We start from the raw sequence: 72,089 nt of genomic DNA, 5'->3' as shown, positions 1-72,089 counted from the left end.
CTCAGGGGTCAAAAGCCAAAAGCAGCTAAACAGTCAAGGCAGGGACATGAGTAGTTTCCTCTACCCTGGCTGAAGCCACATGAGACGTATCACATAGAGGCAGTAGGAAGATTAAGAGCAGGGTACGCACATGAGTGATAGACAAGCTATTAAGTTGGGAAATTTATTTTTCTTATATGGACCCATAGCATTTATTCCTGAGGAGTTTTGTCCTCCTTCTCTCCAATGTTTTTCCCATCTGAAGATGAGTGATGAGCATCTTCATCGTCCTCGACCTGTAATCCTCTCTGCCAGACAATGTTGTGTAGTCTGAAGCGGTTCACAGTTATTCTGGACACCCTTGTTGGTGAATACCGAGGGACACCTCCAGACCTATCAAGGCACCGAAATACAGCTTCAACATTTTGATAGCTTGTTCTGTGGTGGTCGTGTGGCTCTTGCTGCAGGGTTCCTACCCCTCATTGGTGGATTCCTCACAAGGTGTCACAAGCCAAGTTTGAAGTGTGGTATCCCTTACCCCCGAGAGCTAGTCTGCTTCCTGCAACAAGGAGGTCTGGAATGTTGGACTAGTGTGGTCTGAGAGTAGTTCCCTGAGCCCTGGAAAACCCATGTTGGAAATGTTAAATTTAGTCAAGTAAAAGTCAATGTGCAAAGATGTCTTTAATGTCACATATGGATGTTAATTGCTGAAATAAATATTAGCTTTCCTGCATTAATTAATGTTCTGACTTTGTGAATAGGTTTTACATGGAGATCCAAATGTAGCTTCTATAGAGACGAGTGTGGATGCTGTGGGGACAGATTGCAATCATGATATAAATATATTTCTACCTACCTATTGATTGAATATTTTGAGGAGGTGACCAGGTGTGTAGGTGAGGGTAGTGCAGTTGATGTAGTTTATATGGATTTCAGCAAAGCCTTTGACAAGGTCGCACATGGGAGACTTATAAAGAAGGCAAATGCACATGGGATACAGGATAATTTGAAAAGGTAGATTCAAAATTAGATGTAGTACGAATAAACAAGTGTTAAACAATTACCAGAGAATGACTACAGTCTGCCCAGCAGACAAGTACCACACTTAGTGTCCACAGATAAGATGGACCATCTCAGGACAGGAAGGAGAATGATCAAGGTGCATCAGTAACTTAGCCAGGTACTGAAGCTGTGCCAAGAGAGGGTTAATGGGTAAAAAGAAGACAATGAGAACTGCATTCAAAATGCTTCCATTTCTCACCTGTAGCCCCCTCCTCACTCCACCCCAAGTCAGTACCCAACATGTTGTCTTGGCTCCTGACGGTTGAGTCTGCCCCTGCACAGGTACAGGTGGATCTGTCTTTGGCAGGGCCCTCAGGGCGCTAAAGCTCAGGGGTCAAAAGCCAAAAGCATCTAAACAGTCAAGGCAGGGACATTAGTAGTTTCCTCTACCTTGGCTGAAGCCACATGAGACGTATCACATAGAGGCAGAGGGTGATGACAGAAGGATGCTTTCGTGACTGGAAGCCAGTGTCCAGTGGCGTACCGCAGGGATCTGTGCTCAGTCCCCTATTATTTGTCATTTATATAAATGACATAGATGACTATGTGGGGGGTTGGATTAGTAAGTTTGCGGATGACACAAAGATTGGCCGGGTGGTTAACAGTGAGGTTGTGTGTCTTGCGCTACAGCAAGATATAGAGGGGATGGTCAAATGGGCAGATAAGTTGCAGATGAAATTTAACCCTGAAAAGTGTGAGTTGATACACTTTGGAAGGAGTAATTTGACAAGGAAGTATTCAATGAATGGCATGGCACTAGGATGTTCTGAGGAACAAAGGGACCTTGGCATCTGTGTCCATAGATCTCTGGAGGCTGAGGGGCATGTTAGTGGGGTGATGAAAAGGCATATGGGACACTTGCCTTTATCAATCGAGGCATTGATTACAAAAGTAGGGAGGTCATGTTGGAGTTGTTTAGAACCTTGGTGAGAGCACAGCTGGAGTACTGTGTGCAGTTCTGGTTGCCACATTATAGGAAGGATGAGATTGCACTGGAGGGGGTGCAGAGGAGATTCACCAAGATGTTGCCTGGGATGAAACATTTAAGTTATGAAGAGAGGTTGGATAGACTTGGGTTGTTTTCGTTGGAGCAGAGAAGACTAAAGGGTGACCTGATCGAGGTGTACAAGATTATGAGGGGCATGGACAGAGTGGATAGGGAGAAGCTGTTCTCCTTATTTGAAGGGTCAGTCACAAGGGGGCATAAGTTCAAGGTGAGGGGCAGGAGGTTTAGGAGAGATTTAAGAAAAAACTTTTTTACCTTGAGGGTGGTGACGGTCTGGAATGCACTGCCTGGGAGGCTGGTAGAGGCGGGTTGCCTCACATCCTTTAAAAAGTACCTGGAAGAGCACTTGGCACATCATAACATTCAAGGCCATGGGCCAAGTGCTGGTAAATGGGATTAGGTAGGTAGGTCAGGTGTTTCTCACGTGTCAGTGCAGACTTGATGGGCCAAAGGGCCTCTTCTGCACTGTGATTCTGTGATTCTGATACGAACCCCTGAACACTAAGAGTTAAAATTCCCCTGAAGTGTGTATAGTGTTTTCAGTTCTTCATACTGACAGGTGGGTGTTCATGACTGTTTTTCATCAGAAAATCATAAGAGAAGTCAACGCAATAACTGAAGTTGAGTTGTGGTAGCTCTCTTGTCTCAGAAGCTGAAGGTTGTGGTTTCATGTCCCACTCAAGACTTGCATACAAAATCAAAACTGACACTTTACTGTAACATAGAGTGCTGCACTGTCGGAGGGGCCATCTTATGGACAAGATGTAAAACTGAGGACCCACTTGTCCTTTCAGGTGGGAATCACAAAGATTCCATGGTACTATGCTAAAGGAGAACAAGAGAGTGGTCCCCAGTATCCTGACCAATATTATCCTTCAACCAAGAACCACTAAAACAGATTACCCATTCATTTTCCACTGCTCTGTGGGATCTTGCTCTGGGAAAATTGGCAAATGTGGTCTTTCCTAAATTATATCAATGACTACCTTACAAAAGTACTTAATTGGCTGCAAGTCTCTTTGGGATGCCTTGAGATGATAAAACGTGCTGTGTAGGGCTTTCTTTATTTCCCTTAGACCTAAAAGGCAAGACTGGTCTAAATCTTGGATTGTGTCCTTTTGGGAGGGGAATGGCTTGGGTTCAATGAGGTTTAAAGATAGGAACATAAATTTAATTATGTTACAGCAGGATGATAAGATAATTTTAATCCATCCCTACATGTGAGCAATTAAAACTGCTCTAGTATGTTTATAGTTCTGTTCTTCCCATTCACCAGCTGCCATTTCACCTGCTCAGTGTTTTTTATTTAATAGACGTGCCCATCAATTGGAATGCCATAAAGTCATGAGGGCCTCAAAACTCCTTTAACTCCAAACAATGCAGGCCCCACCTTGTGAAGCCTGGCAAGATTGGTCTCTGATAGCTCCTGGAAGCACAAATTTATAGGACATTCACCTGAAGGGCATTGGGGAGATGTAAAAAAGAAATAAGGAGGGAGAAGATTAAATATGAGGGTAAACTAGCCAGTAATATAAAAAAAGATTGCAAGAGATTTTTTTGATATATAAAGGGTAAGAGAGAGGCAAAAGGGGACATTGGGCCCCTGGAAAATGACGCTAGAGAAGTAGTAGTGGGGAACAAAGAAATGGCGGAGGAACTGAATAGGTACTTTGTGTCCATCTTCATGGTGGAAGACACGAGTAACATCCCCAAAGTTCAAGAGAGTCGGGGGCAGAGGTGAGTATGGTGGCCATTACCAAGGAGAAGGTGCTAGGAAAACTGAAAGGTCTGAAGGTGGATAAATCACCTGGACCAGATGGATTACACCCCAGAGTTCTGAAGGAGATAGCTGAAGAGATAGTGGACGTGTTAGTGGTGATCTTTCAGGAATCACTTGAGTCAGGGAGGGTCCCTGGGGACTGGAAAATTGCTAATATATCCTCCCTGTTTAAGAAAGGAGTGAGGCAAAAGACAGGAAATTACAGGCCGATTAGCCTGACCTCGGTCGTTGGTAAGATTTTAGAGTCCATTATTAAGGATGAGATTTCAGAATACTTGGAAATGCATTGTAAAATAGGGCAAAGTCAGCATAGTTTCATGAAGGGGATGTCATGCCTGACAAATCTGTTAGAATTCTTTGAGGAGGTAACAAGTAGGTTAGACAAAGCAGAGCCAATGGATGTTATCTACTTGGAATTCCAGAAGGTCTTTGACAAGGTGCCGCACAGGAGGCTGCTCAGTAAGATAAGAGCCCATGTTGTTAGAGGCAAGGTATTAGCATGGATAGAAGCATGGCTGTCTGGCAGGAGGCAGAGAGTGAGGATAAGTGGGTCCTTCTCAGGATGGGAGCCAGTGACTAGTGGAGTTCCGCAGGGGTCAGTGTTGGGACCACAACTTTTCACTTTATACATTAATGATCTAAATGAAGGAACTGAGGCCATCCTGGCTAAGTTTGCAGATGATACAAAGATAGGTGGAGGGACAGGTAGTATTGAGGAGGCGGGGAGTCTGCAGAAAGATTTGGACCAGTTAGGAGAATGGGCAAAGAAGTGGCAGTTGGAATACAACGTGGGGAAGTGTGAGGTCATGCACTTTGGTAGGAAGAATAGAAGCATAGACTATTTTCTAAATGGGGAGAGAATTCAGAAATCTGGAGTGCAAATGGAATTGGGAGTCCTAGTCCAGGATTCTCTTAAGGTTAACTTGCAGGTTGAGTCGGTAGTTAGGAAGGCAAATGCAATGTTGGCATTTATTTTGAGAGGACTAGAATATAAAAGCAGGGATGTGCTGCTGAGGTTTTATAAGGCTCTGGTCAGACCACATTTAGAATATTGTGAGCAATTTTGGGCCCCGTATCTCAGGAAGGATGTGCTGGCCCTGAAGAGGGTCCAGAGGAGGTTCATGAGAACGATCCCAGGAATGAAAGGCTTAACATATGAGGAATGCTTGAGAACTCTGGGTCTATACTCAATGGAGTTTAGAAAGATAATGGGGGATCTGATTGAAACTTACAGAATACTGAAAGGCCTGGATAGAGTGGACGTGGGGAAGATGTTTCCATTAGTAGGAGAGACTAGGACCCGAGGGCACTGCCTCAGAGTAAAGGGAAGATCTTTTAGAACAGAGATGAGGAGAAACTTCTTTAGCCAGAGGGTGGTGAATCTGTGGAATTCATTGCCACAGGAGACTATGGAGGCCAGGTCATTGAGTGTATTTAAGACTGAGATAGATAGGTTCTTGATTGGTAAGGGGATCAAAGATTATGGGGAGAAGGCGGGAGAATGCGGTTGAGAAACTTATCAGCCATGATTGAATAGCGGAGCAGACTCGATGGGCCAAATGGCCTAATTTCTGCTCCTATGTCTTATGGTCTTATGGTACAGGTATTCCAGGGAGCTTTTTGGAATAGCAGGACAATTTCTGACTACCAGCTCCTATCTTATATTAAACACCTTATTTATCCTCAGTAAACACTATCTGCTTATTAGAGATGCATCATTGCCAGTTTCATTTGAATGGATGAAGAAATGGTATAAGAGGAGCTGCAGTATGTGCAGCAGCTGGGTCTATTAAAAAGTATATAGGCCTCATTGGAAGGCCAAAATTCATTATCCATCCCTAATTGCCCTTGAGATTTTGCTGATATGGCCGCCTTCTTGAACCGCTGCAATCCATGTGGTGTAGATACAGCCACGGCTGTTATGAAGGGAATTCCAGGATTTTGATCCCGCAACAGTGAAGGAACTGCGATATAGTTCCGGGTCATGATGCTGCGTGACTTGGTTTTCCCAAGAGTCTGCTGCCCTTCTCCTTCTAGATTATGGGTTTGGAAGATGTTGTTGAAGGCACCTTGCTGAGTTGCCACAATGTATCTTGTAGATGGTACATACTGTCGCCTCTGTGTGCCAGTGGTGGAAGGAACGAATGTTTGGCTAACATTTTTCATGACCTTAGGACTTCCCGAAGCACCTTCCAGCCAATGAAGGGCCTTTTGTAATGTACGAAAAATGGCAGCCAAGTTACGCACAGCAAGCTCCTAAAAACAGCAACATGACAATAACCAGTGACTTTGTTTGTGTGATGTTAGTTAATGGATAAATATTATCTAAAACATGGGGGACAACTCCCCTCTCTTTGAAATAGGACTATGGGATATCTTTCACATCCAACTGAGAGGGAAGATGGGGCTTCAGCTTAACATCTCATCCAAAAAAGCACAACCCATGATGAACAGCATTCCCAGAGTACAGTTCCAGAGTATTAAACAAGATCTTGTGCTCAGGTTTCTAAAGTGGGACTCGAACCCTCAACTTTAAAGGTGAGAGTGCTACTAACTAAGCCACAGTTTATGCCCAAGAGAGAGTGAGGGTGACAGAGATTGGGATTTTTGGCAACAGGCAGCAAAAGACACATTGAGGATTTGTATATTTCTATTAATTATTTTATAATCTATTAATGACTTGGATGATGGGATTGAATGGGAGGTGGTATCCTAGTGGTATTGTCACTGACTAGTATTCCAGCAGACCCAAGGTAATGCTCCAGGAACCTGGGTTCAAACCCCACCATGGCAGATGGTGAAATTTGCCTGATGGTGACCATGAAACCATTGCTGATTGATGTAGAAACCCATCTGGTTCACTAATCCCCTTTAGGGAAGGAAATCTGCTGTTCTTACCTGGCCTACATGTGACTCCAGACCCACAGCAATGTAGTTAACTCTCGGAACAAGGGCAATTAGGCCTAGTCAGTAATGCCCACATCCCACAAATGAATCATTAAAAAAAATTTGGCAGGTGGAGTTTAATCCAGGAAAATGCAAAATTGTCCACTTTAGCAGGAAGAATAAAAAGCTGCATGTTATTTAAATGGTTGGAGATTGCAGAAGTCTGCTGTACAGAGGAACCTGGGTGTCCTGGTACGTGAATCACAAAAAGTTAGTATGCAGGTACAGCAAGTGATCAGGAAGGCAAATGGATGTTATCATTTATTGTAAGTGGAGTGGAATATGAAAGTAGGGATATTTTGCTCCAGTTGTAAGCAATATTGACGAGACCACACCTGGAGTAGTGTGTGCAGTTTTGGTTTCCTTATTTTAGGAAGAATAAATTGCATTAGCAGTAGTTCGTTCAGAGAAGGTTCACTCAACTGATTCCTGAGATGAGGGGGTTATCCTATGAGGAAAGGTTGGACAGGTTGGGCCTGTATCCATTGGAGTTTAGGAGAATGAGAGGTGATCTTATTAAAATATATAAGGTCCTGAGGGGCCTTGACAGGGTGGACACTGAGAGGATGTTTCCCCCATGGGACATACTAGAATTAGGGAACACAGTTTAAAAATAAGGGGCCTCCCATTTAACACAGAGATGAGGCAAAACATTTTTTTCCGAGGGTCATGAATATTTGGAACCCCAGAGAATGATGGAGGCAGAGTCATTGAATATTTTTAAGGCTGAGTTAGATAGATTCTTGATTGTCAAAAAGTATGGGGGTAAGGAGAAAAGTGGAGTTGAGTTCACAATCAAATTAGCCATTATATTACTGAATGGCAGAGCAAGCTTGAGGGACTGAATGGCCTACTCCTTTTTATTATTCATTCATGGGGTTTGGGCGCCGCTGGCTAGGCCAGTATTTATTGCCCACCCCTAATTGCCCTTGAGAGCAATTGGTTGGTGAGCTGCCTTCTTGACCTGCTGCAGTCCATGTGTTGTAGGCAAACCCATGGTGCTGATATGGAGGCAGTTCCATGATTTTGACCCAGCGACAGGGAAGGAATCACAATATATTTCCAGGTCAGAATGTTGAGTGACTTGGAGGGGAACTTCCAGGTGGTCATGTTCCCATGTGTCTGCTGCCTTTGTTCCTCTAGATGGAAGTGGTTGCGGGTTTGGAAGGTGCTATCTAAGGTGCCTTGGTGAGTTCCTACAGTGCACCTTGTAGGTGGTACACACTGCGGCCAGCGTGTATCGGTGGTGGAGGGAGTGAATATTTGTATGTTTGTATGTATTTTTTTCAACCTTGGTGGTGTCCTTGCCCTTCACCTGTCTGCTGATGCCCTGAAGCTTAATTTAAAAAATTTTATGCCTTGGTTTCAAAAACATCGAATGTAAGTATTTATTCAAAAGATGTGACAACTCAGTAACAAAAATTGTTAAGGCAGCACTGAAAAGAACCAATAGTGAAGAACTTAGGAATCAGTTCCCAGCTTTATCAGTGCACCCTGTTGTCACCAAGCCAGTGTTTATTATGGAAAGGGGTGGAATGATATGTTTATTGTAATGAAGAAATTCCAGTCCACACAAATTCACCTAAAATACAGCTCTGTTCAAGCACACATTGTTACACACTTAAAAAAAAATACAGTATTATTCAACAGGACTGTTCAACAGCCAATTATGTAAAAAGCATTTTTCTGAAAGTGCAGGATAAATACTGCAGAGTTGCCAAAGTGCCTCTTTCAAAATAGCACCATTGTGTACTCTGGGTGCATACATTTTTACAATCGGTTATCCCAACGTTATTCATTGTTAAAAAGTAATTCCCAAAATTTAAAAACACATATTTCAATACTAATGCTTTGGTGAAAACAAACAAGCAAATTATGGATAAGTGCATGAGAATATAAGAGAATAGAGGAGAATATAATACATTCAGCACATACTGTTCAAACTATCATTAGCCTCTCTCTCAATTAATATGGATTCATAAATATATATATATGTATAATATATATAATATATATATAGTAACGTAGCAGATGTGGTCATTCATTATTTTTGCCTTCCTTTTGAAAGAAGGGTGAATTGAAAGGACAACAGCATGCCAATGAGGTTTGTATCAATTTGATTGCTTCAAGGAAAAAAATCACCTCAAACAATATTGCGGGCTTTTGGCAGGGGACCATGGGATCAAACAAAAGAAAGCTGAATTCAGGTGAGTGATATATCAGGCGCTTTCTTGTGCACACAATGATCAGCACTGGATCCCCACATAGGTTAGTGGAGTGAACTCCATTGAAAACTGGCTGCTGCACTGGGGGAAGTTTAAGGTTGCCCCGATTTGGACAAAGATTGTCAAAATGGCCTTCCTCATCTGTAACCATTATGGAAGCATATCAGGCACATTTAGAAATTGTGAATCCCAATAATGCAAGACAATTGCCTGGAATTTTTTTTTCTCTCTCACTTTTCCTTCTAAAAGAAACTAAAGAGATATCCCAAAACAAAGCTAAGCAATATCTCAAGACTCTCTCACCTGGCTCTGGTCCCACTATTGTTAACTTCCTGCCCCTGAAAACGACGATTTTAGTCACCGACTCACTTTGATTCCATCTTATCTCACTGCATCATTCTGCAACAGACTGGCAGCAGTGACATCCTCCATTTGCACCCTATGCTGATGGAATTCGCCCCCCCACCCCCCCCTCCGTGGAACATGCAACTCAGAAAACTGAGATTAGTAACACATTTGGAGGATGTATTTTTATTTACGTTACACTTCAGGAAATGTTAGCATGATTGAGAAAGCTTTTTCTCTGCAGGTTAAATGTGAGAATAATTTTGGAGTCTGGGTTTCGAACACGCGATCCTTTGTGGGTTGTAGTGTTCTTAGCACTTCTTTCAGTTTTATTATTTTAAGTGAGAAGTTTTTTTTTCTCTTTTAGTCTCCACTTTCTCAGTGTTGACAAGAGAAAAGGAGCAGCATAAAGTGGATAACACAAGGGTGGTGTGTGGATATACTGCACCACACACAGGCCATATTGTGCTATGAATTGGATAGATTAGGATGTTTTTATATTTGACAACACATAAGGTAGTGTGCATACACACAAGATAATACATAGGTCAGCATGTGCTACATGACAAGAAGAGGTGGTGAGAATGCTTTTTCTTCCGATGGTTGTTGGGGCACAGGAGCTATGGTGGAAATTGCATTCCATTACACAGAGCCAATTAACACACTAAGTTTCGACTATTTTTTAAATCAAGCTTGATCGCTGCTGACCACTTTGTTGGTGAAACTGCAGCCAATACCTGGGAAAAATGTTTTTAAACCTCCTGTCATACCAAACAATGATCACAGTTTACCTCATGCATTCAAATTAGCCAAAACAACTTTACCACTGCAACTAAAAACAGTCAGGAATATGGAAAATACTGACTGAAAAATAAAGAAATATACAAACACAAAAACACAGATGCAAGAAGGTAGCAATGCAATCTTGGAAATCAGATTCAGTAACCACAAATCTGATCTCATGATCTATGATGTCAATTGACCTTTTAATATGTTGTAGTCTTGTATGCTCCCACGCTGTATCAAGTTTTAGGTACCTTTACTGTTCTAGCAGCTTTGTTGCTGATATATAACTAAGGTAAAAGACTGGGGCCTTTTAAAATCCTCAATTCACATTACACTCAATTATCCCTCCTGATGGTCTGTTGAGTCTTTATCGACCAGCTGTTGACTATTTCCATCATTGCTTCACTCACTAGAGGGTCCCTCGTCATTCAGATGGCTGCCTCTGAATAGAGGTGGAATCCTACTTTTTAACACCTTTAGTACTTTTATAATTCATTCTGTCATTGAATGGGGTGGTGAAAGTTCTGGCGTGCACATTAGGCTGGCAAACTATTTACGATATCATTCATTAATGAAAATTGGTTGTGACTTTGCAAGGTTCCCAACGTCAAATACGTGGGCATTACTGGCAAGGCCAGCATTTATTGTCCATTCATAATGATCCTTGAGAAGATGGTGGCTCATCATTTTCTTGAACTGCTGCAGCCTGTATGGTTTTCGTGCACCCACTGTGCTGTTAGGGAGGGAGTTCCAAGATTTTGACCCAGTGACAATGTGTGATGTGTGTGACTTGGAGGGGAACCTTGAGGTTGTGGTGCTTTCTTTTGGGTGGTAGAGGCCACAGGTTTGGAAAGTGCTGCTGAAGAAGCCTTGATGTGGTGATGCTGTGCGCACTACTGCCACTGTAGGCTGGGGCTGGAGGGAGTCAATGTTGAAGGTGATGTATGGATTGCCAATCAAGTGGTCTGCAGTCTGTGTCCTGGATAGTGCTGAGCTTCTTGAGTGTTATTGAAGCCGCACTCATCCAGGCAAATGGAGAATATTCCATCACACTCCTGACTTGTGCTTTGTAGATTGTGGACACACTAAGGGGAGTCAGGAGTACAAACAGCGATGTGAACACATTCTCAAGTTCCTTAGATGATGAAATGAAATATAGTTTTCAAAGCCTGGACAGCAATCTGGAATTAAAATTGGACGAGTTTTATAATGGATGGATTAGCACCAGATTACTACCCAGGTAGTGGTGACAGAATTTTACTCTAAGTGCTTTGTAAAGAAAAATGTTAACAGATATAAATTGTAAGTTGAACATATGCTATGAAAAATAGTTCTCCACAGGGTGATACCAACTTAACAGAATTTTAAATTGCTGTGCTTTTTCCAACTACCAGCAGCGTAAAAGGGCCTATGTATACCCTCAGTGACGGTAATGTGTTGCTCAGAGGGAGGCAAACACCTTGTTTTATGTTGAGGTTCAAATTGACCCCAATGCTTTAAAATCTATCCTGACCAAATGATTGAACACTTGCATGATTCAACAAAGATGAGAACAAAGAAAGAAAGCATAGTTGGTGATGAGATAAGCTGGTTCTCTCATTAAGTTTTTTATTGATATTTATTACAGGATTTTTTTCCACTCCTACCCTGAGCCCACTGATGTTCACTGTGATCTGACTTTGCAGGCATCAGCTGCTTTCCTGTATATTATCCTTGGTAATCATCCTCTACGCAGGAGTCTGCATGATGAGTGTTTGCAGACAACACAACATCGGATCTCAACCTGCACCATCCTTACTTGTACGGAATCCCATTCATCCATCACTACTGTGCCCGCTGACCTACACTGGCTCCCAGTCCGACAACACCTCAAATTAAAAATTTGCATCCTTGTGTTCAAATCCCTCAATGGCCTTACAATCTTTCGGCCCTACAATCCACCAAGTTCTTTGTTCTCCTCCAATTCTGGCCTCTTGTTCATCCCCAATTTCAATTGTTCCACCACTGGTGGCTGTGCCTCAAGCTGCATATGGGCTCTAAACTCTGGAATTCCCTCCCTAAACCTCTCTGCTTCTCTACCTGTCTCTGCTGCTTTAAGACGCACCTTAATATGTATCTCTTTGACTTAGGTTTTGATCAGCTGCCCTAATATTTCCCTGGAGTCAAATTTTGCCTGATTACATCCTGTGAAGCACTTTGCAACATTTTTTAAAGGAGCTATATGAAATGAAGTGAGGGTTGCGTGCAGTTGCATGCTACAACTGGGCAGCTGAGTTTCCCATCCCTATAATGCCGGAATGCAACACCTTTTAGGACTTAACAGGGGGATACATGGAGCAGAATTTTCTGCCTGTCAGGTGGGAGGATCTGCACCTAGGCGCAGTGCTGGAACTGCAAAACGTCAAATTCAGGGTGCTGTCACGCTGGGAGGGGAGTTTCCAGGTGGCGGGGCACCGATCCATCTGCTGCCCTTTGCATTCCACATGTTTGCGCCTCCTTGCTTTTCAAGGTTAGATCGTGTGGTGCCAAATGTGATGTAGGCAGCATTTGGCCAAGGGGTGGAGCAGGACAAGTCTGACAACCTTGTGTGAGCGTTCAGCAGCTGTGGGGCGAGGAGGCACTGGAGCCCTCCAATGTCCCACTTTGGTTGGGGTGGGAGAGCAGCGAAGAGATTCCAGGTACAAGTTGCACTTATCAATGGTCTTCTCTCTTTTTCAGGAGAAGAATGCTCATAATGCTGCCAAGCGGTTAGGGACTGGTGGAGGGCTGGCCCAGCTGACCATTATTACTAGGTTTGAGCAGGAGGCCCTCGATCTGGAGAGGCGTCATGTGCCCAGGTCCACCAGTGTCAGTAAGGCTAGGGTGCTATGGGCAGGCATGTTCGCCCAGCACTGAGGTCACCATTAGTGTCCCAGCAGCCATGGCACTGCTGAATGTTCAGTGATTGAAGTTTGCAACATGGCTTGACCATTGCTTATGGAAGGATGAGCGCATAATGATCCAGGGGACAGGGATGCACATTGACACTGTCTCCACGTTAACTAATCAAATGTCCTTGTTCTTCCTTTCAGCATCAGTGGATCAGGGCTGGAAGGAGGAGGCACAGGGGCCCCTTCTCACACCTGAGGGCCCTGAAGTCTCTGACCCACCAGCATCGCACCATCTCTGCCAGGCAGGCACCAGCGCAGATACTAGAAATAGAACATCTGCTAGTGTCCCGGAGCACAGCGGTGAGGGCACTTCACAGTTGCTGGAGGAGCTGGTGGAGATGGAGAGTGCTCATGGTGCCGGCAGTAGGAGGACTGCAGGGGACCAGGCATATGCTCAGTCAATGGCTGATGATGTGCCTCTGGAGTCGTCCGTGAGGCAGCAAACATGGGAAATGCAGCTGGGTGTGCGGGAGCATCTGGTGGGGATACACAAGGCTATGCTTGGCTTGGTGTCCGTGGTGGGTGCGTCCATGCGGACCTTCGCCGATGCAATGAGCCTCATGGCCAAGCACCATGTGCCTTCCATGGAGAGAGTGGCAACTCTCATGGAGAGGCTCCTCCAGGGGAATAATCAGGGATTCCTGGGGATGCGCTCTGACCAGCAAGCCCTCACATCGGCGTTGACCTCAGCTGGTTAATGCCAGTGTGGGAGATGGTCTGGGCACCAAGTTTCCCAGCTCGGTGCCCATCCATCTATGGTGAGCAGGGAGGTCCGAAGCGATCTCACGTCGGTGCAGCAGTTGCCTGTTGTCTCTGTGAGCTCCTTTCAGGGCACTCCGGATTGGGACAGCAGCTCCTCCGCCCCTCTGCCAATGACTGTTGCATCCGATGCGGCTGCAATGACTGGAGAGATGCCAGCTGTGGAACTGGCCACTCTCTCCCAGGCGGGGCCAGCACAGGCTCCACGGGCCAGAGGACGGCCACCAAGGCCATCAAGGCCATCAGGACAGCACAGTGAGCAGGCTGTCTCAGATGCCAGGGCCAGCGAGGGGACAGCACCTAGATGTAGCACCCGAAAGCGTAAAATTAAGGCACCTTAGGCCACCCACGGGTTTCTCACTGGTGCTTTTGTGTTGCCCACAATGAGGTCATGATTAGTTGGTGTGGTGTTTAACACCTTTGGCATTTTGTTTTCTTAAGTTCATTTTGTTATATCATTAAATTTAGACACGTGACCATGGCTGAGGGTGACTCTTTTCTTCTGCAGATGGATGGTTACCCATGATGTTATGAGTGGGTTGTGTCACATTGAGCTTTATTGACAAGGCCCTTAGTTAATGTTCTTATCCAAGCAGATTTAGCACCAGGTATCGAGTAAGGAGCCTGCAGCACAGGCTTTTGTTGGAGGTCGGTCTTTGGTGTTCTAGCTGAAGGGTCTTTGCATTAAAGCCTCCCGGGTGTCCCTGCCTCCCTAAAGTATGCCCGGTTCAGTGCTACCCCCTCAGCATTTCCATGTGTGTGCTCATCCTTGGATTCACTGCTGGACTCATTGTGTGCAGCCACAGCAACTGCATCTACATCTTCTTTGTCCACTATGTCCCCCCTTTCCAGCACCAGATTGTGGAGAGCACAGAATGCAACCATTATCAGTGACACACGATCTGGGGGGTGCTGGAGTGCGCCCCCTGAGCGGTCCAGGCATCGGAAGCGCATCTTGAGAAGACCGATGGCTCTCTCCACCACAGCCCTAGTGGAGACGTGTCTCCTATTGTACCGCTGCTCTGCTTCTGTTCTTGGATGGCGGAGAGGGATCATGTGCCACCTTCTGAGGTGATAGCCCTTGTCACCCAGCAGCCAGCCATCCAGCCGGGCTGGAGCACTGAAGAGACCAGCACCTGGGACTGTCTGAAGATGTAGGCGCCGTGGGAGCTGCCTGGGTACCTTGCACAGACTTGCAGAGTCTGCATCCTGTGATCACACACTATCTGCATGCTCATGGAGTGGAAACCCTTCCTGTTGACGAAGGCACCGGCCTCACCTGCTGGCGCCTTGATGGCCACATGTGTGCAGTCTATAGCACCCTGGACATGGGGGAAGCCAGCAATGGCCATGAAGCCTCTGGCTCGCTATGTCTAGCTGGCCTGGTCCCAGTAGTGGATGAAGGCCAATGCACGCCTGAACAGAGCGTCTGTCATTTGCTTGACACAAGTGTGCTCAGCTGCTTGGGAGACTCCGCAAAGATCACTCACCAAGCCCTGGAAAGAGCCAGAGGCATAAAAGTTGAGGGCAGCTGTAACCTTCAGAGCCACTGGTATGGGGTGTCCACCCATACAGTTAGGGGAGATCTCAGAGCCAATCATCTGACAGATAGCGGTGACTGTTTCCTTTGACAGATGGAGCCTCCTTCAGCACTGCGCCTCTGACATATTAAGGTAACTGCTTCACCGCCTGTAAACCCTGGCAGCAGGACAGTGGCTCCTTCTGCGGCCCCTTCCGGCTTGGACTTCCTGTTGGCCCTGCACCCCTTGTGCCTGTGCCTCTCCTCTCAAAGGTGGCTCCCCTGCAGCTGAATGTGCACTCCTGGCCTCGTCCCCCTTCTGGCCCTCCCTTCCTCCTCAGAGAAGTTGCCTCCAGTGGAGAGCACAACTCCCATTCCCAGGCTAAGGGAAGGCTTCCTGAAACCTGCAGGCCCCAAAAAGGATCTTCACTGTACAGTGCTGACCTGAAGGTTGTGAGTCCTGTCCAAGCAGCTGGTCTGAGTTTTGAAGTATTTCTGCTCCCACAGGCAACTATCAGTAACTTTCCAAATTAAATATCTGACTGAGCACATTCGTGACCCCACTGACCCCTCTTATCCCGCCCGGGGATGAGGTTTATACAAATATGTCCTACCCGCCTGACTGTTGCGCCCGTGCGACGACCTGAAGATCGCACAGGCCCCGAAAAATTCCCATCAGTTGGTGCCTCGAGGGTCTTAAGTGACCCGATAATTAATGGCGGGCGCGCATCGGGACACTCGCCCAATGTCACCGTGGGTCATTTTACGCCTCGGCGGGAAAAATCTGCCCAGGAACTCAGAATCAACGGGCTTGTTTATTTTCATGTCATGAAAAGGGCAAAAATAATTTCTGTTGACGCTTTAATTTGTGCCAAGTCTGTACCTCCCGTTAGCTGATTTCTCATTTTACTTGAAAAATGTTCACTGTTGGCTTCTTCCCATCCGTATGCATTGATACACTGATCCCAAAGGGTTACCACACTACGTGTCAGAAACATGCACAAAACAAACAAAAATTCTCACTATAATACTGTTCTGTGAAGAAATGAAGGACCATGTGAATAGAAAACACTCCAAGACAACTGAAACCTAATTTGAAGTACCTCATTTGCCACTATCTCTTACTTAGGTTATCCTTTATGCAAATGCTAAAATTTACCATAAATGACAATGAAAACTGACGCAACAGGTTGAGCTGCTGCCTGTGATATACTGAGCAATATTGTAACTTTCGTCTTGCTTACTATTCCTTGAGAGTAATGTTAAACTGCAAGTGGGGATCTGACAAAAAGCAGTATACCACGGATGATGGAAATCTGAGATTTAACAGAAAGTGCTATGAACTATTCAGCAGAGCAGACAACCAGCTGCAGAGAGAGGCAGGCAGAAGTTAACTTTAAGGGTCAATGATCCTTCATTAGAAACCTTGATGGATTTTAAAGAACTGAAAATTAAAAACAAATCCTATCATCTTCCCCTCCTCCTTCATCACGGGTGCTTTAATTCCAAGACCTCGTTGCTACGTTCATCTTCCAGTCCCAAGGTTAACTGTCTGTATTTTGGACTCACTCTCAATGACAGTCAACAACAGGTCAAGTTTCTGCATAAGAGTACCAATACAGGTACTTCTCCAATTCCCATCCCCTCACTCCCCAAAGAAAATGAGGGGCCTTCTTTTCACCATGGCGTCTGGCTAGAAGCCTTGACAATGAACTGGGACAACTAAGCCAATATTCTGACCGTGTTCGAACATGCGCCAAAACCTGAGAATCAATCTCAGTCCTGTAGCTTCGGAATTCAACCGCCTACTGCCAGAGCTGCTGGATCATTTACTCATTCTCAACATTGGTTTCATTATTAACATCTTAACTCTGCAATAAAAAAAGAGGCATTCCCATCAGGTCAAGGTTTACGTTGGGGCGTACTACATTGCATTCCTTTTCTGCCAGTTCTAATCTATGGCGATCCATTTGCGGAATTCAAAGAGAACTGCATCTCCAAATCTTGGTGGGTTCGCAACCCTGATCTTGAGAGAATACTCTCCCTCCTGTATTCAGTTATACTTCCCTGACTTGAGATGTTTCCTGTCCTGAAGTACACTCTGAGCTTCTTGCGAAACTCCTTGGAGGCAAAATAATAAATGAAGGGATCGAGGCAGCTGTTTAAGCAGCTGAGGGTGAGGGTGATTTTGTAGGCCGTGTAAACCCCTTTATGGAAAAAGATCCGGTTGATGATATGGACGAGAAGGATAAAGTTGTTTGGCGCAAAGCAAGTTATAAACACCAAGAGCACGATCAAAGCTAAGCCAATGGCTCTCCTCTTTTGTGCACTGACATAACTTGTCGAGGTCTTGATCAGCTTGGCGATTATTCGAATGTAACAGTACACAGTTACGCTAAATGGAATTAAGAACAGAATCCCAAACAAGGTAAAGAGAAAGGCTGCCCAGGTCGCTTTGGATGGAAGCATGTCCTTCTTCAGAATATCAAAACATGTGGTAATATTAAGTTTGTTAACTTCATATGTCAAATCATTTATCTCCAGTGGCAGCAAGACGATAAGGATGAGTGCCCACATTCCTAAGCAAACCGCGAGTGCGTACTTGTTTGTCTGCCACCTGGCACAGCGCATTGCCCACACTACTCCTACGTAACGGTCCAAACTAATGCAAGTCATCGTTAAGATGGAGCAGTACATGTTAGCGTAGAACAGCACAGTAACCACATTGCACAGGTTAGCTCCAAAAGTCCAGTTGTTACCATTCCAGTGGTACGCACTCTGAAAGGGCAAAAAGATGGCAAGCACAAGATCAGTGATGGTGAGGTTGATCATGAATATGATAGATGGTGTCTTTGGTTGTGCTTTGCAGAGAAGAAATAAGGAGAACCCATTCCCGGGCAGGCTGATGATGGCAACTATAAGGTAAACGGCTGGAAGGATGCTCTTGATCATTTCATTCGAGAGCATTTCCAAAGTTTCATTATCCAAGCTTACATTGTTGGCCATGATGATATCAACCAAGGAGAACAGAAGCCTTTGAAACCAGAACGAAGGGATGGATTTTTTCCTGAATTAAAAGAAAGAAAGGGCACTGAGTTATTAATAATAATTCATAATCACATTCCTCAAAATGAACTCTTTTAAGATGAGAAGAAAAATGGTTTGCATTTGATTGAAAACTTTTTACATGTTCTGGCTGCAGCAGTTCAAAAAACAGGCCCCACCACCACATTTGGAAGGGAAACTAAGGAAGGGCAACTATCGCCAGCCTTGCTCAGATACTGAGAATGAATTAAATGAACAACATTGATTAAATTAAGTGAATGCAGAACTAAGTATAAAATGGTTTTCTACCATTAGATTATATATTATGCTACTGCTATAATCAGAATAATTAACATCAGTGAAGCAATTGATAACAGGGATTTATGATTGCACATTGTAATTACACCAAATACAAGTTGCATTTATACCACCTTTTTTTCTCTTTATTCTTTCATGGGATGTGGGTGGCACCGGCAAGGCCAGCATTTGTTGCCCATCCCTAAGTGCCCCTTGAACTGAGTTGCTTCCTAGGACCATTTCAGAGGACAGTTAAGAGTCAACCACATTGCTAGGCCTGGAGTCACATGTAGGCCAGACCAGTTAAGAATGGCAGATTTCGTTCCCTAAAGGGACTTGGAAGGTTTTGTGGAAGCTGCCTTGGTGAGTTGTCACAGTGCACCTTGTAGATAGTACACACTGCTGCCACTGTGTGCCATTGGTGGTGGGAATGAATGTTTAATGTGGTGGATGGGGTGACAATCAAAGCAGGCTGCATTGTCCTGGATGGTGCCAACCTTCTTGACTGTTGTGGGAGCTGCACTCATCCAGACAATTGAAGAGTATTCCATTAGGCTCCTGACTTGTGCTTTGTAGATGATGGACAGGTTTTGGGGAGTCGGGGGTTGAGTTACTGCGGGATTCCTAGCTTCTGACTTGCCCTTGTAGCCACAATATTTATATGGCTAGTCCAATTCAGTTTCTGGTCAATGGAACCGCCAGGATGTTGATTGTGGGGGGGGGGGTTCAGTGATGGTAATGAATGCAAGGGGGAGATGGTTAAATTTAAACGAAGAAAGCCTGTCAGCCCATTCTAACTCAGAAAAACAAAGCAGGTGAAAAATGAAAAGATAGGGTTTCATTTCAAATAACTTGGCTGGCCTGTCATTTCTGGAAAAAATGGGGATCTTAGCTTTTCTCAGATGCTTCTCATTTCCTGAATACTGTGTTTTAGTTTCAGATGCAAAGGAGATTTATCAAAATAGCTCCAGCAATGAGGGATTTTAGCTACAAGTTTAGGCCGGAAAAGCTGAGGTTGTTCTCTTTGGAGCAAAGGAGGCTGAGGGAAGATCTGATGGAGATGCAGAAGATTATGACATGTTTAGATAAGGTAGATTAAAAAAAAAGCTGTCCCCATTAGCTAATGGGCTATATAGGGACACAGATTTAAGGTGTTGGGCAAGAGATGCATGGGGGGGAAGTGAGGAAAAACCTTTATACACAGTGAGTGATCAAGACCTGGAACTGAAGTGGCAGAAGTGGAGACGATGCACGATTCCAAAAGGTAATTGAGGTAATAAAGCTTGCAGGGCTAATGGGATAGAGCAGGGGAATGGGACTGAATGGATTCCTCTACAGAGAGCCAATTGGAAAAATGGCCTCCTCCTGTGCCATAATGACTCTAAAACTTTATGAGAAGGAACCTTTGATAACAAAGTCAGGGCTTGATTTAGGAACATAGCAGCAGGAGCAGGCCATTTAGCCCCTGGAATCTGTTCTGGCATTCAGTTAGATCATGGCTGATCTGGATCTTGACTCCAATTACCCTTAGTTTCGTATCTCAATGTTACCAAAGAAAAATCTATCAATCTCAGTTTTGATGTTTTCTGCTGACCCCCAGCCTCAGCAGCTTTTTGGGGAAGAGCGTTCCAGTTTTCCACTACCCATTGTGTGTAAAAATGCTTCCTGACACCATCAGTCGTCGGCCCAGTTCTAATTTAAGGTTATGGATCCTTATACTTGACTCCCTCGCCAGAGGAGATAGTTTCATCTACTCTGTCAACTCATTTGATTATCTTAAGGGCAATGATATTACCTTTTAATCTTTTGCACTCAAGGGAATACAAGCCACTTCTGTATAACCTGTCCTCATAATTTAATTCTCCTTTTTCTAGATTGTGTCATTCTGGTGAATGTGCACTGGACATTAACCAAGACCCCAGAAGCGAAAAGGTGTTCAAATTAACTTGGGCATCAAATGCATTTGAAATTAAATATCTATTTTAAATATACAAATAAATGTCAAAAAGTACTCACCCTTTATATCACGTTGCTTGGTTTTCCTCCAGAGGATTCCAATATTTTCTAGAAGGCTTTTAACACAGTTATTTAAGCTTCTTCAGGTTGCATGGCACAATCTTTATCTCAGTGATTCTGTAGTACAGAAAGCACACTTCTTTTAGTTAAGCAGAAGTTGAACAGCAGGTCTGATCAGAAAGTGTAATTGTTTTATTATTAGTGTTTGAGGTAGGAAGTTGTGAGTCCAAAACCCACTATGGACTTGATCACACAAAATAGACCAATGCGTCAGCAGATTTTGTTAGAGATGTAAACTTTAGATAAGATATTGAACCAAGCCTCAGTCTGCCTGATTACATGGGCATGAAAGATTCCTCATGGCACAACCAGAGAAGCACCATAGATTCCCTAATCCCTTGACCAATGTTCCTCCTGTCACCACTAAAAATAGACTATCCAATCATTAATTTATTCACTGTTCCTGGAACCTTACTCTATCTAAACTGGCTGCCATGTTTCTACACATCACAACAATGTCTAGACTTCAACATGTAAATAAACTGCTTTGGAACATTTTAAGGCTATGCTTAGGTGCTATATAAATGTAAATGTTCCTGTGTTTCTCCTGAACATAGGAACATAGGAGCAGGAGTAGGCCATTTGGCTCCTTGAGCCCACTCTGCCACTTAACTAAGTCATGGCTGATCTTCAACTCAAAGTCATCTTTTCACAATATCCCTGTATCCCTTGATGTCATTGGTATCTAGAAACCTAGCAACCTTTGCTTTGAAAATACTCAATGACTGACTCTCATCAGCCCTCTGGAGTAGAGGATTCCAAAAATTCACTATCCTCTGAGTGAAGAAACTCCTTATCTCAGTCCTAATTGGCCTACTTCTTATTCTGAGCAAGTGTCCCCTGTTTCTGGACCCCAACCCCCCCACCTAACCAGGGGAAACATCCTTCCTGCATCTACCCTGTCGAGCCCTGTAAAAATTTTGTACACTTCAATGAGATCCCCTCTCATTCTTCTAAATTATAAGAGGACAGGTCCAATCTCCTCAGTCCTTCCTCATAGGACAACCCCACCATCCCAGGGAATAGTCTGGCGAATCTTCGTTGTGCTCCCTCTATGGCCAGCATATCCTTCCTTAGGTAAGGAGACCAAAACTGCACACAATACTCCAGGTGAGGTCTCACTAAGGCCCTGTGCAACTGCAGGAAGACATCTTTACTCCTGCACTCAAATCCTCTTGCAATGAAGGCCAACATACCATATGCCTTCCAAATTGCTTGCTGCACCTGCATGTTAGCTTTCAATGACTTATGAACAAGAACACCCAGCTCTTTTTGGATATCAGCACTTCTCAATCTCTCCCCACATAAGAAATACTCAGCATTTCTGTTTTTCCTACCAAAGCAGATAACTTCACATTTCTCCACATTATATTCCATCTGCCATGTTCCAGACCACTCACTTAGTCTGTCTAAATCTCCTTGAAGCCCCTTTGTATCTTCCTCACATTTCATATTCCCACCAAGTTTTGTGTCACCAGCAGAGACATTTTCTCGGCAAAGTCGCTATAATAGTCATGATGTCCCCAAAGATGTTTGCAGTTTCAGATCTGAAACTTTTGCTCATCACTGATTACTGGATATGCACACATTCAGTGAAGCATTTAGGGAGTACTGTATTGTCAGAGGTATAACTTTCAATGGGGTGAGTCAAAGTTCCATCTACATATTCAGATATTCATAAGGGACCCCTGTATGTTAGCCAATGCTTGTCAGCCAACATCATCAGAAACAAACAGAACAATTGGTTAATAAACGTCTCCGATTATGTTATCATTTGTGTGGAATTTCTGCTACATTTGCTTTGGTAACAATGAAAACTAGTCTCTGGACTGATAATCTGGAAAAGAGGAGTTCAATTCTCACCTTCCCTGGCTTAGTAAAAAGATGAAAATATATCTGGAATTATAAATTGGTATCAGTAAAGGTGAGCATGCAGGTGCATGGGAACACCATCACCGCTAAGTTCTGTTCCAAGTCATGTAGCATTCCGTTTTGGACATATATCTCCGATCTTTCATGGTCGTTGTGTCAAAATTCATATTCCCTTGAATCAGCTGGCGGCCTCCGCAAACAGTGGGGGGCTACACTGACATTAGTAAAAGACTAGCACCAGAGCAGAATGGCCCCTATGTGGGGCCTTAATTGCCCTAATTGGCTACCTGCCACCATGTTGTGGACAGCCAACCTGGTTCCCAGTCCATCCATGAAAAGTCTACCAGAGGCACGAGTACATTGGGAAATGTTTGGGGGTAAATTAAAAATGCTAAAAGAGAATACAGTGAGAATTTACTGAAAAACTCCTAAAATCTACAGGAAGACATGGCTGCTAAACATATTAAGAATGGAAGATTACCAGATGAACATTGCACAGCCTTGAGAGTCAGACTGGAGACAAAAGTACAACATAAATTAGGTTAAGTGTACTCCTCTCTCAGTTAGGAAAGGGGCAGATGGTTTTAGTTTAGATAGGAAGATGAACAATGGACAAAGAGGATGAAACACAAACAGTCTTGAGTTGTGCGAACCAAGGTCTTTGTGTACGTGTTTTAATTTTGATTGGATAATATAATTATGTATACATCCTTTAGAATAATTGGTTAGCAAAATCACATGTTTATGTACTCAATAGGGTAGAGTTAGCATGGGACCAGTGTGTCGGTTATTGATTGGGTGTATTCAACTGTACTCAAATGTATTTTAATAAGAAAAAGTACAAAGGTAATAAAATGTAATCAGCCTGGGAGCTGGGACTTTATTCTTAGGAATGATTGTGGCTCCCTTGCATATGCTTGAATAAAACCGGTTAAAAGGAAGCCTGAGTCTCTGTGGTCATTGCGGGATCGGAGAGTATAACTTCTCCTCTTCAACTGGCCTCTGTGGTCGTTGCAGGATTGAAGAGTGTACCATCTTCAGGAAGCCATCCCGACACTGCTCTCCTTTATTTTCCGAGCTCCATTCCGCCTCCAATCACTGTGCCCTGGGGCCAGGAAAATCTAGCTCCCAGTCCTACCACATCTATTCTGCACCAGCATTGGAGACACCATAGCCCAGAAATCATTCAATTCCCACCACAGAAAACCTTAATGTATATAAAATAGTTAACCAAAAAGTTCAGAAGTAAATCAAATTTATTCAAATAAAGTGTTAACTATGTAAAGGGTGATTCAAATTAAGTTGTGGTTTTTCACATAATTGGATTTCTGAAGACTTTGCTATTCCTGTTCTAACTTCAGAATTGACCATTTTCTGGTCTGCTCCTGAGTAAGTTTTGTGTCATTTGGATTGGAATTTCCCTCCCACTTAGTGACGCTAGGGGGAATTTCACATCCTTCGTTTTACTTTAAATCACTTTCATTTTCTAAATTTTGCATCTCAAGAAACTGGTTGCCCCCTATCTTTTTACAGTTCCTTTTTACATTTACTCATCACTGTATTGAAAGGACATGCCATGTGACATTTCAATATAGCTCACTTAATCTGGGTGGGTGCGTGCAGCATCACCCCTGTACTCCGCTGGGCACAATACAAGAAATTACTTGTCCTTTAAGACGGCCTCTTTCTTTCACCACCAACTTCTCTTTCCATTGCCTCTTTCTTTTATCCATACGACTTTGATAATTTGAAAGTCTTCAACTTTCTAAATGCTGCTAAGCTGGGTGAGTGCTGGGATTCTCTGGTTGCTTGTGTTGACGAAGTAAGATCGAGGTAGAATCTATTACTTCTGTCAGATGGGTGAAAGGTTACCGGTTTTACTGCTAGGGAAGTATGGCTAAGGTGGTTAAATGTGCAAATGCTCGTGGTTAACTCCTTACATGTGGAAGCAGTACAGAAAGACGTTCAATTATCTCACCTTGCTACTACAAAGGCTCCCATTCAGAGTCTTGTCATTGTCAGCACAGCCTCTGTGCCACTTTACTGGCAACAGCATCACTGAATAACTTGAGCCTGCTTCACTTCTCTCATCCAGCCATTGCAGTGCCCTTTGGTGGTCCTCTTATGCTGCCACCTCCAAACACAACCACTGCTCTCAGTTCTTCGGTAATGCAGCAGTCTGCGCACTCATCCAGAAAGCAACTTTCAGGCTTGGGCTGATAAGTGGCAAGTAACATTGGTGTCACACATGTGCCAGGCAAAGACAATCTCCAACAAGAGAGAATCTAACCACCCCCCCTTGATGTTCAATGGCATTACCATCACTGAATCCCTCACTATCAACATCCTGGGGGGTTACGATTGACCAGAAACTGACCTGCACTAACTATATGAATATTGTGGCTACAAGAGCAAGTCAGAGTCTGGGAATTCATCGGAGAGTAACTCACCTCCTGCTTCCCCAAAGCCTGTCCACCATCTACAAGGCACAAGTCAGGAGCGTGATGAAATACTCCCCTCTTGCCTGGATGAGGGCAAGAAATACTCAAGAAACTGGACGCCATCCAGGACAAAGCAGCCCACTTGATTGGCACCGCATCCACCGCACTAAATATATTCACTCCCTCCATCACTAGCACACAGTGGCAGTAGAGTGTGTACCATCTGCTAGACACACTGCAGCAATTCACAAAGGCTCTTTTGACAGCAGCTTCCAAACTTGAGACCCCTACCATCTAGAATAACAAGGAAAGCAGTTGCATAGGAATGCCACGACCCGCAATTTCCCTTCTAAGCCATATGCCATTCTGACGTGGACCTATATTGTTGTTCTTCCAATATTGCTGGGATCAAAATCCTGAAAGTCCCTCCTTAAGAGCATTGTGGGTTGACTATAGTGCAAGTGCTGCAGCAGTTCAAGAAGGCAGCTCACCGCTACCTTCTCAAGGGAAATTAAGGATGGTCAATAAATGTTGGCCTTGCCAGCGATGCCCATGTCCCAAGAACAGGATTGACATTCCCTGTGCAGTACTGAGGGATGGCTGCAGTGCTGGAGTTGCCATCTTTGAGATGACGCATTAAACCAAGGGTCTGTCTTCTCCCTCAGGTGGGTATAAAAGATTCCACTATTTCAAAGAGGAGACAAGTTGTCCCGAAGGGTCTTGCAAATTATTTATCTCCCAATCAACATCACAAAAAAAAACGATTAACTGACCATTGCTGTTTATGGGAGTTTACTCTGCATAAATTGTCTGCCATGTTTCCTGCATCACAAGAGACGGCAGTTCAAAAGTACTTAATTGGCTGGAAAGCACTTTGTGAAAGGCGCTATAAAAATGCAAGTATTTCTTTCTTTTATTAACCATAACTACTTATTGCTAACCATTTTCCCAATTTCCTCTTTCCAGGCCCACTGGCAGCAGGGGGGGGAGGAGACCTCCACTGTGAAATTGGGGAGCGATGAGCAGGACAAGAATCAGGCTTACCTCACTAAGGATTCTACAGTGGCCACTAAAGAAAAGTACCTATTTTTTAAAATGCCAATTTTACTGCTCTCCCAACTCCATAGTGTTGCCGTCAATTGTGCACCCCAGCCCTTCTCCTGGGGCTTAAGTTTAGGCCACCACCTAAACAGGCAAGTGACCCAGGATTTTTGAAGCCCATAAGAAACAGGAGTCGGAGGCGGTAATGCGCCCCATTGAGCCTGCTCCACCATTCAGTAAGGTGAATTTCAAATGCACAAACTGGCTGGGGAGGTAAGACAAGCAGGCTGCAGATAAAATGCCACCTCAGGCCTCATTAACATTTTATGGCCCAGTTGCCCAGCCAGCCTCAGGCCTGTTAGGTGGGCCTCATTGCCTTTGCAACACTCAATCTGGACCCAAAAAGGCGGCTCAAACAAATTTCAACCTCATTTGTTTAAGACTTGAATTTGGCCTTTGTGACGTTTCCTCTTTAGATTCTTATCTGAAAAAAAAATCAGTTATTTTCTGTTTCTTCGTTTAGCCTAATTTAGCTTATCTGATTCACGTGCATCCAAGGAACAGGAGCCCAGCTAAGAAGTATAATTTAATAAACACTATATAGAGAGGACTATTGTAACGCTAATTTTACTGTTGAAGTTAACAATGACTGAAAAGGACTCACATTAAGACTCGGCTTAACCACAGTTTAGTCCATTTCCTTTAGTCCCAGGGCTTTCAACTGAAATGAGGTTTATGTGGGATGTAAGGATGAAAAGGTGATTGTTCTTACCTTCAGAACAGAGAGAACAGCTTCACAGACACACTTCACTGACATTGGGTAGGCCTGCCATCGTTGGCACTTGCACATCAGGGATAAGACAAGCTCACAAAATCCCTTGCCAGATTCCTCTATTTGAAAATGAAACTTTAGCTCAACCAAAAAAAGAAATAACCTGGGTCTTTCCAAAATGGGGAGTTAACAGCCTTCATCAGCAAGCTGTCACAGTTTCTTGTACGTTCCTAGCCTTGGGCAAAGGGTTTATTTTAGCATTTCCCACCAGCTCGGAATGAAAATCAGTCTCGACGCGAAAAAGAGTGTAAAGGATTGAGCCTGTGTCCTGAACACCAGCACAACTCCACCGCACCCCTTACCCTTCACTCCTCACCCTCCACAAAGTATGGGTCAGTTGATTATTACAGGCTGAGAATGGTAGAACTTTGCAGCACTGGAAGAGGCCATTTGGCTCATCATGTTTGTGTCAGCTTCTGACAGCGCTATTCGCTCCCTCGTTGTTTGCTGTTACACATTGACATTTTAATCCACTTTCCCATTAAAAGATGCTGCGGATTCTGCTTCCATCACTGTTTCAGGTAGGGCCTTCAGGCCTTGAAATTCACATGTGCCCTTTCTGAGGGGTGACGGTGGTGGTGGGCTGCAAGAAGGGGGAGGGATATCGGGCCTCTGGCCTTGTTGTCATAGGGCAGGATGTCTGGGCTGTCGGGTGGGCGCAGCAGGCGGGCCCAGGAGTGTCCGGGAAATGGCCCGCTGTCCCCGATTGGCCCCCCCCCCGGCTGCGATTTCCCGCTGGCTGGCCAATTAACGCATAGCCGGCGTGAAAGGTGAGCCGAAAGGCTCAGCGCTGCCGGGGTGGGGTGGGGGGGTTGTGGGGTGGGTGGGGGGAGGTGGCGGAAGGAGGGAGGAGGGAGGAGGGCTCTGAAGCCTGCGCAGGTGTTGGGGGATGTGCGCAATGAAAGCTTCCTGAAGGCAGAGAGCTGCCTCAGGGAGCTGAAGAATTTTAAAATCAAAAATAAAAATTTGGAAAGAGCAGAAAAAAATTTCCCCGCACACAGGACTCACTCACATAAACATATGCACCACACAGAAGCCTCATCCTGCCCACGGATGAGGTTTCCTCCAAAATGTAAAGGCCGCCTGGCCGATTCGCCTGCCCGCCAACTGTAAGGCTGGATGGACAGCGAGAAATCTCTCTTAATTCGTATCTTAATGGCCTTAACAGGCTTCTCAGTGGTCGGCAGGCACGCTGCCGACTCTCGTGTGTGCCCGCTGACCGCAATACCGCGAGAGTGCACAATGACGTCAGGACCCTTGCCCGACGCCAGCGCGGGCTATTTTATGCCTGTTCAGGTCGGTGTGTGCCCGCCCGCGGGATGTAAAACTCTGCCCAGAGAGCTGGCACAGTGAAATGGCCCATATGGGCAAGGTCCAGAAATGAATTTGCACACCCAAAACCTCACCCTAAAGGCTACCTATTTCCACTTCCATTTTATTGGTCACCACCATCCTTACCTCAACTCCTCTGCCACTGAAGGCCTTCAACCAAGCACTTGTCACTTTCAGCTCCACAAAGCTCTGTTTCCTGTGCCCTATAGTGAACTTACTCTTATTAGAATTATTACGACATGTATGTCTTAATTCCTGATTTGTACAATACATTTTATACTCTTCTAGTTTAAAATTACAGCTGTCATTCCAGCATGCACTATAAAACCAAGCAAATAAATTTTGAGTGGACCTGAGATTTGGTTTTAAGGATAAAATGGTGCTATGCTCATAGCTGATTACTTCGTTTCTAAATTCACCTCCAACATACAGTAATAACATCCACTCTGGGCTGCAAAAGCAAAAATACTGTGCTTGTAATCTGAAATAAAAACAGAAGATGCTGGAATTACTCAGCAGGCCAGGCAGCAGCTGTGGAGGGAGAGAAGCAGAGTTTATATTTCAAGTCGATGACCCTTCATCAGAACCGTCATCAACATTTAAGAAGTATTTAGATGAGCACTCAAAATGCCATAGACTAAAGGGCTATGGGACAAGTGCTGGAAAATGGGATTAGAATAGATAGGTGTGTTTGATGGCCGGCAGGGACATGATGGGCCGAAGGGCCTGTTCCTGTGCTGTATAACTCTATAACTCTACTCATCACATGCAATCTTTGATGACCTACATTGGCTCCCAATCCCCTTCAAATTTAAAAATCTCATCCTTGTGTTTAACTCCCTCCTTTGACCTACACCAGCCCTACAACTTTTCTCTTGTGCCCTCAGTTTCTCTGATATATTAAGTTTCTACTTTTTCCCTGTGAGGTCCTTACCTTCAGCCACCTAGGTACCATGGAATTTCCTTCCTAAATTCTTCCACCTGTTCTTCCACCTGCCCCCTTAAATCTCATCTTTTTAGCCAACCTTTCAGACACCCCTCTCAATCTCTCCTGATTGGCTTGGCTGCCATTATCTTTATATCTCTGTGAGGTGCCTGAGAAAAATGTTCTACATCCTGCTGCCTACACCCTAACTTGCTCTAAGTTTGTTATCTGAAAAGGAAGAATGTGCAGGGTTATGGGGAGAAGGAGGGGGAGCGGAAGTAGATGAGCTGCTCATTCGGAGGGCTGGTGCAGACACAAGGGGATAAATGGTCCCCTTCTGCACTGTAACAATTCCATGATTCTGTAAAGTGTCATTTAACCACCATCCCAGTGCTCACCCACCTACATAATGGCTCCCAGTATGGCAACGCCTTGATTTTAAAATTCACACCATTGTTTTCAACAATCTCCATGGTCTCACCCCCATCTGCCCACCCCACCCCAAAGCCCTCCCCCTCCCCCTTGCCTCCACCCCGTCCCGGCCAGCCATCCCTGTAATCTCCTCCAGCCCTATGGCCCTCTGAGATATCTGTGCTCCTCCAATTCTGGCCAAAAACACATCTCTGATTCTCAATACTCCACCATCACTGGCTTTGCTCTCACTTGCCTGGGCCCTAAGAGCCGAGAAACCCTCTCCGCCTCCCTACCTCTCTCTGCTGCTTCAATACCCTCCGTCAAACCTACCTCTTGGACCAATCATTTGGTTCGCCATCCTAATATCTCTTTATGTGGCTTGTTATCAAATGTTGCTCAATAATGGTTCTACTAAGCGCCTTGGAAAATGTTACTCCGTTAAAGGCAATGCAAAAATGCTAAGCATTGGATGAAAACCTTTTCCAATCTCTCCTTTCATTCCTCTTGCAGTTTTAAATTTGTTGAATGTTTCAAATTTGAATGTCAATCAGACTGAATTAGTGTTTGGCTTTGTCAATATGAATAGAAAAAAAATTACATTTATAAGTAGCTGGAGGCCAAAAAAAGGTCAATAATTTCAGCTGATGCAACACAGGAACTATGCTTGATGATCATGTAACAAAATCATGTGAAACGATTACACCAGGCTCGATGGTGGCCTTGTCAAACATACAACGTAGTAACGGTTAAAGGGCTGGCTTGCTGGCAAAGCTCTGGATAAACCTCTTGAGGAAGTCAATCAATCCACTCTAGTGTCAAGTGTTTTGCCTTAGTGTGGAATTAGGATTTTATCAGCGGAATTCATGTCAGCTCTCTGTTGGTCTGAGCTCCCCTGAGGCTTTGTAAGGGCAGAATGGGACAGAATTTTCCATGGTGCCATGGAACTCTACCAGACATGCCCCCTTTGGCATGTGGGCCAGGCAGATAATTAGCCATAAGCCTCCCCTCTCTCACCTCATAGAATTTAAATTGTCATTTCAGCTGAGGCAGGCAGAATCCCATGTCAATGTCTTACTAATTACATTATTAAGAGTTAATGTTGAACAGGTGATGGGTATTTGTACACCTGTACATGGGGATAGTTGGGACACTGGGCAGGGTGCAATTGGAGTAGTGTTGACTGTGAATGAAGTTAATAAACTCTCTCCAGCAAAGAAAGCTGCTGTGTTTTAGTTTTAACTTCACCAACTGGTGTGGATCCATTTAACACCCTGGAACATGTGGGTTTTGCCCTAGATTCCTGGTGCCTGTCCTCACCCATGGCAGGAACTGTTCCTTTCCAGCTGGCTCCAATCAGTAGGCAGAGAAGCATATTCTTCAAACTCTCTTGCAGCAGTGATGCAAGTGTCCTGTCAGTGAGTAGTCCCCACTACTCAGTCCAACTACTTAATTCCCAAAGCAGAGTATAATTATAATGGATTTTATAAGAGTTAAGAAACAGAGACTGTCAGAAGTGATGCAACTGGGGGGCATCATTCCTTTAACAAAGCTGGAATTGCCCCATTACTCATTTCAATGAATGCCTGCCTTAGATAAAGACAAAGCATGTTCATGAAGAGCACAATAGTGAAGTCTGAGGGATATCTCCATCTCAGCACTTTGGTAAAAGTAAACAACAAAATTGCACATTATTTCACAAAACACACAGCTCAGCAAAATGTTACGCAGCTCGCTAAGGTTGAGGTAACATTCTGGTGGTAGAAGATATAAGAATGAAGGAATTTAAAAGGGGGTCCGGTTTTTAACTCCCTCAAGATCCATTCACCATTAGACAGAGTTAAACTTGGGGCCAAAATGACTGTAGAGTGGAAACAAGTGTCACCATGTAAGCCCTTGAAACTTCATTTCCTTCGTAAACTTCGGGAAATTTGCCTGCCCGCCAACAGTAAGGTTGAACCGGCAGCGAAAAATCCCAGTTAGTTGCGCCATTAATGGGCTTAGTAGCCCTCTTAATTGTGGGCAGATGTTCTACCGCCTCTCCTGTGTACCCGGTGGCCGTTGTCACCGTGAGCTGTTTTACGCTTCAGTGTGTCGGGTGCATGCCCACACGCCGAGTGAAAAATTCTGCCCTTGGTTTTCCTGGCAGTGAGGGCCCCAAACAAACCTCATGCTCCTTATTTGCAAAGGGCCTATTCTCTGTTTCACACATGGACATTAAAAGCTGATTTATTTTGGCTTTTAACAATATGGCTTGCAGCACATTTCTGCTTGTTGCTCATCGCATTCGAGACTTAAGAGGCCGTTTGGGAAGAAGCACTCACCAGTCCAATTTCTAGGCCCTTGCCTAATGGTTTGCATTTACATAGCACCTTTCGCAACCTCAGGATTTCCCATAGCTAACTCCAAAAACACTGCAGAGTATGTGCAGACACTTCGTAATAGCAGGAGTCCTTCAAATTGACCTGACCTGCATGCTGAGTGCCTGGTTACTTAAATAGCAGCATTGCTGGGCCTGTCAGTCAGCTGAATTCTTTAGTGAGTGAAGGACAAATTTGTTGAACGCACTGGTCCAAAGTAGTCCAAATTAAGGCAATGGACAGCACAGTCACTGGTGAGGCTGTGTGATATTGAGGTAGCAACGGTTCAGCTGCTTCTGATGCATGAAGGGGATGCCCTGGTGAATGCCCTTCTCAAAAGAGTGCACCATGCATCAGAAAGATTTGGCAGTACAGCACGTGCCCCTGGGGCTGGGGGTGGGGGGCTGGTGGGGGGAATTGGCAGAGGTGGCACTATGGCTATGAATCTTGGGCCCACAATCTCTGTGCGAACACCTTCATGTTTATTAAACCTCGGCCTCTCATCACAGAGCACATTTACAGGATGTTCAAAGGATCTGTCCACTTTTAACTGCAAATGACTTAAAAACTAGAAAGGTTTCAATCTAGTTATTGATTGTGTGGCCGTGGGGAATCATGCTGACAATGCAAACCACTGTGGTGAAGGGACAGTCCAGTCTTTGAAAACTTCTTCCCCAATGTTTCATTTGTGTAGTAGAACAGAAGATGATGCAGAGTATGATAGAATCCTTGGCTAACACAATACAATTTTTAATTGTTTTCCTTTATTCTTTCATAGGATTTGGGCATCACTGGCAAGGCCAGCATTTACTGCCCATCCCTAATTGCCCTTGACAAAAATAAGAATGCCTGGAAAAACTCAGCAGGTCTGACAGCATCTGCGGAGAGGAACACAATTAACGTTTCGAGTCCGTATGACTCTTCAACAGAACTAAGTAAACATAGAAAAGAGGTGAAATATAAGCTGGTTTAAGGGGGGGTGGGACAGATAGAGCTGGATAGAGGGCCAGTGATAGGTGGAGATAGCCAAAAGACGTCATAGACAAAAGGACAAAGAGGTGTTGATGGTGGTGATATTATCTAAAGGAATGTGCTAATTAAGGGTAGAAAGCAGGACAAGCGAGGTACAGAAACCCCTAGTGGGTTCTGCTGAAGAGTCATACGGACTCGAAACGTTCACTGTGTTCCTCTCTGCAGATGCTGCCAGACCTGCTGAGTTTTTCCAGGTATTTTTATTTTTGTTTTGGATTTCCAGCATCCACAATTTTTTTGCTTTTATCTTTGTGCCTAATTGCCCTTGAACTGACTGGCTTGCTAGGCCACTTCAGAAGGCACGTTGCCATGGGTCTGGAGTCACATGTAGGCCAGACTGGGTAAGGATGGCAGATTTCCTTCTCCAAAGGACATTAGTGAACCAGAAAGGCTTTTACAACAAGTTTAAAATTCCAAATTTTAATTGAATTCAAATGCCACTAGCTGTTGTGATGGGATTTGAACCCTTGTACTCAAAGAATTAGCCTGGCCCACCGGGTTACTAGGCAAGTGACATTGACATTACCATTACATCACCATCTTCCCACGGGCTGAAGCTATCACAGAAAGTAACAAGTTTTCTCTGTTCGCTCTGTGTAACAACACAGCAAAACATATCCTGTCAAAGTTTCTTCTGGTTAATAATTTTAGCAAAGACATGAACATACACTAACATACTGAACACAAAGGCTTCAGAGAATCATACATCCCAGAAGGAGGCCATTCAGCCTGTTGTGCCAATGCTAGCTCTTTGGAAGAGCAACATGATTAGTCCTGCTCCTCTCTCCCTTTCCCATAGCCCTGCAAATATTTCCTTTTCAAGTATTTACCCACTTCCCCTTTGAAAATTGCTATTGAACTTGCTTCCACCACTCCAGATCATGATAATCCACTCTCTAAAAAAAAGTCTCTTCATCTCCCTTTTGATTCTTTTGCCCATATCTCAACCTGTATCCTCTGATTACCAGCCCTCCTGCCAACAGTAGCATTGCCACCACTGAGGAAGGCTGTCATCTATCTGATGGGTCACCTGAAGGAAGTTGAAGGTAGAGCGGTAATATCAGCAAAAATGTGGATAAGATTGGGTGAGCGGGGGGTGGGATGGGGGGGTGGGGACTGGGGATGGGTAAAGGCAGGGGCAGAGGAAGGGAAGGGGTGGTGCTAGAAGCCGCCACACCAGGGGTTCTCAATCTTAGAAACAAAGGATCCCATGTCTAGACATTTTGTCTTGGAGGTGCAAGAGAAAGGGGATTGAAAAGGTGAATCATCCCAGAGAGAAGCATTTAAGCCTTTGTTGTTCAAAAAGATTGGAAGAACTTAGATAAGGAGAAATAGGTATGCTTGTGTTTATTAGGCTCTCGCAATGAGTAACTGGACCAGTTGTGTTCTCGGCACATGGTTGGATATAAGGGGGAGAAGATGGGAACTGTGTCAGAAGGATGGCAGTTCTAGACCTGGTGAATTATCTGGTGAGAACAGAAGTATGATTGGCTACAGAGAGAAAACAGTTGAAGAAGTCAACAACGCCAGAGATGTAACTATGATAGGTGGAAGCCTAGAGAAGAACGAGTTGGCACTTTGAGATTGAATTAGTGACGGAGCTGGGAGGTTTTCTTCAGGTTTGGAAGATGAGGGCCCTGAAGTTGGAGAAAGCTGACAGGATATTGGTGGGAAGGAAAAAAAGAGGTGGTCAAAGATTGCCTTAACAAACTTCAGAAATGGAGACATCACGAAAGGTGACAATTTTATGTGTATGTCCCGCAGTTTGGGTAAAAGGGTTTATGTGAAGAGTGATACTGAGTGAAAACAGTAGGACTGAGAAATCAGAGGACAGGGGCCAGAGGAAGAATTGGTGCAGGTTGATAATAAGGCACTGAGTACAGAAGCTAGATAGGGGATCTATGTGTAAAGGTCCAGATGCTTCTTCAGAGGGTGGTAAGTGGCAATTATTTTTAGTAAGAGGAGTTGGGGATGAAAGTGGGTAAGTTATATAAAGAATGTGGCAAATGAGTAGGTAGCAAAGCCAAGATGAGGTAGCATCCATGATTTGGGTGGGGAATCTGTAGCTGGGAGAAGAGACCTCAGTGAGTCAGGGGGTGGGTTGCTGGGAAGTCATCACCTGTAGGCTTGGTTCCTGTTGAGGATATTGATACCTTCATCCAACAGAATCTGTAGACCAATCTGGTGACTTCTTTGTGAGGACACAAGCATTTAGGAGCCAATACAGTGTGGGAAAAGAGTCACTAATACATTAATAGGGTCATAGGAGGGGAAAAGAGGATAAAGAACCATAGAAATGATGGGGAGGAAATAGGATAAATCAAAGTAAAATCAGGTACCGAAAAAGAAATAAGGAAAGGCGAGAGAGATTGGATTGAGAAAGAAAGAGGCAGAAGAGGAAAGTAAAAAAAAACATTAAATTTTTTTAAAAAAAAACTTTAGGAACAATTTACTACCTGCAGGTATAAGAATCTACAGTTTACATTGTTTCCTTTTTGGGACTTCAAAATTAATTGGAATTGCAAGAATTAAATCACTCACTAATTCACTCCTTGTGCCATGAAATACCAGACCTATCTTTCTCCATCAAGTTTAATTCCTGTTTACCCTGCCAGCCCAGCAATCTCATGAAACTCACAGGAGGGTCGATGGCGAGCTCTTGGTTTTGCGAGGCTAATGGTGCGGCAATTATAGCAAAGTCCCGCCATTCACTGGGGTTTCGTTCCCGCGAAACCTCGCTAACGGCGAAATTGTGAACGGCAAACATGCTTCCCAATGGGAGTCAGTGAGATAGGTTCCAGCAATGTGAGGGCAGCACTGGTTTGTTCAAATACTTTCTGTTGACCACAGTCACCCTGTCTTCAATTCTCATTTTTACCATGCCATTCATTCGTACATGATGTTTTTGTGAAGTACCTGCATGCTTGTGTATAACAGCAATCTATGTATGGACTCGGCACAGAATGGGTATAACTACTTTGCAACAGTGGCACCTCATTCTCACTTGTGTGTAAGAAGGCACCAATCCTTCGAGCCTGGAAAGATTTGGTACTTTTATAGTGTCCCACCTTCAGTAAGAAAGGGCAACATTTAAACCTCTAACTTTAGGAGCAGCGACAGTCTATTGTCAGACCAGCTTGCTTAGCATTTAGAGTGTGCCTTTAATCCAAGTTGAATTAAAAACAGAGCAAGTTCAACCCTTTAAAGTGTGACATCTTGATTAAAATTGAGCCCCATAGGTAAAGAGTTTAGAGCAAGTTATGAGACGACAAGAGCAATTTTTATTTCCAGTGTAAATCAGACTTTTCTTTTTTCAGCATTTTCTGAAGTTGGCTTCCTATCTTCTAACGCTTAAAACTGAAGATAAATGAACAATTGGACTTTCAATGGGTGATCTGGTGTACCAAGGCTTTAGTGTGGGTAAGCGAATATGTGAACAAAGGTTGGACTTTACTTTAATAGCTTTTCACAACTCTTCCCCTCACTTAACACTGTGCGTATGAGTCTTGCCATCATTTTCCAAGCAAATTCTGGGGCATCATTTTTTTTTCTCTTACATGGTTTTGAAATAAATGTTAAATAATATAAAGTGTTCTCATCTTCCTGTCACCCCCATTCCCATGCCCTAACATCCATCAAAGAGTTTGACCGGCTGACAAATTATGGAGTTCAATCAACAATGCAGCAATGCAGTGTGAGGCCACATTGCATTGGGCTTTTACCTACACCCACCTCACCCAACTCTCCCAGCTTTGTGCGCACAGTTTTCATTCAGGTGCTGATGCCCGGTAATCTGGCAGGGTTCAAGAGCTTGGCAGACGAGATATCCCTGTGGGGTTGCACCTGTAAATTGTCAGTGACATTAGTAGTCGCTGCTACAATCTCCTTCCAAGTGGCAGCTGCATAAACCCACAATAGGCCTGCTGGGCTGATGCGACCACAAGTAAACAGCATAGAGCTACCTGAGCCCACGCACGCACAAGTACATGTTTATATGAAACATTTCCCATTACCACAACCAAAACAAAGGGTAATGGCAAGCTGCAAGTTACTATCCCACAGATCCAAAACAAAACCACAGAACGTTGGGTCATGTGGCTGCCTCAGCAAAAGCAGCTGTCAGCGTGCTGGAACCTGCCTCAGCTGCTCAGGGATGGGGTAGGGAGAGGACAACGCAGGTTAAGAACCTCGTACCTGGTGACTTACCCCATCCTCCTGCCCCCTATCGACAGCATGAGAATGGAAAGTAAAACAGAAAATGCTGGAAATACACAGCAAGTCAAGCAGCATCTGTGAAGAGACCAACAGCGTTAGCCTTTCAGGCCTGTGACCTTTCATCAGAACGGAGGAAAGATAGAAAGTTTGGAAAAAGCGAAAGGGGGGAAGAGCGAACAAAAGGGAAGGTCTGTGATTGGGTGGAGGGTAGGAGAGATCAAATGACAAAAGGTTTCATGATTCAAAAACCAAAGGGAGCATTAATAGGTAAAGTAAAGAAATAAAAAATGTGTCTAGATGAGGTGGGAATGGTTGGATAGCAACCATCCAAATAAAGAAAGAAACAAGAAAAAAAAAACGCGCAACAGAACGAGGTGGTGGGCGAAGGCTATGATCCAAAATTGTTGGAATTAATGATGAGTCAAGAAGACAGTAGCAAAGTAAGTGGAAAGATGAAAGCAAAATACTGCGGATGCTGGAAATCTAGAACAAATACAAAGATAGCTGGAAAAACTCAGCAGGTCTGACAGCATCTGCGGAAAGGGATACAGTTGATGTTTCGAGTCCGAATGACCGTCATCAGAACTAAGACACATAGAAATGAGATGAAATATAAGCTGGTAGAAGGGGTTGGGGCAGGAGAGATTGATAGGGGGGCCAGTGATATGTGGAGGCCAAGAAGAGACTGCCAATGATGTCATGGACTGAGTTGAGCTTCATTGGAATATTGCAGCAGGTCAAGGACTGAAAGGTCAGAGTTATAGCAAGATGGAGAATTAAAATGACAGGCAGCTGTAAGCTCAAGGTCATGCATGCTGGCTTACGATACTGTAGTCGCTACTCACAACACGGTTTCCTCTACATTGGTGAAACCAAACGCAGTCTGGGTGGCCACTTTGTGAAACACCTCCAATCAGTCCAGAGGCATGTTTTTGGTAGTCAAGCACTGTTGCAATGTAGAAAGCGTTGGAGCGCCTTAAATGCACACTTATTAGGCACATCCTTCATTGAGTAACAGACAAAAGATACCAGAAAAGACACACGCGTTATGTCAAAATTGAGACTTGTCAGACTGTTTTGTGCAATGATATTCTAGATCGTGGGTTTGTGGCTGTGGATCACACAGCAGTGACTTCCCTTTCTTGCCCTTGCAGCTGTGGGGAGGGCAAGTGTGTGAGCTGCCCGCTTCTGCCAAAAAAATGTCCTGCTAATGAAAGCTGAAGAAAAATCACAATGCAACACTTATACATCGCAGCGTGCTGCAGAGGGTGGAGTCCAAACCCTTGAACACAAAGAGTTAATGCATCACATCAGAAGCAAAAAACATCTTGGCTGCAAAGCCGGGCACATTCAAATAGTCTCCACATAGCAGCCTTAGCCTAATACATGAAAAAAATGAAAAATCGATTCAATAGTAATAAATATAATATAATAACTATTATTATAATTATTTCTACCTTTGTGTGTAATTTGTCATGTCAAGTTGAACTCTTCTCATCATTCACCAGCAGGACTCGTACTATGCTAGCAATTTCCTTGCCATTTGGTTGCCGTGCAACAACATGCTTGTATAACTTCCAAACCAAAAAAGTTAAAAGCTGCTTGTAAAAGGCAACTCCTGAGCCGAGTCTGCTGTGTGTTACTGAGTGTCTCTCAGCCTCATGCAATTAACAATATTTTTCAGCTAGACACTACATTCTGTCCTCTCCCTTGAGGTGTCACCTCATCAGATGGACCGCTAAACAAGAATTCACGTTGCTATTTCCATCTAAAATTGTGGTTCAATAAAAAGAACAAATCGCACAGCGTGCCAATTTATTTCAAAGAAACACCATTTGAGGTGTGCTGTCTCTCTACCAGCTAAGCCTACCCGTTCGAAAACAGTGCTAACGAGGAATTTGAAGGTTAGAAATGCAGTTGTGTGGACATGTGTACATGCAAGTACATGAATGCAGAAAACTTGACACACATAACATATAGCTAGAGGGTAAGCTGCTGGAAAACTCACCTAGCACGTCTGAGGATGACTGGCACGTGGTAGAACTGTAGCATCTCTGCATCGTTGCGTGACCCTTTTAAGAACTACATCAAGTACCTGCCAGGAAATGACGCTTCAGAAGGAAGCGTCTGGTTTCCTTGCTTTTCGCAGCTCAAGATTGTTGAAACAATCCTGCACGCACATTTCAAACTGGCACTTTTAATAAGAGCTACAATTTTTGCAATTTATTCTTATTCCCTTTCAAAACAACAGTTGCAAATAAGATACGGTACATTTTAAAAAAATAAAAATGCATAATCACGATGAAGGAATTAAGCCTTCAACCAAGTTTTGTGACTTGAATACCCCAGCAAACAGAATATATTTTGCAATAATACTTCAGTCTCTCACAGGGAGTCTTGCCTTGAACGTGGACTTCAGCCCCTTAGGTTCTCCCTCAGGGTAATTGCATAGAGTGCACACACCCATTTTGTGGTTTCATCACAGTTACAAAATTTTGATTCATCACCTAGTCTTCACCGCTCCTTTCCATCAGTTCCCTTCGTTTGGCTCCCAAGAACAGTTGTCAGGCTGCCCAATGCCTCAGGAAATCAATGACGCTACTCAGCATAAAAGTAACGCACAGAGAGCAGGAAGACCCCGAGCTTAGAAGCGGCGGTTTGGTACACGTTAGCTGGTTTTGGCCAAGATGATAGTTGGGAAGTCACAATCCTATTAAGGCTGAGAAGGTGAAACGTCAGCCAAGGTTCCTGATCCTGTCCATGATCTAAAGACCTCTGCTGGGAAGGGCATATGGGGAATTCTTGTGAAGAAGACAGCAAGCTGGAATGTGATGTGGATTAACCAGACTAGAGGCTGGGAATTTTACGTTGAGTGCTTTAGAGAAGGAAAGCTGCCATCCTTACCTGCTCTGGCCTACACGTGACTCCAGATGGGGAGGCGAGAGTGTAGTGACATTGTTGCTAGACTAAGTAATCCAGAGAGTAATGGTCAGAGGACTGGGATTATAAACCTGCCACAGCAGGTGGTGGAATTTGAATTCAATGAATATTTTGTGCTGAAATGCCTGCTTTTGGCAGGGGTTTTTTGGGGATGGGCTCAAACCTGATCGGGGCTGTGCTGCCCATGGGCTAGTTAAGGCCTGCCCAGCGTGACACACATCTGGAAGGGCTGTGCGCTCCCTGTGCGGGTGGAGGGAGGGTTCTCTGATTTGGGGCCTGTGTGTGAAAGACTGCAGAAATCATAGATGCCCAGTTTTGGGCTGCTGGGTCTGTTCTGAATCTAACCCATGTAGCACAGTGATAGTGTCACACAACTTTCACTTATGAAACATTGAAGAAAAGTAAAAAAATAAATAATTAAGGACATGACCCCCTCATGTGAAACTGTCACATGAGCTGGGACAAGTCCATTACTTTTTTCAAAAGCTTTTATTTAATTAACAAACCCTTCATGAAACCTCATCCCGCTTGTGGATTAGGTTTCATGAAAAATGTGAAGGCCGCCTGGGCTCGTCGCCTGCCCGGAGCCAACCTTAAGGTTGGACGGGCAGCTTTCTTAACAACTTTAATTACTTTCTTAATGGCCTTAACAGGCCTTTGACAGTTCGGCGGGCGCACAGCCGACTCAGCTGCTGCCCGCCAAACTGACAAGCTAAATGACATGCGGTGACGTAAGGACGTCCGCCCGATATCACCGTGCGTCATTTTATGCCCCTGCTCGCCGACCCCAAAATTCTTTCCCTGGAATTAAAAGTCTAACGATAACCATTGTCAATTGTTGTAAAACCCATCTGATTCATTAATGCCCTTTACGGAAAGCAACTGCTGTACTTACCTGGCCTGGTCTGGCCTGGCCTACATGTGACTCCAGATCCACAGCAATGTGGTTGACTCTACAATGCCCCTCTGAAAGGTCATTAGAGATGGGCAATAAATGCTGGTCTAGCCAGCGAAGCCCAAATCCAATGAATAATAAAAAGTAAATCCAGCAATGTGGTTGACTCTTAACTGTCCTTTGAAATGGCCTCAGAACTCTCACTCAGTAGTGCCAATACGTGACAGAAAAGCCAAAGAGTAACTAAACCGGATAGACCACCAGAAATGACGATGGTGCACAATGCCCTGCCCTGCCAGCCCTTCAAAGTCCTTTTTACTAACATCTGGGGGCTTGTACCAAAATTGGGACAGTCCATGGACTAGTCAAGCAACAGCCTGGCAGTCATACTCACCAAATCATTCCACAAAGCCAATGTCCCAGACATCTCCATCGCCATCCCTGGGTATGTCCTGTCCCACTGGTAGTACAGAACCATTAGAGGCAGGGCATAATGGTATAGTTCGGAGAGGGTTGCTGTGGGAGTCCTCAACGTTGACTCCAGGCTCCATGAAGTCTCATGGCATCAGGTCAAACATGCGTAAGGGTAAGGAAATGTCCTATGATTGCAACCTATCACGATCCCACCACCCCTCACCCCCACTTCAGCTGAAGAATCAGTACTCCACCATGTTGAACGCCATTTGGAGGAAGCACTGAGGGCTGCAAGGGCACATAACGTACTGTGGGTGGGGCACTTCGATATCCATCATTAAGAGTGGCTCATAGCACCAGTACTGACTGAGCTGGCCAAGCCCTAAAGGAGATAAATGCTGGACTGAGTCTGCGGCAGGTGGTGAGGGAACCAACAAGAGTGAGAATCCTACTAGATCTTGTCTTCACCCATCTTATCTGTCACAGATGCATCTGTCCATGACAGTTTTGGTAGGAATGACCACGGCAAAGTCCTTTTGCAGAAGCAGTCCTGTCTTTACACTAAGTGCCACACAACACCAGGAAGGTTATGCTATCACTGCGCTAAATGGGTTAGATTCAGAACAGATCCAGCAGCTCAAAACTGGGCATCAATGAGGCATTGTGGACCATCAGCAGCAGCAGAATTGTACTCAGCCACAATCTTTAACCTCATGGCCCGGCCTATCCCCCACTCTACCATCACCATCAAGCCACAGAACAATCCTGGTTCAAAAAAGAGTGCAGGAGGGCATGCCAAGAGCAGCACCAGGCATACCTAAAAATGAGATGTCGAGCTGTGAAGGTACAACATAGGGCTACTTGAATGACAAACAGAGTGGCTGCATGCAATAGACAAAGCTAAGTGTTGCCACAACCAATGGACCAGGTCAAAGCTTTACGGTCCTGTCACAACCAGTCATGAATGGTGGTGGACAATTAAACAACTCACTGGTGGAGGAGGAGGATCGACAAATATCCCCATCCGTAATGTTGGGGGAGCCCAACACATCAGTGAAAAAGACAAGGCTGAAGCATTTACTACCATCGTCAGCCAGAAGTGCCATGTGAATGATCCATCTCGACCTTCTTCTGAGGGTCTCAGCATCTCAGATGCCAGTTTTCAGCCAATTCAATTCACTTCACATGATCTTGAGAAACGACTGAAGGTATTGGATACTGCAAAGCTTATGAGACCTGAAAACATTCAGCCAGTAGTACTGAAGGCTTGTGCTCCAGAGTTAGCTGCACCACTAGCCAAGCTACAGCACTGACATCAACCAGATAACATGGAAAATTGCCCATGTATGTCCAGTCCAGAAAAGGCACAACAAATCCAATCCGGCCAATTACCAGTCTTTCATTCTATGCTCGATCATCAGCAAAGTGATGGTAGGCGTCATTGACAGTGCTATCAAGCGGCACTTACAGAGCAATTATCTGCTCACTGATACTCAGTTTGGGTTCTGCCAGGGTGACTCGGTCATGACCTCATTATAGCCTTTGTCCAGAATAGTTTCTCAGGGTATTGGCCAAGGCCCAACCATCTTCAGCTGCTTCATCACTGACCTTCTTTCCAACATAAGCCTTGAAGCATGGAGGTTCATTGATGATTGTGCAATGTTCAGCACCATCCTCAACTCCTGAGATACTGAAACAGTCCATGTCCCTGTGCTGCAAAACCTGGACAACATTCAGGCTTGGGCTGATAAGTGGCAAATAACATTCATGCAACACAAGTGCCAGGCAATGGCTGGCTCCAAGGAGAGAATCTAACCATCTACACTTGACATTCATTGGCACTACTATCACCGAATCTCTTATTATCAACATCCATTGACTGAAACTAAACTTAATGGCCATATAAATACTGTGGCTACAAAAGCAAATCAGAGACTGGCTATTCTGAGGCAAGCGATTCACCTCGTGACTCCCCAAAGCCTGTGCACCATCCACAAATCTCAAGCCAGGAATGTGATGGAATACTCCCCACTTGCCTGGGTGAGTGCAGCTCCAACAACACACTCGAGAAGCTCAACACCATCCAGGAAATAGCAGCCCATTTGAGTGGCACCCCCTGTACAAACATTCACTCTCTCCGTCACCAACACAATGTGACAGCAGTGTGTACCATATACAAAATGGTCTGCAGCAACTCACCAAGGCTCCTTAGGTGGCACGTTCCGAACTCGCACCCTCTACTACCTAAAAGGACAAAAGCAGCTTACACATGGGAACACTACCCTTTGTAAGTTCCCCTCCAAACCACACATGATCCTGACTTGGAACTATAGCATCGTTCCTTCACTGTCACTGAGTCAAATTCCTGGAACTTCCTTCCTAACAGTGCAGTGGGTGTACCTACATTACATGGACTGCAGCGGTTCAAGAAGGTGGCTCACCATCACCTTCACCAAAAGACCATAAGACCATAAGACATAGGAGCAGAAAGTAGGCCATTCGGCCCATTGAGTCTGCTCCGCCATTCAATCATGGCTGATAAGTTTCTCAATCCCATTCTCCCGCCTTCTCCCCGTAACATTTGATCCCCTTACCAATCAAGAACCTATCTATCTCGGTCTTAAATACACTCAATGACCTGGCCTCCACAGCCTTCTGTGGCAATGAATTCCATAGATTCACCACTCTCTGGCTAAAGAAGTTTCCCCTCATCTCTGTACTAAAAGATCTTCCCTTTACTCTGAGGCTGTGCCCTCGGGTCCTAGTCTCTCCTACTAATGGAAACATCTTCTCCACGTCCACTCTATCCAGGACTTTCAGTATTCTGTAAGTTTCAATCAGATCCCCCCTCATTCTTCTAAACTCCATCGAGTATAGACCTAGAGTCCTCAAACGTTCCTCACAAGGACAATTAGGGATGGGCAACCAATGCTGGCATTAGCGGCAGCAGTTAGATCCCATGAAAGAATAAAAATAATTAAGGTTGGAATTTTACAGCCCTGTCATGCGGGGGCGGGGCTGTAAAATGCGGCAAGCCGTTCAAAAGTCAATTGACTTCGGCGTGAGTGTAAAATCCCGCTGGTGTAAAATTATGCCCTAAGGGTCTCTAAATCTCATTTCAAAAGGTTTCTGACAAACATCTTGAGCTTTTGCTTTATTTAAAATTATATTTGAAAATAAATTCTGGCAGCTCCCAACTCTCTTTGTCTTCAGACCCAAATCCCTGACTCCCATTGGTGTTCTCATCCAAATGCTCAACACCCATTGATCTATTCACAACAAATCCCTGATTCATCTTGGACACCTGACTTGACAACTTCAACTTCTACTGACCTCCCACCCGACTGACCAACTGCACTTGGAGTCCCCAATTCAAGCTCTGTCTCCATTCATTTCACCAACTTCAGACTTGGCGCCCACAAAATTACTTACAAACATACGAACAAGGAGCAGGAATAGGACATTCAGCCCTTGAGCCTGCTCTGCCATTTAATAAGATCATGGCTGATCTGATAGTTACCTGAAATGTGCATCCCACCTACCCCCGATAACCTATCACCCACTTGCTTACCAAGAATCTATCCACCTCTGCCTTAAAAATGTTCAAAGACTCTGTTTCCACCTCTTTTTCAGGAAGAGAGTTCCAAAGATTCAGGATCCTCTGAGAGAAAAAAATTTGCCCCATCCCTGTTTTAATTGGGTGATCCCATATTTTTAAACCAATAATGTTTGCCCACAGTATACTCCATTGGCCAGATCTTTACCCATTCACCTAAACTATCTATATCTTTTTGTAGCCTCACAATTCTCACAGCCCTGTCTTCCTTTCATCTCCAAACCCCAGTTCCCAACTCCCACAAAGAACCTCGTAGCCTGACTCTCACTGGGTTTGCATAACCCAAAGGCGTTGGTCTTCTTTCCTGAAACCATAACTTCCATTGGTCTCCACCTCAAACAGCCAATTCTCAGGAAACCTTTCAGAGCCCTAAATCACCCAGTCTGAACTATGAACTCCTTTTGGTGTCAACCTCTACCAAAATATCTCACTGCCCTCGGACATTCTAATGGATAATGTGGAGTGTAATAAATGGGGTACAGTATGGTTATTAGACCTTGTACTATATGTTTATTTTGTGGTGTTACAAAGCATCACTTTGTTGCCGGTTTAAATAATATATCAGATGTTATGCGATCAACTGTACATTCCATTTGCTACTTTGTGTAGCAACCCATTACTTCTGCCTATTGGTGCATCATGGCTGATGTCAATTGACCATGGGCAGAATTTTACAAATCGCGGGTGGGCTCTGTCCGACCCGATTGGGTGTAAAATAGCGCGAGAAGACGTCGAGCGAGTGTCCCGACGTCATCCCACACGCACTCAGCCTTTAGGTCAGCAGGCGCACGCGGGTGTCGGAGCTGCTCCACCATCAATTAAAAGGCCATTTAAGGTCACGGAAAACCCAACTGAACCCGATTTTACGTTGCCTGTGCGAATTTGCGCTCATCGCAGGGGCAAAATGGGCAGGAGGGAAGACCACATTTTGCAAAGTCTCATCCGAGGGCAGGATAAAAAATATTCAGCAGCATTCCCAGTGTGAGTAGTGAGGAGTTTAGGAGATAGTTTGCTGTTGGTTGCTTATTTGAACATGAAAGCTTCATCTCTGTTCTGAGCTTCATTCCTAGCATTTCAAGACTTCATTCCAGGAGTCATTGTCGTCCCCAAGGCCCCTGGAGGATTTTGACCATGTGGACCCTTCCAAGTATCAGACAGCCTTCCATTATCCTGGTAATGGGGATTCTGGTCTCCACTGGAGGCAGCTCCTCGGAAGAGGATGAGAGGGGCAGAAGGGAGAGGAGGACATGGGCCCCAGTGCAATTTCCAGAGGAGCGACCTGTGGGGAGAGAGGCGCAGGCACAACAGATGCAGGGCCAACAGGTAGTCCAAGGCAGAAGGGGCTGTAGAAGACATCACTATCCTGCTGCAGTGTTTACAGGCAGCGATGCAGCTACCACAATATGGCTGAGGTCCAATGACAAAGGAGGCTCCGCCTCTCTAGAGAGACTGTGACCTCCATTTGTCAGATGATTGGGCCTGAGATCAGCTCCGACTGTGGGTGGACATGAAGGTCATGGTGGACGTCAACTTCTATGCCTCTGGCTCTTTCTCGGAGTAAGTGGGTGATCTTTGTGGAGTCTCTCAATCAGCTGTCTGCACTTGCATCAAGCTGGTGACAGAAGCTTTGTTCAGGTGGGTAATGACATTTATTCATTTCCATGCGGACGAGGTCAGCCAGGCTGAGCGAGCCAGAGGCTCCTGGGTTCCCCTGCATCCAGGGCGCCATTGACTGTGCGCATGTGGCCATCAAGGCTCCAGTGGTTTAGCCAAATGCCTTTGTTAACAGGAAGGGATTCCACTTGGTGAATGTCCAGATAGTTTGTGATGAAAGATGAAGATTCTGCAAGTCTGTGCACAGTACCTGGCAGCTCCCATGACATTTCTATCCTTGGACACTCCCAGGTGCCGAGGCTCTTCAGTCCTCCAGCCCGACTGGATGGATGGCTGCTGGGTGACAAGGGCTATCTGTTCGAAAGGTGTCCTATTTTTTGAATAATTCATTCTTGGGATGTGGGTGTCGCTGGCTAGGCCAGCATTTATTGCCCATCCCCAATTGCCCTTGTTTAGGGAGCATTTAAGAGTCAATCACATTGCTGTGCGTCTGGAGTCACATGTGGCCAGACCAGACAAGGCAAGGATGGTAAACTTCCTTCCTAAAGGGCATTAGTGAACCAGATGGGTTTTTACAGCAATGGGTTCAACAAACAAATAGGTTTCAATTCCAGAATTTTTTCATTAAACTCAAATTCCACTATCTGCCATCGTGGTGCTTGAACCTAGGTACGCACAGAATTACACTGGGTCTCTGAATTACCAATCCAGATATAATACCACTATGCCACAGCCTCTCCCCACAGCTTTTGGTCACCCAAGAAAAGAGGCAGAGCAGCGTTATAATAGGAGTCACGCCTCCACAAGGGTGGTGATATGGAGGATCATAGGTCTTCTGAAGATGCGTTTCCGATGCTTGGGCCATTCAGAGGGAGCACAACAACACCCCCCAGTGTGGATGTCACTGACAGTGGTTGCTTGCTGCACTCTCCACAATCCGACTCTGGCAAGTGGTGGGGGACCCACTGGATGAAGAGGATCTTGACGCAGCTGCACAGGCCACAGAGGATGAGTCCAGCAGTGAGTTAGAAGAGGAGCCCTGTGAGGAGAATGCTGAGGGCATGGAGGCAAACCTCTGTATCCTGCAGGGAGGCAGGGACAGCAGGGATGGTGTAGCGGTATTGTTGCTGCACTAATAATCCAGAGGCCCAGTATAATGGTCTGGGGACCTGGGTTTGAATCATGTCACAGCAGATAGTAGAATTTGAATTCTATAAAAATCTGGAATTAAAAGTCTAATAATGACCATGAAACCATTGTGGATTGTTGTTAAAATCTGTCTGGTTCATGAATTCCTTTGAGTGGGAAATCTACTGCCCTTATCTGGCTGATTGCAGACCTGTAGCAATGTGGTTGACTCTTGAATGTGTTCTAAACAGGGACAATAAATGATCCAGGATACCCACATCCCATGAATGAATTTTTTAAAAATCCAATGCTCCTTCAGCTGGTCTAGGCCGCTTCCACCTCATGCCAAGGCTGCTGCCTCCATCCCAGATGTCTAAAATGACCCTTTCATTTAAACCCAAAATCCACTCAGTCCTGTGCAATAAATTTTAGAGCCACTCACGTCTGGTATTACATACTGGCATACCCTGCACCAAAAAAAAAATGCTGAAGCACACTCAGGACATTACGACAAAAACAAAATTGATCTCATTTTGACATTCCAAAGAAAGTAACATAACTTTCTCTGGTTTTCATTGCCAGACCAGTGAACGTAAGCAAAACATTAAACAACAGATGATCATTCATGACCAGTTCGTCTTGTGTTCATGGTGCCTTAAACTTACATTCGCAAGTGCACCTTGGTGCCCCCCACCTTGCTGGCAGCAGTATTGAAGGCAGCCTGCTTACTCTGCTGTCTTGTTAGCCTTGATGACCTTGGTGGTTGTCCTCTGGCCAGTGGGGCCTGTGCTGCCTCCACTTAGGAGTGAACAACTAGTGCCATGACTGGCATCTCTCCAGTCATCACAGCCTCATTAGATGACAGGGTCACTTGGCAGAGGGTCGGAGGAGCTGTTGCCCTCATCCGGGGCGCCCTGTGAGAAGCCCACAGAGACAACAAGTAGCTCATGCACCAACATGAGGTCACTTTGGACCTCCCTGCTTACCATTGATGCACGGACACCTAGCTGGGATACTGGGTGCCTCATCCATCTCCCATATGGACACTGGCCACCTCAGGTCAGTGCCTGTGTGAGGGCTTGCAGGTCCGAGCACAACCTCAGGAACACCTGATTCTGTTCCTGGAGCTGAATCTCCATGAGAGTCATCACTCTCTCAATGGAGGAGGCTGTGTGCGCGGCCATGAGGGTCAATGCAGCGCTTATGCTCTTGACATCAAGTCAGCATTTGACCAAGTGTGGCGTCAAGGAGCCCTCGCAAAACTGAAGTCAATGGGGATCAGGGGCAAACTGTCCACTGATTGGAGTCATACCTAGCACAAAGGAAAGAGGATGTGGTTTTTGGATGTCAATCATCTCAATTCCAGGACATCACTGCAGGAGCTCCTCAGAGTAATGTCCTAGGCCCAACTACCTTCAGCTGCTTCACCATGACCTTCCCTTCAGCATGAGGTAAGAAGTGTGGATGTTCACTGATGATTGCACAGTGTTCAGCACCATTTGCAACTCCTCAGATACTGAAACAGTCTATGTCCAAATGCAGCAAGAGCTGGGCAATTTCCAGGCTTGGGTTGACAAATGGCAAGTAACATTGGCACCACACAGGTGTCAGGCAATGACCGTCTCCAACAAGAGAGAATCTAACCATCGCCCCTTGACATTCAATGGCATTACCATCACTGAATCCCCCACTATCAACATCCTGGGGGTTACCATTGACCAGAAACTGAACTGGACTAGCCATATAAATACTGTGGCTACAAGGGCAGTCCAGAGGCTAGGAATCCTGCGACAAGTAACTCACCTCCTGACTCCTCAAAAACCTGTTCACCATTTCCAAGGAACAAGTCAGGAGTGTGATGGAATACTCCCCACTTGCCTGGATGAGTGCAGCTCCCACAACACTCAAGAAACTTGACACCATCCAGAACAAAGCAACCCACTTGATAGGCACCACATCCACAAACATTCACTCCCTCCACCGCCGAAGCACAGTAGCAGCAATGTGTACCATCTGTAGCATGCACTGCAGAAGGTCTCCAAGGCTCCTTAGGCAGCACTTTCCAAGCCCACAACTGCTACAATCTAGAAGAACAAAGGCAGCAGACACACGGGAACACCACCACTGGAATTTCCTCTCGAAGCCACTCACCATCCTGACTTGGAAATATATCCTTGTTCCTTCACTGTCACTGGGTCAAGATGATGGAATGAATGAAAACCCTGTTAACAGCTGCACAGGTTCAAATCAGGAGCTTTGTGATTCCAAGCAGCCCTATTATTTGGTCAATAAAGTGGGCAAAGTTGTGTGGCAGAGTGGGTTCTGATTGGTGCAAGAGATGTCAATCATAAATCATATGACCAAAAATGTAGTCCAAGTGGCAGTTTTAAGGAATTTTTACTTTAGTTTGTTTTACCAACAAACACTTGTATGTCGGGTGCCTTGATTTTCTAAACTGAATCTGGAGACACAACCCGAAACTCATTCACACCATCAGGACGAGGAACCTGAATTTGTGAAGAGGCTATTTTGTGTTACCACGGTATGTATCCACATCACCCCAGCCCCCATCTCCCCAAGCCCTGACACTATCCATGGAATCTCTGGATAGTCCCTGGATCACGCGCAGTTTTCCTTTGAGATTCGAGCAACTGGGCTCCGGAGCCAAAATGCTTGAGTAATGAAGTCGTTGGCAAACAGATTAAGAAGGAGCGATTGGAGCTGAACCATGTGGATGTCCCGTAGGGCACCTCGTGGCCTCGGATGGTGTGAAGAAGTTTCAGGGTCGTGTCCCCCGGATTCAGTTTAGAAAATTTGGGCACCCTACAAACAAGTATTTGTCAGTAACACAAACAAAAGGAGATATTCATTAAAAGCGCCTCTTGGACTACATTTTTGCTCAAATGCCCTAATATCCCCTTTTGTTGCTCATTGTGAAATCTTGACTGTGAAGTGCCTTGCGTGTTTTATAACATGAAAGGTGTTATATAAATGTATGGTTTTCCTGTGGGTATTGTTGTTCATTTCTTCCTTTTTTTATCCATATCTGTATTGGTACTTTGTACCATTGTGATGGACATGTGTTGGAGGGGCTGGTCTTCTGTTGCAGTCTCAACTTTGGGCTCAGGTCTCTGTGGGTCTTGAAACCACAGGCTTATTTGGACTCAGGGGTAAGAGCACCACCGCTGAGCCAAGACAGATAGGCCATACCTAACCCACCACTGGCTTTAATTAAGACACTCTCAGCTACTGAAAACTCCCACTGTTCACTCTGAAAAATGGAGGTAGGGGGTGGTGAAGGTGATACTGCTCTGAAGAAGAGTCTGTTCCTCTCTCCACAGATGCTGCCAGACCTGCTGAGTTTTTTCCAGCATTGCTGTTTTAATGATGATAAAAGCTGCCTCTGGTGTATGATGATTCCTCTGCTATGCAATGAGTGAGAGGCACACAAAGAGACAGGCGACTATGCCTGAGTGAGATGGAGACAGAATGAGCAGCGAATTAGGTTCACATGGTAAGTTCTGGTAAATCCTTTTCAGGTTTTAACTATTAATAATCAAGATCTGACATATTACTAACCTTCAGGTAAATTAGGTTAGCTTGTTAAGTAGAGAACTGCCTGGCTATTAACTGTCACTCACCTGAAAACAGTTGGTTCAAGTGGTGTTAATAAGGTAGCAGGAAGCTAAACTAGCTAGTGACTCATCAGAGGCCCCATAAATAGACAGGCTCTTCAAACTGCATGAAGGCAGGCCACACATCCTTCTAGGTTCTTGCTCCTCCATGTAGAGAACAGTGTCAACCCCCCCCTCACTATACTACCCCCTACTACCACTAAATTCCTGATATTTCTTCCTGCTTGAATGGCTTCCTGTACTATGGTGCCATGGCTAGTCTGCCCATCCACCCTGCAGACCTTGCTTTTGCCCACACAGGTTGTGAGCATGAGAGGATACAAGTGACTAAGCCAGAGAGAGACAGAGGCTGAGTGAGTAGAAAATTAGGTTCACATGTAAATTTGGTGCACAGGGGAAAGAAGTATGATATACATATGAATTATACTTAGTTAATTAATTGAGTAAACTAAATAACATAAGTGTCAATGGCAGGACAAGTGTTACGTTGCAGCTGTGGAATGTAGTCACTTTTGGACACCATGGCAATCCAGGGCAAAAACATCTGCTAGAGGAACCAAGAGGGGGAGAAATACATGGAAACTTTGTTCTAGAAGGCAGTCACGCCTTTTAGAACAGGATCCCCTGTTTTGGTCACTGGAGGATGGTGACCATGAGTGAGGCAAGAAATGGGACTGAGCGCACAGTAGTGGAGGAGACTCAGACTTTGCAATTATCGAACACGTTTGAGGTGCTCACAAACTGTGTGGTCGAAAGCGAGATTGACGCTGTTCTCTGCAGTGAAGAGGGACAGCCCAGAAGGCTGCATTGCCTGCCTGGTGCCAGGGTTCGGAACATCTACTCAAGGCTGGAGAGGAACTGGCAGTAGGAGGAGGAGGTTCCAGTTGTCGTGGTCCATGTAAATACCAATGACATAGGCTGGACAAGGAAGGAGTTTCTGCATGATCAGGATAAAAATCTATGTACCAAATTAAGAAGCAGAACCTCAAAACTAATAACCTCTGGATTATTACCTGAGCCATGTACAAATTGGCATAGGGTAAATAAGATTAGAGAGATGACTGTGCGGCTCAAAGACTGGTGTGGGAGAAGTGGGTTCTGGTTCGTGGGGCACAGGCATCAGTACTGGTGAAAGTGGGATCTGTACCATTGGGACCGTCTACACCTGAACTGTGCTGGAACAAGTGTTCTTGCGAATTACATAACTAGGGAAGCAGAGAGGGCTTTAAACTAAACAAGGTTGGGGGGTGGAATCAAGCTTGAGTAGATGTGGCAAATCAAGGGGTAGATTCAAGGCAGGAGACCATAATAGTACCAAGGGAAATGAGGGTCATAGAATAGCAGGAAGGGGCAGAGAGTTAAAACCATGAATACACCAACAGCCAAGACTAGATATTACAAAGACAACAAAAAGACAAACCTAAAAGTTCTATATCTGAATGCATGGAGCATTCATAATAAAGTAAATGAATTGATGGTGCACATTGAAGTAAATAAATATGACCTGATAACCATTATGGATACATGGCTGCAGGACGACAATGATTGGGTCCTGAACATTGAGGAGTATATACCATTCTAGAAGAATAGGAAGCTAGGTAAAGGTGGAGGCGTAGCACCATTGATAATGGATGGCATTGGTGCAATAGTTAGAGATGACCTTGGTTCAGGAAGTCAGGGTGTAGAATCGACTTGGGCGGAGATGAGGAAAAGCAGGAGAAAGAAGTCACTAGTGGGAGTGCTCTACAGTCACCCTAACAGTAACCACAGTGTAGGACAAAGTTTAAAAGAAGAAATATTGGCTGCTTGTGATAAAGGGACGGAAATAATCGTGGGTGATTTTAATTTAGATATAAACTAGAAAAATCAGATTGGTAGTAGTAGCCTGGATGAAGAGTTCTTAGAATGCTTTTGAGATTGTTTCTTAGAGCTGCATGTTCTGGAACCAACCAGAGCAGGTTATATTAGACTTGGTATTGTGTAATCTGACAGGATTAATTAATGACCTCAGAGTAAAGGCACCCCTAGGTACCAGTGACCACAAGATGAAAGAATTTAGCACCATTTTGAAAGGGAGAAGAGTGGGTCTAAGACTAATATTTTACACTTAAATAAGGGTGACTATGTGTGCATGAAATCAGAGCTAGCTGATGTGAACTGGGATAATAGGTTAGGGGATGGATCAATAGAGAAGCAGGGCAGACATTTAAGGGAATTTTTCAGAATACTCAGAATAAGTATATTCTGACTATAAAGAAAAATTCTAAAGGGGGGACCCAACATCTATGGTTAACTAAAGTAGATAATGAAAGCATCAAACTTAAGCAAAAGTGTATAACTGCACAAAGATGAGTGGCAGGTCAGATGATTGGTCAGAATACGAAAAATAGCAGAGAATGACTAAAAGGTTAATCAGGAGTAAGAAATGAGCATATGGCAGGAAGTTAGCTAGAAACATAAAATAGATAACAAGAGTTTCTACAGGTATTTAAACAGGAAAGGAGTAACTAAAGTGAGTGTTAGTCATCTAAAGAGTGATAATGGGGAGTTAATAATAGATAATAAGGAAATAGCAGATGAAATAAACAAATATTTTGCTTCTGGCTTCACTATAGAGGATACAAAAAACACTCCACTAATCAGGAGGTGGAAGGGAAGGGGGGTTTGGTGAAATTACAATCACTAGGAAAGTGGTACTGAGAAAACTGATGGAGCCTCAGGCTGACAAGTCTTTGGGTCCTGATAAACCTCATCCTAGTGTCTTAAAAGAGGTGGCTCATGAGGTAGTAGATGTGTTGGTGTTAATTTTCCAAAATTCGTTAAATTCTGGAAAAGTTCCATTAGACTGGGAAAGTAACAAATATAACCCTTCTACTCAAGAAGGGAGGGAGGCAGGAAACTGTAGGCCTGTTAGCTTGCATCTGTCATGGGGAAGGTGTTAGAAGTGATCACTAAGGAAGTTACAGCTGGGCACTTAGAGAAACTCATGGTAAATGGGAAGAGTCAGCATGATTTTGTGAAAAGGAAATCATGTTTAACCACTTTATTGGAGTTTTTTGTAGGAGTAACATGCATTATGGATAAAGGGGAGCCTGTAGACGTACTGCACTTGGATTTCCAGAAGGCATTTGATAAGCTGCCACATCAAAGGTTATTGTGGAAAATAAAAGCTCATGATGTAGGGGATAACATATTAGCAAGGATAGAAGTTAGGCTTGCTGGAAGAAAACATGGAGTAAGCATAAATGGGTCTTTTTCTGATTGGCAGGGTGTGGTGAGTAGAGTTCTGCAGGGTTCTGTGCTGGGACCTCAACTTTTTACAATTTATATCAATGGCTTAGATGAGGGAAGTGAAGGCATAATAGCTAACTTTACAGATGACACAAAGAAAGGTAGGGAAATATGTTGTGAAGAGGACATAAGGAGGTTGCAGATGGATATAGATAGGTTGAGTGAGTGGGCAAAAATATGGCAGATGGAGTTTAACTTGGGAAAATGTGAAGTTAATCACTTCGGCAGGAAGAATAAAAAAGCACAGTAGTATTACTTAAACAGAGAATGGCTGCAGAATTCCAAGCTGCAGAAGGATCTAGGAGTCCTAGTGCACGAGTCACAACATGTTAGTACGCAGGTAGAGCAAGTAATTAAGAAGTCATTAAAACCTTTTTAGTGTGCTCCATTTGCTTTCTGCAGGTAAGCATGGGCCACCACATACTGCAACAGAAGACCAGCCCCTCCAATATCACTCATCCACCAGAATGATACAGAGTATCAGCACAAACACAGAGAAAGGAAGGAAGAAATGAACAACAACAACCAAATAAACTTGCATTAATATAGCACTTTCAATGTAGTAAAACATCCAAGGCACTTCACAACTATGTTAGCAAACAATATTTGACAACGAGCGATAGAAGGAGATATTAGGGCATGTGACCAAAAATGTAGTCCAAGAGATGGTTTTAAGGAGCATCTTAAAGAAGGAGAGGGGTAGAGATGTGGAAAGGGTTAAGGAGGGAGGTCCAGAAGGTCTTGAACCTGAAGGCATACTGTCCAATCGTGGTGTGATAAAAATCAGGAATGTGCAAGAGGCCAAAGTCAGAAGAGCTGAGGTATCTTGGAAGGTTGTAGGACTGGAAGAGATTCCTGAGATAAGGAGGAACAAGGCCATGGAGAGATTCAAAAATAAGGATTAGGATTTTAAATTTGAGGAGTTGCTGGATGGGGGTGGGGGCAATGTAGGTCAGAGAGCACAGAGATGATGAGTGAACCAGATGGGCAGCAGAGTTATGGTGAACTCAAGTTTATGGAGGGCCCAAAGGGGGAGGCTGGCCAGGAGAGCATTGGAAAAGTTGAGTCTGGAAGTAACAAAGAAATGGCTGAAGATTCCAGCAGCATAAGGTGGAGATGGGGGACGTTATGGAATTAGAAGTAGAGAGTCTTGAGGGTGAAGTGGGTACAGGGCCAGAAGCTGATCTCAGGGTCAAATAAGATGCCAAGTCTGTAAACAGTGTTATTCAGTCTCAGGCAGTGACCAAAGAGAGATGGAGTCAATGACTAGGAAATGAAATTTAAGGCAGGGGCAGTGGCAATATTTAGCAGGAAGCAATTGCTGATGGGTGTTAGAGAAGCACCACAACAAATCAAAGGCAGTGGAGGGGTTGAGGTCAGGGGAACATTTTCTCTGCTTACACTGGGAGGTTTCCCCAATTAACTATCAATGACGATTTACTCCCTGCATCGTGGGGAGATGTTTCTTGTGGACCTATATTCTCTGGAGTATGGAACAATGAGAGGACATCTCATTGAAATGTATATAATTCCGAAGGGGTTTGTTATAGTTGGCACTGACTGGTTGTTTTTGCTGGTTGGGGAATCAAAGACACAGAGGCACACTCTCAGGATAAGGGGCCGATCATTTAGGACTGAGACGAGGACATTCGTTCACGCAAGGGGTTGTGAATTTTTGGGATCCTCTACCCCGGAGGGTTGTTGATGCTCCAATATTGAATAAACTTAAGTCTGGGATTTTTGATCTCTCAGGTAATCGAAAGATATGCGGAGCAGGTGAAAGTGGAGTTGAAGTGGAAGATCAGCCATGATCATACTGAATGGTGGAATAGACTGGGTGGCAGTATGGCCTGCTCCCGCTCCTATTTCTTACGCTCTTGTCTTCTTGTCTTTACTTACTTCTTCTTTACTTACTATAGGATAGACTGGTAGCTGTAGTAACCAACAGCAGCCAGAGTACTTTTGTGCTGTGAAGCTTTTTTAGACATTTAAATGACATTAGGAACTAAAAATGCAAATATTTTACTTCTATTTTCATATAGATCAGTTCATCCTGTTAGACAGAAACTTCTGGTCGACCTTTATAGTACAAATATACAGCTCTTGATGCGAATACAACGTCTTATAATTTCCTTCCCCTTTAAGAGCCAAATTGATATCTTGATGGCCGTTTGACAATTGCATTTCCGAGATTAAAACATATGTCAGAAGCTCATTGCGTTCATCCAACTGTGGGTGACTGATTCAATACGCACAATGTTAACCGTCCATTTTCAGTCTCAACTTCTTGTTTATTCCCTGGGGGTCTGAATTGTTCCCCTTTATGGTGTCTCTTCATTGAGCAATATTGTCACAGTTCTTAGCTATAAGAATATAACAGCACCTGCCAGAGAGAGTACTCTAACTATCATATAATTATCTTACCTCTTCAGTACCAAGAGGCTTACCTAATGTCCCAACTGCTGAGTACAATAGCTCACCTGAGAGATACAAATGAAGCTACATTATATATCGCAAACATAAAAACGTGGACGAAGAAAAGGCCCACTGGTTCAACCAGCCTGTCACCTCACATCCTCAGAGCAGTGTTCTAGGTCCAACTATTTTCAGCTGCCAATGACTTTTCTTCCATCATAATGTCAGAAGTGCTGACGTTCCCTAATGATTGCACAATGTTCAGTACCATTCACAACTCCTCTGATACTGCAACAGTCCATATCCAAATGCTGCAAGACTTGGACAATATCAAGGCTTGGGCTGACAAGTAGCAAGTAACATTCCCATCACACAAGTGCCAGGCAATGATCATCTCCGACAAAAAAGAATCTAACCATCGTCCCTTGACATTCAATGGTATTACCATCACTGAATTCCCTACTATCAACATCCTGGGGGTTATGTGAGAAATAGGTGTTATCTTTAAAAATATTTTTGGGGAATATTGTATTATTCTTTGAAGAAGGCTGTGTGCATGTCTGTGTGTGATTTATTTAAGCTGGGCAGAGATTAATAGGTGACAGGTTGTCTGGGGTTTTAAAACATGAAAGTATTGAGGTGTTAGGTTTGAGGTATAAGTAAATTGCTTGGATCTAGCATTTGCATTTTTAGATAAGTTAAGAGCTTGTTTGAATATCAAAGGGAAGTCAGAGTTGACAAGAAACACATTTGTATTGTGCAGGAGGTCTATAAATAAATAGAAGTGGGGATATTATATTTTATTGACCTGAAAGCAAAGATATAATGGAGACATGGAAGATTTTATAATTGGAAGGATTTGAGTTTCAAAGAGGTGTGAGAATGATGAAACTTGAGGTGAAAGCGGTAAAAGGCATTTTAGAGTTACTATGGAGAGCTTAAGGTAGCTGTTTGAGCTGTGATAGCAGCTGAGCTGGAGCTGGGTTGTGGAGCTGTGAGCTGATCTGTGAGCTGAGCTGTGAGATATAGCTGCTAAGCTGAGCTGTTGAGCCGTGGGATATAGCAGTTGGAGCTGGAGCTGTGGCTCTGGGCTGGAAGAAGATGCAGGTTTGAATCAGCCATCCAGTCAAGCCAGAAAAGACTTGGGTTGCAAAAAGCAGTTGAATGCTGAAGTTTGGATTTCCACAGCAGAGAGGAAGAGAATTACAGGTCATGTGGTGACCTGTAACAGCCAAAACAGCCAGAGGTCATGGTACACGTTGGTACTAACGACATAGGCAGGAAGGGTGATGAGGTCCTGCAGCGGGAATTCAAGGAATTAGGCAGAAAGTTAAAAAACAGGACCTCTAGGGTTGTAATCTCAGGATTAGTCCCTGTGCCACGTGCCAGTGAGGCTAGAAATAGGAGGAGAGTGCAGCTGAACAAATAGCTGAACAGATGGTGTAGGAGGGAGGGCTTCTGATATCTGGATCAGTGGGATCTCTTCTGGGGCAGGTGGGACCTGTACAAGAAGGACGGGTTGCATCTAAACTGCAGGGGCACCAATATCCTGGCTGCAAGGTTTGCTAGTGTCACTCGGGAGGGTTTAAACTAGTATGGCAGGGGGGTAGGAACCAGAGCAATAGGTCAGCAGGTGAAATAAAGGACTGGGAACCAGTGAATATGGCCAGTAGGACTAAGAGGAAGGGCAGGCAGGGAGAAATTACTGAATACAGTGGGACTGGGGGTCTGAAATGCATTTGTTTCAATGCGAGAAGTATAATAAGCAAGGCAGATGAGCTTAGAGCTTGGATTATTACTTGGGACTATGATGTCATTGCTATTACAGAGACTTGGTTGAAGGCTGGACAGGATTGGCAGATAAACGTTCCAGGATTTAGATGTTTCAGGCAGGATAGAGAGGGATGTGGAAGAGGTGGGGGAGTTGCACTGCTGGTTAAGGGGAAGATCACAGCTGTACGACAGGAGGACACCTCAGTGGGCTCATGCAGCGAGGCAATATGGGTAGAGCTCCGGAATAGGAAGGGTGCAGTCACAATGTTGGGGGTTTACTATAGGCCTCCCAATTGCCAGCGGGAGATTGAGGAACAATTATGTAGGCAGATTTTGGAAAGATGTAAAAGCAAAGGGTTGTTGTGGTGGGTGATTTTAACTTTCCCTATATTGACTGGGAATCACTTAGTGCTAGGGGTTTGGATGGTGCAGAATTTGTAAGGTGCATCTAGGAGGGCTTCCTGAGACAATATGTAGATAGTCCAACTAGGGAAGGGGCAATACTGGACCTAGTATTAAGGAATGAACCCGGCCAGGTGGTCGACGTTTCAGTAGGGGAGCATTTTGGGAAAAGTGACCATAATTCAGTAAGTTTCAAGGTACTGGTGGATAAGGATAACAGGAGTCCTCAGGTTAATGTGCTTAACTGGGGGAAGGCTAATTATAACAATATTAGGCAGGAACTAAGGAATCTAGACTGGAGGTGGATGTTTGAGGGCAAATCAACAACTGACATGTGGGGGGCTTTCAAACATCAGTTGATAATAATTCAGGACTGGCATGTTCCTACTAGGATGAAGGATAAGTACGGCAAGTTTCAGGAACCTTGGATAATGAAGGATATTGTGAGATTAGTCAAAAAGTAAAGGGAAGCATTTGTAAGGGCTAGAAGGCTGGGAACAGATGAAGCCCATGGAGAATATAAAGAAAGTAGGAAGAAACTTAAGCAAGGAGTCAGAAGAGCTAAAAGGGGTCATGAAAAGTCACCGGCAACCAGGATTAAGGAAAATCCCAAGGCCTTTTATACATATGTAAAAAGCAAGAGAGAAGCCAGGGAAAGGGTAGTCCCACTCAGGGACAGAGGTGGGATTCTGTGTGTGGAGCCAGAAGAAATGGGAGAGATACTAAATGAATACTTCTTATCAGTATTCACCAAAGAGAAGGACTTAGCGGTCGATTTGTCTAGGGAAGAGTGTGTAGATAGCCTGGATCATGTTGAGATCAAAAAAGAGGAGGTGTTAGGCGTCTTGAAGAATATTAAGGTGGGTAAGTCCCCAAGGCCAGATGGGATCTACCCCAGAGTACTGAGGGAGCCAAGGGAGGAGATTGCTGGGGCCTTGACAGAAAATTTGTATCCTCACTGGCTACAGGTGAGGTCCCAGAGGACTGGAGAATGGCCAATGTTGTTCCATTGTTTAAGAAGGGCAGCAGGGATAATCCAGGAAATGACAGGCCGGTGAGCCTTATGTCAGTGGTAGGGAAATTATTGGAGAAGATTCTTCGTGACAGGATTTACTACCAATTGGAAGCAACTGGGCGTATTAGTGAGAGGCAGCATGGATTTGTGAAGGGGAGGTCGTGTCTCACTAACTTGATCGAGTTTTTCAAGGAAGTGACAAAGATGATCGATGATGGAAGGGCAGTGGATGTTATATACATGGATTTCAGTAAGGCCTTTGACAAGGTCCGTCATGGCAGACTGGTACAGAAGGTAAAATTGCATGGGATCAGAGGTGAGCTGGCAAGATGTATACAGAATTGGCTTGGTCATAGAAGACAGAGGGTAGCAGTGGAAGTGTACTTTTCTGAATGGAGAGCTGTGACTAGTGGAGTTCCGCAGGGATCACTGCTGGGACCTTTGCTGTTTGCAGTATACATAAATGATTTGGAGGAAAATTAGGGCTAATTAGTAAGTTTGCAGATGACACTAAGGTTGGAGGATTGCAGATAATGAAGAGGATTGTCAAAGGATACAACGAGGTATAGATCGGTTGGAGACTTGGGCAGAGAAATGGCAGATGGAGTTTAATCCAGACAAATGTGAGGTAATGCATTTTGGAAGGTCTAATACAGGCAGGAATTACACAGTAAATGGCAGAACCCTTAAGTGCATTGACGGGCAGAGGGATCTGGGTGCACAGGTCCCCAGGTCACTGAAAGTGGCAGCGCAGGTGGATAAGGTAGTCAGGAAGGCATATTGTATGCTTGCCTTCTTTGGCAGGGGTATTGAGTATAAAAGCTGGGAAGTCATGCTGTAGCTGTATAGAACCTTGATTAGGCCACACTTGGAATATTACATGCAATTCTAGTTGCCACATTACCAGAAGGATATGGAGGCATTGGAGAGGATGCAGAGGAAGTTTTCCAGGATGCTGCCTGGTCTGGAGGTTATTAGCTATGAGGAGAGGTTGGAGAAACTCGAATTGTTCTCACTAGAGCGATGGAGATTGAGAAGTGACTTGATAGAAGTTTACAAAATTATGAGTGGCATGGACAGAGTAGATAGGCAGAAGCTTTTTCCCAGGGTGGAAGAGTCAATTACTAGGGGAAATAGATTTAAGGTGAGAGGAGAATATTATAGAGGAGATGTGCGGGGCAAGTTTTTACGCAGAGGGTAGTGAGTGTCTGGAATTCACTGCCAGAGGAGGTGGTGGAAGCATGTACGATAGTGGTGTTTAAGAGGCAGCTTGACAAATACATGAATAGGATGGAAATAGAGGGATACGGACTCCGGAAATGCAAAATGTTTTAGTTGACGGGCAATATGATTGGCGCAGGCTTGGAGGGCCAAAGGGCCTGTTCCTGTGCTATACTTTTCTTTGTTCTTTATTAAGGCTACAGTAATTTGTTTTGGGTAATATTACTGGATTTTAATAGTTAAACATCAATAAAGCACTGTTGCCTGGAAGGTGTTTACTTGTGGGTCTGACCAAGTAGGGAGTCTTTTGGGGGAATGTGTTGTAAGACAAACTTAATGTGCAAGTCTAATCTTGTGTGATTAAGTTTTCTTTTAATCTTGTTAATAAAACTTTTACTTTTAATTTTTAATATCCCAAATGTGTTACTGAGATCAGTACATCTTCTTCTCATTTACAGAATACAATAAAAAAGGATATGGCCCATAAGCCAAGTTTCCCTCTGGGATTTGTTTTGTTCAGCACTTAACATTGGTTATGGTCATAACAGTTACTATTGACCAGAAACTGGACTGGACTAGCCACATAAAGCAAGTCAGTGCCTAGGAATCCTATGATGAGTAAAGCAACTCCTGACTCCCCAAAGCCTGTCTACCATCTACAAGGCACAAGTCAGGAGTGTGATGGAATACTCTCCACTTGCCTGGATGAGTGCAGCTCCAACAACACTTACAAAGCTTGACACCATCCTGGACAAAGCAGCCTGCTTGATTGGCACCCCATCCACAAGCATTCAATCCCTCCACTACAGATGCAAATTAGCAGTGTGCACCATCTACAAGATGCACTGCAGGAACTCACCAAGGCTCCTTAGATAGCACCTTCCAAAACCATGACCGCTACCATCTAGAAGGACAAGGGCAGCAGACACAAAGGAATCCTACCACCTACAAGTTTGCCTCCAAGCCACTCACTGTCCTGCCTTCGAAAGATATTGCTGTTCCTTCACTGTCACTGGATCAAAAACCTGGCATTCCCTTCCTAATAGCACTGTGGGTGTGCAGCGGTTCAAGAAGGCAATTCACCACTTGTAATGACTCAATGGCATGGATATGTTTCAACAAGAAACAGAGAGCGTTTCAGGTGCTACATGCCAGATGAGGACTCTCGTCAGGAAGCCCACCACCTCGAATTGCCTGCGCTTAGGGCTCATTGGCTGGAGCCGCCTGGAACATCACATGGCCCTTGATAGAGGGCAGGAGAGGCTATACCCACAGTTATTACACCATCACATTCTCAACAGCAATTAGGGATGGGCAATAAATGCTAGCCTATCCATCGATGCCTACATCCCATGAATGAATGAAACAAAAATGCAACTGTAATCCCTTGTGTAATAAAAGCAAACAATACTGCAGATGCTGGAGATCTGAAATAAAAACAGAAAGCGCTGGAAAAACTCAGCAGACCTGGAAGCATCTGTAGAGAGAGAAACAGTTAACACTTTGAGTCCAATATGACTTCTTCAGAGCCCAAAGAAGAGGCGTATTGAATCCAAAATGCTAACTCTGTCTCCCTCTCCACAGATGCTGCCAGACCTGTTGAGTTTTTCCAGTACTTTCTGTAATTTCTTGTGGACGACAATAACCACATTCCTCACCCTTATTTGAAAGCTCTGCACTTTCCCAGGAAAGGTGAAATGTCAGATTTAAAAATCCAGGCCAACTACAAGGGAAATAACCTGGATGATTCTTTCCTGATCCTGTCGATGATTGAAATTCATGCAGCAGACCACCCTGGTTCCTGATTGATGTCATACAGGACCTACCTTTGTATAAATTTAGGAACTTAGTGAATGAGCTTCTACCACATGAGCCGGCAGTTTGTTCCACAGGTCAGCTTAGCCTTGGATAACTAGGTGGTGCTCTGTAACCTATTTAATTAAACCGAACTGTCTAAAAAAGCATAGTATAATCCTCTCATCATCTTATAAATCTCAGTCAGGTCAACCCTCAGTCTATGTTTCTCTAAAGTGTGGAGTTCCAACTCTTTCAGCCAATACTCCACCACATTTCTGGGCTGTGGGAGCCATCTCCTCTTTGCAAGATTTCCCATGCTTCCCTCATCCTCTGCTACTCTGCTGCAACCATTTACACCTCCTCTGGACTCATCCTTTGTTTTTTTACTCGTCTCATTACTGCCTTCATTTGCCTTGCACTACCATCCCTTTTGTCATTTCATCATTCCTGCTCTAGGGCTCTGCCATATCTGACCTTTCCCTTTTGAAATTTTTCCGCCCCTATCTCTCCTCCCTGCCCATTATCCCTGGCTCCGAATTTGTTTAAAAACGAATCATCTTTAAACATTTTCTAATTTTGATGAAAGGTGGTAGACCTGAAACAAAGGGCTGGATTTTAACTCTGTGCTAGCCGGATGTGGATTTAGAATGGGTTCAAATTGGGCCCAAAATAGCTTTATTTTTCTCTTCACAGATGCTGACCCACCTGCTGAGCATTTCCAGCATGTTCCGCTTTCATTTCCAATTTCCTGCAATCACAGTATTTTGCTTCTGTTTCCTATTATTTAATTTGGATATGTGTATGCCCGGCAGTGAGGTATATAAAGGATAGAAACTTCTGCTCAGCTTAGTAATGGCAAATGTAAGAATATCTTCCATCTCCTCTTGGCTTGGAGATAGTTGTACTTCAAGTACTTGTAAAGGAATATCATATGTCACAAATAATTCCATTTTATTTCCATATATTTGTTCCTATCTGTTTATACAAGTGACGCTGCCAGAAGTAATGTAGAAAAGACGTTTGAAGATGAGTTAAGAAATTTGGGACAGAACTGATCTGATAACAGGACTAGTGTACTGACAATGTCTTCCTGTACGATTGAGAACTAGAAATGGGGAGGAGAACAAAGCAATGTGTTTTTGTCCAGCACCTTCAAAAAAGTAAGACTTGCAATTATATAGCACCTTCCATGACCTCAGGACATCATAAAGTACTGTTGAAGTAGATGTATGTAATGTACTGTAATGTAGTAAATACGGCAGCCAATTTGTGCACAGCAAGCTCCCACAAATAGCAATGTGATAATGACCAGTTTTAATGACATTGATTGAAAGTTAAGTATTAGCCAGAATGCCACTGAAAGCTCACCAGCTTTTCTTCAAAAATAGTGCCAGGAAACCTTGACACACTTGAGAGAGCAGACCAGGAGCCTGTTTTCATGTCTTATTTGAAAAACAGCACAACCATCAGTACTGCATTGGAGTGCAAGCCTAGATTTTTAAACTCAAGTCTCTGGTAGGGGATTTGAACCCACAACTTTTTTGACATTGAAGTAAGTGCACTACCCAATGAAAAGTGGCTGACACTGCTACAGCAGGATAGAGATATAACCTACATGGCCACTTGCTATCTAGCAGCTGACTCATAAAAATGGAGACCTAGGTGTTTCACTGATAGTAGAACCCTCTTTTTATGCCATCAGAGACATTGGTGTATGTGTGTGTGAATGTGGCTGTGCGTGTGTATTTGTGCATGTGTGTTGTGTGTGTGTGGTGTGTGCGTGTGTTGTTACATGTGTGTGTGTCGTTATGTGTGTCTCGTTGTGTGTGCGTGTGTCATTGCGTGTTGTGTGTGTGTGTCATCAATGAAAGCTATGAATGGGTGACTACCACTCCAGACCCACGAAAGCATGCAATTGGCCATGCAATAAAACTTTTGCTTCTGAGGCAGAAGCTGGGTCAACTCCAACTCCAGAGATTTAAGTGCAAATATGCAGGCAAACAGTCCATTGAAGTACTGAGGGAGAACTACTCAGTATTAGAGGATCCCATGGAACTGCCTTCAAGAAGAGCAGAGAAGCTATCTAGTACCCCGGTCAATATTTATTCCTCAGCCAAAATCCCCAAAAATATGGATTACCTGGTCATTATCACATTGCTGTTTGTGGGAGCTTGCTGTGTGCAATTTCGCTGCCACGTTTCCTACATTGCAACAGTGACCACACATCACTCATGTGATGTTCAGGGTGTCCTGAGGCTCTGAAATTGCTATAAAAATGCAATTCATATTTGTTACAAAAGCCCTGGTTCAATTTCTCAGCCATACTGACTCACTTAAACAAGCTGACAATTGCATAAGTTGGCTCTGATGCTCCTGGAGTACAAACAGGGAAACCAACGCAAGATACTGCAGCACATAAGCCTGTGCAGTAGCCCTGCTCAGCTAGTTGGCTGGTGCACCTGAAAATGACAACAGAAAATGCTAGGAATGTGCAGCAATAGGCAGCCAGTAAAAAGACAGGCTTACCCACATACCTGAAACATCATAACGAGAAAGAAACAAAGAAGGAAATGCTTGCAATGCTTTTCACAACATCAGGGCATCCTTTTCATGTGAAGTACTTCTTGAAGCCTGGCCACTCCTTTAATGTGGAAAGGGCAGCCAGCTTGCACACATCAGGGACACACAATTAAGCAGCAATGCGATAATGATCAGACAATCTATTTTAGTATAAAAGCAAAAAACTGCGGATGCTGGAAATCCAAAACAAAAATAAAAATAGCTGGAAAAACTCAGCAGGTCCGGCAGCATCTGCGGAGAGGAACACAGTTAACGTTTTGAGTCCGTATGACTCTTTTTCACCTCTCTTCTATTTTTACTTAGTTCTGTTGAAGAGTCATAACTGTGTTCCTCTCCGCAGATGCTGCCGGACCTGCTGAGTTTTTCAAGGTATTTTTATTAAACGATTTTAGTAGGTTGGTTGAGGGATAAGTATTAGTCCATCATCTTTCACAGTTAACAACAATTAGTTATTTCTTAAAAGGGAGGGGGGGGTGTCTTCAGTCTTTTCTCACAGTGGGTTTTCACCACTGAGCCTTCAGGAATTGAGTCCGTTCCTAGGCTGCAGTTTCAGTTAACAGTAAGGATGCCACATGGAATGATTGGGGTGGCAAATGCCCAATTCTAGCGACTATAAGCAAATAGCTAAAAATGTGCTGGTAATCTGAGAACCAGGGTTGCACAAAATGAACCACAGGATGGCTGTTGCAAGAGATATTACAAAGGTACAGCCGGAAGTTAATGGTGAGAAGCAATGGATCAGATTAGGAGGAACTGTACTGTACAACTAACTGTGGTAGAGCTGCATGGCAAAAGACTTGCTGTGGCCTGACAGAGAACAATTTCTGCCCCACCTCCACCTCTATTTATAGAGTCCACAATACAACCTGTTTTTCTAATAGCTTTATCAACCTTTCCTGCCACCTTCTAGTGTTTCTGTCCTTTACAATTATACCATTTAGTTTACATTACCTCTCCTTATTCTTCGTTTGAAGCTTCCCTACATTAAATTATATCTGTCATGTGTCTGCCCATTTCACCAGGCTATAAATTCCCTCTTGAACTGTGCTACTATCCTGGGTGGAATGGTCCCAGATTTGCACTGAGTGTGGTAGCGGGCTGGGAAAATGAGGTTTTACCCGCCAGCTGCAATGGCGGCTTTTCATGCCGTATCGTCCCAATCCTGTCTCATTAGTTATGCATTACCAGGGAACATGCTGTTTCGATGGCAGGTGGACTCTCATTCGCCCGCCATGCCATCACATTGCTGCTTAATCACGCAGGACGCCATATTAAAATTGCAGCTGTGCGCATGCTTCTCAGTTCTTCCAGCTCAGTACTGCTGCATGGAAGGCATGGCCCCAAAAGCAAGAAGACTTCAGACCCCTAGTTTAATGATACGTGCCTTGCGCCCCTTTTGGGTGCAGTGGAGGCATGTCCTGATGTCCTCTACTCCCACTCTGGTCACAGGAGAGGCAGCTGTATCACCAATCCAGCATGGGAGGTGGTGGCAGCGATGGTCAGTGCCAACACCCTGCAAAAGAGGACAGCCACCAGTGCCGCAAGAGGATGAATGATCTCCATTCTGCCAGGGTAATTCACCCTTCTCATCACTCAACTCACACACTCACTAACCCATCACACATCCACAGGGAACTCACTCACTGCCAGTTCACAGGGCATCACCATTCACTCTCTCACACACACCTTCATTATCCTCACCCCATCCATGGGACTACCCACCACCCACACAAGCCAGACATCCTCATCATCTGGCCTGGCCGGCGTCCTGCTTACACTTCCTCCATCGCTACTCATGCAGGAGAAGCTGGCACACAACAAGATGGAGATGACGCAGACAGGTGGAGGAATGCCTGAAATCAAAGTCCTCACAGAATTTGAAAATAGAGCCATCCAGCTGGCTGGCGAGGGTCTGGACTGTTCCTGTGCTGATGGTGAGGTTGGCACTGCTTTACCAAGTGAGGATCCAGCAGTGCAACTTCCATCAGATTACCAGGATGTGAGTAATGTGTCCTCTTTCACAGGCCACTGCCATGCTCTGGCTCTCTCTCCCTGTTTTCGCAAGCACACCTGGGAAACAGCTGATGGATTCCATGACAAAGAGCCTCCAATCAACTCCCATGGGATCCACTGAAGAGGAACCTGATGGCACCTTCATTGAAGACTCATTACAGTGCTCACCCACACCCTCCACCAGCACAGAGACGCACAGCAGGCAGCGGCAGGGATTTCCTAGGCCTCCTGCACTCGGGGGACTGCTGGAGCCCAGAAATTTGCTGAGTCCGAGTCAGCCGATGAGCCTCTGGAATCGGTCATGTCTCAGTTGCTGAAGCTGCAAAGGCAAGCTCGGGAACAACGGGAAGAGATGTCCGCTGAACTCATCAGATTGTAAGGCACGATAGAGGAGTCTGCCTGCCTTCAGGCTGAGGTGATAGTGCCAGCATACCAATGCACCAAGGTCAACACTGGTAGGATGGCAGCCGCCATGGAGACCTTGGTCCAGGACTTCGCTCCTACACTGCTGCGCGGGCTGAACTCCATCGCTGATGCCATAGTTAGTCTCCAAAAGTGTGTATGTGAGAGGGGTGTGGGGTAGCTTGATCTCACTCCAGCTGCCCCTTCTCCTCAAGGAGTCAGCGAGGGGCCCTTGGGCACCCATAGGGAGGAGGATCAGCAGGTATACCCCTCCAGGCCCATCCACCCAAGTGACTCTGGGAGTGCCTGGCCCACCTGAATCACCTTTTCCTGTGACCCCAGGAGTTTCGGCTCCACAGGCTGAGGAGGGTGCCACTGCCACAAAGCAGGACCCTGAAAGCAGGCCAGGCTCCTCAGGTCTCGGACCTCCAGAGGACGCCCACCAAGTTCATCGCAGAGAGGGCGCAGCGGTCAGCAGGTTGCCTCCTTTGCTGTGGTTGTCCGGGGAGTGCTGAGATGTAGCTGCAAGGTTAGGAAGGTGAAGAAGGTGGAGTTACACAGGTGTCAATCACTTGTACATACTGTTCACTATTTCTAACAAACTCCCAAGAATGTCTTCCTGCCTATGGCTCCTTGTTCTGATGAGCAGTGTTTGTGTCACTCAGATGTGAAACCTTGGTTTCACAAGTTAAAAGCAGGTGTCTCAGTCCAGGGCCTCCTCCCTGCACTTTGTGCAGCCTTCATTCCAAAGTGATGGTCAGGCTTCACTCCTTGGGCACATTACTGATGCCTGCACCTTGATGGTATTCGTCATTGCTGCCAGAATGTAGTAGGCAGGCGTCACAGAGTTCCGTCATTCTCTCTGTGTGCTCTTAGCACCTTTAAGGTGGGGCTGGCCCCCATCTCGTCAGCATTGTGACCGGTGACGCTGTGCTCCTGAAGGGGTCAGTGCTGAAATATCCGTTTCATGGCTGCGTCTCCATGATATGGCCATGATCACAATGCACAAGGGAGCTGCCCTCAGCCAGACCAGAGTCACACATTCACAGAGGTTATGTGAAAATCTATGGTGTCTCCTCACTGCATGTCATCATCATCCTCACAAGTTTAGCAGTTATGAGGGCTTCCCAAGTGTGCCTGCCTCCTCTGGCCAGGGCGAGGGCCTCATCATCATCGTCGCCTTTGAGGACGTCCTCGCCTTCATTCCCATCAGCGTCCTCCTCATCGGAGGAGACCTCAAGCTCCACTATCTCCTCCTCAGCCAGCTCCTCTCCCTGTTGCAGCACCAGGTTGTAAAGGGTGCAGCAGGTGATGACGATGCGTGACACCCTTTTTGGACAATATTGCAGGGCTCCAGGCACCGGAACCCCATTTTCAGCATCCTGAGGCGATTTGCTTCACCAGGTTGTGAGCTGCAGCATGTGCCTCATTATACCTTCATCCTGCTGCAGTCTGAGGCCGTCACACGGGTGTCATCAGCCACGTTCTCTGTGAGTAGCCCTTGTCCTCGAGAAGCCATCCCAGCAGCCTCTCTGGACCCTCGAAAACATCAAGGATCTGTGACCAACTGAGAATGTAGGAGCAATGGACACTTCTTGGGAATCAAGCGCAGGCCTACAGGATTTGTTTGTGGTGGTTGTACACTAGCTGCATATTCAGTGAATGTAAGCCATTGTGTTCGGCCAGTGACTGCTCTCTCTGGCTCTTCAGTGGCATGTGTGGTAGCCCTAGCTGCCCCTTCTTCCTGAGGGTACTGCTCCTCCCTCTACATTGCCAGGCACCTCCGTCACTCTCTTCTCCTTTGTCTCTGTTCCGTGTAAGCCATGAGGCATGTAGTTAGGTCACCAGGCTCCATGCTCCTAATGTACTCTTCCTGCAGGATGAAAGAGAGATGTGTGGGTTAGCTTGGGTGTTCTAAGAACCTCTCTTGTTTAAGTCTGGAAGCCCCTTAATTCAAAACAAAAACAGGATTACCTGGAAAAACTCAGCAGGTCTGGCAGCATCGGCGGAGAAGAAAAGAGTTGACGTTTCGAGTCCTCATGACCCTTCGACAGAACTTGAGTTCGAGTCCAAGAAAGAGTTGAAATATAAGCTGGCCCCTTAATTCATCCTGGAGAGTACTGGCCACCAATTGGATGGGCAGAGGTTAGTGCGCTGCATGGCTGCCCGAAACCTCACCTACCTCCGCTCCACTCCACCTGACCGATTGGCAGCAGCTTTGCCCTTTAGACTGCAGGCTGTACTCTCAGCTCAGGCACAGACAATCTCCTAAACCGCACTGCAAGGCTGCACTGTTAGCTTGAACCATGGGGGAGACTGGTCCAAACCTGAATGATAACATTGCAAGGGGCTGTGAGCACCTTCACCAGTGACTGCTCCACGACCAGCTTTCGCAAGGGGATTGTACAATGTGCCCAGTTGTCCAACTGTTCTGCAGTCTACTAAAACGCTCATTAGCTTGCAATCCGTGCCTGAGGGGTAAAAAGCTCAGGAACGCTTGGTGGCAATTTCATGCCTGTGCGTTGCTTGAGTGGGCAGATAAGCTAAAGACCTGACTCAAAACATGTCAATGTGGCTGCGCCTGAACTGTCTCAGCTGCACAAGAATGGTCGCTTTATACAAAGTACCTCTAATGTGTGGCATCTTCCCTCGCCCATCACCAACCCCCTCACTGAGTGGGTGCTTGTATGCCACGTTCAACCGCAGTGCAGCACTTGCACCCCACCTCTCTGCAACTCACCTCAACTGCAGTGCAGCACCTGCCCTGTCACCACACTGTCAGCCAACGGGGGAAACCTGATTTGCCTGTGACCTTATCTGAATGCGCGGCACCTCAAATTTGAAGCCCAAGAGGCAAGCGCTGTGCAATGTTACTGTGCACTCACTTCCGAGTTCCACTGAAAGTGCAGCCCGCCAAATGCACGCCTTATAAATGCTGTTGTGAAACACGACAGCGTGCAATCACGCCGATGTGCACGCATGATCCAGCGTCGGGGTGGGGGTGGGGGTGGTGGGGGGGATGATTCCAGCGGGCTGGACTTGTAATGATGTGAGGATGTGTTATAATGAGGTTCCCGATGTCTGACAGCAGGAAACGCAGCCCGCTATTGCCAGGCAGAGCTGGCAATTGCAAATGACATCGGGAAACCGATTTTTGGCCTTCTGGCCGTACTGTCCACTGACGCTGCCAAACACGCCTGACAACCAACGGGCATGGAAAGTTCCACCCCCCTGCTTTCTACACTTGCAAGTTTGTGTCTCCATCCGAAACCCTGCCTGACCACAACATTGTCCTTTCCTGTGCCATTTGTTTCACAATGGAATATGACTTCTGACCGTTCCCATCTTCTGCCTTCGCCTTGCCGACCCCCTCTCCAAACAGAAGGTTCTAGTGCCCTTTCTGAGGCATCTTCTCACACAGCACGCCATATGTGACTCAGGTCTGTGGGTGTAGAAGTGCCTGGTGATTTACTTGACTACCCTAAGGCAATTGCATTGCTACACTTCCTTGTGCCCCCCCCCCACCCCCTTGACCTGTGCAATCCTTTGCCCCACAGTACCACAGATTTGCCTTAGACCACACCCTCCAGAGGGATCGGCAACCTCCGGGCACAGACAATGAGGTAACCGCACTCACGAAGAATGCCGGGTACTTGCAATGTATAGCCAACACTTTCCTGGTTTTATGACAGATCTCCAGCATATGCTTTTTCATTTGATTT

The 72,089-nt window shown here is 45.0% G+C and overlaps 1 protein-coding gene across 1 annotated transcript; it reads right to left on the bottom strand.

The window, feature by feature from the left end:
- Positions 1-16,643: 16,643 nt before the first annotated feature.
- On the bottom strand, positions 16,644-39,299 carry LOC121284196 (P2Y purinoceptor 8-like). The gene is made up of 3 exons (XM_041199445.1): positions 39,225-39,299; positions 20,696-20,812; positions 16,644-18,404 (listed from the first exon to the last, which is right to left on the bottom strand). The coding sequence occupies exon 3, from the start codon at positions 18,341-18,343 to the stop codon at positions 17,294-17,296; it is 1,050 nt and encodes a 349-aa protein (XP_041055379.1). The 5' UTR covers positions 18,344-18,404; positions 20,696-20,812; positions 39,225-39,299; the 3' UTR covers positions 16,644-17,293.
- Positions 39,300-72,089: the final 32,790 nt, after the last annotated feature.

The sequence above is a fragment of the Carcharodon carcharias genome, chromosome 11 (genome assembly GCF_017639515.1).
Source record: "Carcharodon carcharias isolate sCarCar2 chromosome 11, sCarCar2.pri, whole genome shotgun sequence".
NCBI classification, from domain to species: Eukaryota; Metazoa; Chordata; class Chondrichthyes; order Lamniformes; family Lamnidae; genus Carcharodon; species Carcharodon carcharias.
This window is presented reverse-complemented; position numbering and strand designations above follow the sequence as displayed.

Bases quoted from the DNA above. Each gene is read 5' to 3' on its own strand.
- LOC121284196 (XM_041199445.1), bottom strand. From the start codon at position 18,343: ATGGCCAACAATGTAAGCTTGGATAATGAAACTTTGGAAATGCTCTCG.